This window comes from Ictidomys tridecemlineatus, chromosome 3 (assembly GCF_052094955.1).
Source record: "Ictidomys tridecemlineatus isolate mIctTri1 chromosome 3, mIctTri1.hap1, whole genome shotgun sequence".
NCBI lineage: Eukaryota > Metazoa > Chordata > Mammalia > Rodentia > Sciuridae > Ictidomys > Ictidomys tridecemlineatus.
In genome coordinates this window covers 108917299-108989387 of record NC_135479.1, presented here as the reverse complement: position 1 = coordinate 108989387, position 72089 = coordinate 108917299, and positions in this window count along the sequence as shown.

Genomic DNA, 72089 nt, shown 5'->3' with positions numbered 1-72089 from the left:
TTATACAAGAAGATTTCTTGTATAATCTCACTGATTATACAAGTCTGTTTATTCCTTTAGTTTGGAGCTCTGTGCCTTCCTGTATCCCAATGACTCTTAAATTTGGTCTTTTGATATTGTCCCATAATTCTTGGATGTTCTGCTCATGGTTTCTTAGCAGACTTGCTGAGCTGTCTATGTTCTTTTCCAGTTGAAATACTTTGTCTTCATTGTCTGATGTTCTCTCTTCTAAGTGATCTAATCTGCTGGTAGTATTCTCAATTGAGTTTTTAAGTTGGCTTAATGATTCCTGCATTTCTAGGATTTCAATTTGTTTGTTTTTTATTACCTCTATCTCCCTGTGAAATTAATCTTTTAATTCCTGGATTTGTTTGTCAATGTGATCTTTCATTGTCTGATTTTGCTGTCTCATGTCTTCCTTGAGACTCCAGATCATCTGAAGCATATATATCCTGTACTCTTTATCTGACATTCCGTCTGTTGCAGCTATTACCTCTTCTAAAGTTGAGTTGACCTGCATTGCTTGTGGTCCTTTCTTTCCTTGTCTTTTCATACTGCTCGAGTTTCTTTCTGCTTGGTGCAACTGTTGTGTTTTTGAAATTTACCCCCTATTTATTTATATTGCTCTTGTATACTTGGGAAGTCTCCCTTGCAGGGCAGGTAGTGGCTGTGCTCCTCCTCTAATTAGGGTGGTCTGTCAACCACGCTAATTGGTCGCAGGTCTGCCCCCACTGCAGGCACTGGTGGCTGTTCTGCTCTGACCCCACTCTAATTGTGGTAACATAACTACCACGCCCTGGGGTCGTTGGTCCTGATCTGGATGTGGGTGGCGGCTCTGCTGTGCCCCCACTCCAATTGGTGTGACGTGTCTACCACGCTGGCAGACCTCTAGGCCGGTGGGTCGCAGTTCTGTACAGCCCCCACTCCCAATGGGGGTACCTGACTACCTCTCCAACGGGTCGCTGAGCCCCCTCCGGACCCGGGCGGCGACCCTGCTCCACCCCCACTCCAACCAGTGTGACGCGACTGCCTCAGTGTTACGCGTCCACCACGTTAGCAAGCTACCTGGCCTGTCTTGCCAGTGGGTCGCTGGTCCTATTCTAGGTGTGGGCGGCTTCTCTCTTCAGCCCCAGCTGCATTTGGGGTTTCATGATACCACGCCGGCAGGTCACTTGGCCTGTTCTGGGCGCAGGTGGAAGTTCCACTCTGCCCCCACAACACCCAGCAGGACCCTGGCCTAGAAGCAGTCACCGCCGGTTCCCTAGCCTTGGGCCAAAGCAGCTTAGGTAGCAAGAACCCCGCCTTTCCGATCCAGATACACTCTCTCTCCGCTGGGAGCTGGCTCCAGCGAGCGACCCCCACGGGTTCCCCAGCCCCAGGCCAAAACTGTCCCGGGAGACAGAACCCAGTCGCCTCAAGCTCAGCGCACGCTCCACTCGGAGCTCGCCTTCACAGGCAGTCTCCACAGATTCCTCAGACCTGGGCCCGGTTAGCCCCGGGAACCCAAGTCCCGGGAACCCAAGTCCCGCTGCTCAGTGCCCGGCGCACGCCTTGCCAGGCACGAGCCTTCAAGAGTATTCTCCACAAGATCCCCAGTCCCGATCCTGAGCAAGAAATCTGTCTGCTAGCCGCAGGCAAATACCAGCCTGAAATCACCTGTTCTGTAGCTGAATGAGCTGAGATCAGCAGAACAATGGGATGATTACATCATCTCTCCAAGATGGCGGCCGCCGTCCTCCGTGGTCAGACCGGTGACTGGAACCACTGCTTCTCTCCTCTGTCTCAAGCCGGAACTCCGCACCAAGCGCTGCCGATGTATCACTGGCAGGGGCCCCCCGAATCCATATCGCTGTTCTCCCTCTCCTCGCTGTTCTCCCGCTCCGGCACCCTGCCGATCCCCAGTGCGCGCCACAGACAACCAGCCGCGGAGTGATCAGGCTATGCGACCCTCTGTGCGGAGAAATGGAGCTCCCACAGCCGAACCTCGCACGATGGAAACCTGTCTATTAGATTCTGTAGCGCCTCAATTTCACTGGAAATTTCCAACAAGATATTCTTCAGCCGTTTCATATCGTCTTTCACTGGCTCAGTGATGCGGTGCACTGGGGTGATGCACTCCCTTCGCCGCCATCTTCTTCCCCCCAACATACACTGTTTTTTGACCATGGTGTATATCATAATTTTTTAAAGTTCAGAATTAATGAAATCACTTCATAATATTTATCACATAATCCAGTACTCCCTCTGTGGAAGGAAAATACAGCTTTTAATAATTAAGTTGACAAACAATGAATACAAGAAACTAAAATCTTTAAAACAATATCTTAGCCAAGGTAATATTTTGTGCACTTATACATATGAAAAAATGAAGTACAGGTTTGTAGATCTAATGACAACAGGTGCCTTCAAGGGAACTCAGTCCTGAAATAGATTTTTTTAAACTTTATTTTATTACTTTCTACCTTTCAGTTTATTGAAGGCGACATTTAAAATTACTTCAAAAATTAATCATTCTTCTATCTTATTTTTTTTTTATTTATCTGTAACACTGGAATGCATTACAATTCTCATTACACATTTAGAGCACATTTTTTCTTATCTCTGGTTGCATACATAGTATGTAAAACTACCTAAATATATATACACTGTTTCCTAAATCTGATTTTTTTTCAAAATTGTTTATTTGTGACTTACATTAAGCAACATTGCTAGTAACTGTTGGATCAGCTCTGAAAGACAGTGCTACAAAATTGGTTCTGCAGCAGAAATGAAGATTCCCAACTGAGTATATTCTTGCTATTCAATAAATGATGCTTGAATTTCTCTGCTTTATTTTCTAGAATTAGATATAAATGTATTTGTTCTATTAGATTTAATTTTAGAAGTACTAAGTTCTTCCAGAATTTTTTAAAAGTACCTTTCAAAAGAATTCATAATCAATATTCTGAATCTCTTATCATTATCAATGTTCTTTCATTTATACAATTCCATTTCTCTCTATAATAGAGAAGTAACTAATATGCCCCACATTTGTTTCCCTACGTTATTTTCTATCTTCATTGAGTGTACATGCACACATTTTATGCTGGAAGGTAGGTTAACACTATTAGTAGGACTTTTATCTGCAGTGTTAAATCTCTAGTATCAATAATGCTGCTTGATCTGTAAATAACAAATGATAGTTAATAAGTAACATAGCACATATAAACATAAAACGACACGTTAGGTCAATGTAGGAACTAAAATTAATGTAAAAGTTATTGACCAGTGAGTGTGGGTTATGTCTAATGTCAAAAAAGCTTAAATCTTCTAGTTAAGAAGATGAAATTTCAATAATTTGATCCAAATTCTTGATCTGGGCCTTTCTGAAGAGAGAGAGAAGAAAGAAAACTGTTGACCATTGTTATGGTCTAGATATTACCCATCCCCCAAAAGCTCATATGTGAGACAATGCAAGAACATTCAGAGGCAAAATGATTGATTTATGACAGTCTAAACCTAATCAGTGCATTAATCCACTTGAATGGATTAATTGGGTGGTAAATTGAGGCATATAGGGTGTGGCTGGAGGAAGTCGGTCCTTGGAGGCATGCCTTTACGTTATATATTTGGTTGGTTGTAAGGGGATGTCTCTCTGTATCAGGAAGCAGAGAGCTTCTATCCTCTGCCACACTTTTCTGCCATGATGTTTTGCCTCAACTACAGTCCAGAGCAAGAGAGTTGGCCATCTTGGATTGAGACCTGAAATCTTGAGCCCTGAAATAAACTTTTCCTCCTCTAAAATTGTTCTTGCCAGGTCTTTAGGTTATAGCAGTGAAAAAGCTGACTAAATCAGCCATATTTCCAACAGATACCACCTTAGTTTTCCCAATATGACAGTCTATTGATGTAGGTAGAGCAAGTTAGAAAGCTTTTCCCAGTGGCCTATAGAAGGAAACTCTGAGAGAATTCTTGTAGTTCAAGAATGTGCCATGTGACAAACTAGTATTATGGCAGCATGTTTGTTAAGTTGAGAAATATGTAGGTCCATCTTAATGCCCCAATGGACCTGGAAGATCTGATGAAGAATTATTTGAAAATGTGTCCTGGGTCCCCAGTGATTTAGGCTTCCAGGAGCAGTTTGTAGCAGAGTGGTACATTAAGACTATGATACAAAGAACTGTGAAGGAGACAGTGACATGGGCTATTTGTGTAACTTCTAACCTTTATAATTCATATAATAGAACTTTAACCTTTAATGTAAATCTATTAGGTAGAGTTTAGAACTTTAACCTTTAATGTAAATCTGTTAGGCAGAGTTCAGGGACACCAAGATGGATTATAGTTTAAGGAAGTTTGGTAATATTAATTTGAAATTATTGAAATACTCCTGTAACTACAGTATCAATTAAGGCTGTTTTATTTGTTAGTTATTCTGCCATTCTTGAATTTTTCCTTAAACAACAATGTGAAAGACTGAGTATTAGAAAGAAGTTGCTAGAGGACAAGATGAGGAGAGGAGTCCTGTACCTTAACAATAAATCCCATTACCAGACATCTTCTGCCACTGAAGACATCACCATGACAATCCTCACCACTGATGATAGAAATATATCACCATGACAACTCCCACCACAGGTTCCAATTTTTAAGTGACCAATGGAAGTAAAGTAGGCAATATTCTGATTAGGGTTTTTAAAGTAACCCTTGGAGGGAAAATATTCTAATCAGATATCATAAGATAACCTATGGGTTCATATAGAGAAGAGAACACCACACAATTCAGGATATAAAACCTCAATTTCCAGATATTGAGGCCTTAAATATCTCTCTCTTGCTTGGCCCACTCAGTTCTACATAACAGAATGCTATATTCACCTTCAATAAGTTTGTACTCTGCTACTTGTGTGTGTTTTACTCAATTCTTTGTTTATGACATCAGGGACCTGGCCTTTGACTGGACATCCTAATGGTAACAAATCTTCTTCCCCCAAAATATCATAAATTTTGAAGAGAATGGAAAACCTGGTAATGTTCAAGATATGCAATATATGAAACCATATAAATTTGTGGGGTACCAAGTAAATGCTTCAATTACTTTGCATTCTTATCAGACTATCACAATTTGAATTAGTTTATTAATCTTTAAGTACTTAATTGCCATTCTTTTTTCTTATGTATGAGAATGCTATAAATCTTCCCCGTTATCTCAAGATTATCTGTTTTTGAAGCCAGCATTTTAGAGTTATTTTTCATTCATTTTTCTCCTAATTTCATGTGTAGAATCCATCAACAAATTCTACTGATACTGCTTTCCAAATGTAGCAGGATCCAGCATTTCTGATGAGAATTAATTCCATGTCTATTTAGTTCTCTATAACATAGATTACTCTAAATGTTTCCTAAATGGTTTAACTTTAATTTTTCCTCTATCTGTGCCTACAGGCTATGTACACTGCAATATTCAGAGTATTTCTCTATTTTGTTTTCATTTTGCAGTACTGGTATTGAACCCAGGAGTTGGCACATGGTAGGCAAGTGCTCTACTGTGAGCTATATCCCCAGGCCTTTTTATTTTTTATTTTGAGACAAGCTCTCCATAATTTTCCTGGTATGGACTTGTCATCCTCCTGCCTCATTTTCTGAAATTCTGTGATATTGAGCATATGCACCACACTCAACCAGAGTTTCATTTTAAAGTAAGTCAGGACATGTCACTCATTGGATCATACTCCACCCTTGACTTTCTCTTTTGTTCAAGATGACACTGAAAGTTTTTTTTTTTAATTTTATTTTTTATATTTATGTATTTTTGTTTGTTTGTTTATTTTTTCAGTTATGAGACTTGTAGCCTCAAATATGCTAGGCAAGTTCTCTACATGGAGCTATATTCCCAACCTGAATGCTGAAAGACTTTCTGCTGATCTAAGTGACTTGCATTATTGGGGCTCTGTAACCTTTTCTAATCTTTTTTCCTCCTGCTCTGCCACTTTTCCACTCTGTTCTGTCCCACTTACTTTATTTTATTTTTCCTAAAATATACATGTCAGCTCTGATAATGGGCCCCTTATAGTTGTGTCTTTCTGCCTGGAGAGTTATTGCTGAGTACAAAAATACCCAATTGTTCATCACTGTTGCTTTCACCATGTCCAGCCAATTATCACTTATTGAATAAGGCATTCCTTGACCACTTTATTTGAAATGGACTTTCTTCTATTTTTCTAACTCTGACTAAAACTTCACTTACCTGTTATCATCATTGGGCAGAGTTTATGTTTACCTCTTTGTAATTGTGATCCCTCCCTATTGGACTTTAAGGTGTATGGCTCAAATGCTGTTTTCTCATTGCCTTATCTACAGAGTATAGACCAGGTATATAGGAGAAGCTTAATGGATAGTGACTGAATGAATTAATTGACCATTCTTTGAATCACACATTGATTAAATTTAGTTTATTTTTTTACCCCATCTAAATGAAATTTTCTGACAGAATTTCTCTCTGACCTGTTTTTATTCAAGTCAGCTACATACCTTATCTATTTTACTGTATTTCTGAGAGAGAAACCTGTTTTTCATCTTATGTTTCTATGATTTTTTTCCATTTTATCTCCAGAAATACCTCAATTTTATTTACTAAAATTTAGAAGGAAAATATTTTATTCATATTTCTCTTTTCAATTTAAATCAAAAAGTTCTCATTGATGGTAATTTTGTTTTCCAGTTATTATAGAGAATTTCACCAATATTATCCTTGGTATTAACATCAGCCTCGCAACTGTTGAACACAGGTGTAAATGTAACTAATTTTGAAGCATGTCAGACAACAAATAAATTATGATTGTTTTAGAGAAACATTTCTAAATTTGTATTTTCCTGCAACATTTCTTATCATCATCCTTAAATGCATTTTACTAAAAATTTACATTTCATAACTTGTATACAAATAATACTTAGTCCACATTACTTATAAAAATAAATGAAATAAGCTGAATTATTGTTGAAGGATGTCTGGCAATATTAATTTGAAATTATTGAGATACTCTTGGAACTACAGTATCAATTAAGTCAGTACGGCTCCTTTTTTGTCAGTTATTCTTCCATTCTTGAATTTTTCTTTAAACAACAATGTGCAAGTGTATTATAACAGCTTTCAATATTTGTCCTAGTGATTGAAATTTTCTAGAAAATATTTCAGAAATGCAGCCCAACAGCAATATTAGTTTGGATGGGCATGTCCTACAGCAGGACAGAATGTATGAAGTCCTCTTGCTCTTCCCACTTAAATGTTCAGATGTGAACATAAGCTCCAAAGAGGACATACTGAAAATTTGTTTTGTTTTATCAATTTCTTCATCAAAATAGTTGTGGCTCAGCAGCATAGTGCCTGCCTGGCACAGGTAGGACCTGGGTTCAATCTTCAGCACCACATAAAAATAAAATGCATTGTATTGTGTCCATCTACACCAAAAAATAAATATTTAAAAAAATAGTTTAGTGTAAGACAGATCCTGTTAGTCAGCTTTCCATCCCTATGACAAAATACCTGAGAAAATCAACTTGAGAAAATCAACTTAAGGGAAGGGAATATTCATTTTGTCCCACAGTTTCAGAGGGTTCAGTCTGTGGTCACTTGGCACTATTGGTTTGGGCTTGTGGTGAGATATAGCATCATGGCATGGAGCATGTATCAGAAGAGGGCTACTCACATTATGTCAGCCAGGAAACAAAGAGAGAAAGGGAGGGCATCGGCTTACAAAATGCACTTGATGGGCATACTCTCAGTGACCTAACTTCCTTCAGCTAGGTCCTACCTATTGAAGTTTCCACCATCTCCCAATAGTGCCACAGGTTGTCAATGAAGCTTTAGCACATGAGTCTTTGGTCCATATTTAAAATTCAAACCACAACAAAAGGAAATTAGAGCTGATACTCAAGGGAAAGAAGATCCAATGCCAAGAGGCACTAAAAAAGGGTGGGTGGGGGAGCTTCTCAGTCACATTTGACAAGACAGCCCAAAGATAATTAACAACCCTTGATCCTTAGAATAAAAGTATGAGAATATTGTATGAAAATCTACAGTACTTTCAAAACCTCACTATAAAAGTTTATTTTACAATGTGTTTTTAAATTATTATGTACTTTTTTCTTTTTTTCATGTTTTTTATTTATTCTAATTATGTATACATGATAATAGAATGTCAGGCATTGCCACATTGGAGCTGAGCATCCCCTAGCTTTGAGTGATGGAAATTTGGAGACTGGCTTCCCTAACAGGGAAGCAGGTGGATCCCCATCTCCACTTAGCAGAGAAGCACAGCTTTGGGAGTGGGCGTTACTCAATGGGAGTGGGCTGCCCCTTGTAAAGGTTACCCCTCTGCCTTATATGGATGGAATGTTCTTTGGAACAGCCTCCCCCAATAAAACCAGGTTTGAGGCATATCTCTCTCTTTCTTGCTTGCCTTGCCCCCTCTGTGGGAGCTGGGTCAGAGGAGCTATCACAGAACCCAAAGGAAAAGGTATTTTCTCAGTCTTTGTGTGATTATTTTGTCTCAGCCCTCTTCACCTGGAATGACATTGACTGGTTTAGTCTCTTGTAGCAATAGTAGAATGCATGTTGAAATGTCACACATAAATGGCATATAAATTCTCATTCTCCTGGTTATACATGATGTAAAATCACACTGGTTGTGTAATCATATATATAATAGGGTAATAATATCTGATTCTTTCTACTATCCTTCCTAACCCCATAGCCGCTTTCCTCCCTTCACTCTCCTCTTCCTAATGCAAAGCACCTTGATTTGTTCCTAGCTTAACACCCTCTCCACCATTGTGATTATGGATCTTCATATCAGAGAAAACATTGGGTCTTTGGTTTTCTAATATTGGCTTGTTTTGCATTATCTATTTTTTAATATTAAATACATCAAGGCCTCTATTTCATTCAGGAACATTACTTATGTGTTTGAGGATTTCTACAATCACCTTAAAAGTAAGAATATGTGTTAAATGTGTGTTTTAAAGGAACTTGATCTTCAGTTTCAATATGAATTCATCATTCAATTTTAAAGTGACCAGGATTGGAAACTTTGTTGACTATTTTAGTCAGCCTTTTCAATGTGTGAGTAAAGGACCCGACCAGAATAACTATAGAGGAGGAAAAATGTATTAAATGGTTCATGGTTTCTGAAGTATCAGTTCATGGAAAGCAGGCTCCATTCCTTGGGGCTTGAGGTGAGGTTTAATATCATGGCTGAGTGTGTGGCAGAGGGAAGCAACTCACATGATAATCAGAGAGCAGAAAGACTCTACTATTCAGATATAAAATATATACCCCATAACCATGCCCCAATAAACCATTTTCTCCAGCCACACCTCACAAGCCTCCAGTCACCACTCTGTTCATCCCATCAGGGATTAATCCACTAATTGGTTTAAGGTTATAACCTGATTATTTCTCCTCCAAACCTTCTGGTATTATCTCACAAGTGAGTTTTTGGGGAACACCACATATACATCATAATCTTAACACATTTCAACTGGCAAACTGTGCATGCCCTTTTATAACTCTTTAGCTTTGTGCAGCTCAGATACATTTGGAAAAGGATTTTCTTATGTATAACATCAAGAAAATAATATCTGCTTGCAGTACTATTCTGAGTGAGTCCCACTTGATATTGTATTTGAATTTTGTACCACAGACACAATATATTTATAAGGACTTGATAAATGACAAGTCTCATTTTGTCCCTTTCTACATATATTCATCAGATAAAATATTTTAAGGACATTAGTATTGTTTTGGTAATCTAAAATTTGCATTACATTTCCTATATTTTTTTGTTTCCAATGTCATATTTTCTATCTACAAAATGACACTCTTTAAAATGACCAAATTTTTCTGCATATTCCTATCAACAAGTTTATTTACCTTCTGGCCTAGAAAAAGCAATAATTTCTTTGCTTATAGAAACATGACACAGTCTATGAAGGTTGATTGAAGCATTTGATTTAAGAAAATTACTTTCCCACATTAAGAAAGGTGTTTATATAACAACTTGACTATTAAATATCAACCTTGGTAATTTCTTCTCTCTACCAGCTGTTCACTTTTAATATTTGCATAATAGCAAGTGTCGTTTCTATAGTTATTGGTTTAGATTTTCATCTCTATTCCATGTGGACACACTTTCATCAAAATAATCACTTCCTTCATGAATTTTCTGTTGGGTCTAATTTACTTTTCTTTTTTAGTTATATGGTAATGAGTACATAAATTTTTTCCCACAAGGTAAATCTGTTGGGTATTCTGAAAGCATATCAAATTGCATTTTACTGATAAACAAGGTGAATAATATTCGATTTAAAATCAAAAATACATTTAGCATAGTTAAAAAATGTTCACATTTTATGGTTTGTATAAGGTGTTCATATTTCTAATAATTTGTCAAACAAGTTATGCCCTTTGAAATGGCAAGCAAATTACTTGTTTGCCCTGAAGTATTATTTGTCATTTTTGTCCTCATCCATTTACTTTTCCTATACATTTAAAATAGTAGTGGAAAACAATATTCTATCACATTCCCTTCCCAGAGTGACAATTAAAGTATAGTGTGAGCCCAGCATGGTGGTACATGTCTGTAATTCCAGCATTTTGGGAGCCTGAGGCACTAGAATCACGAATTCAAAGCCAGCCTCAGAAATGGTGAGGTGTTAAAACAACTCAGTGAGACCCTGTCTCTAAATAAAATGCAAAAAAAAAAAATAGAGCTGGGGATGTGGCTCAGTTGCCAAGTACCCCTGAGTTCAATACCTGATACCAAAAAAATAAAAATAAAATATACTGTGGATACATATGTATATTCATAATTATAAATACACACCACAAATGCATCCTCACACAGAAATGCATTTTACATTGACTATATGTACCTATTTCAATTATGAAAAAGATGATAGAAAATATGATTTCAGTCTTCCATTGTGTGGCATACTATATTCTCAGAAAAAAAAAACTTGCCAATTAAAAATTGACATGGTTGCTAGAATGATTTTATTTCATTAATCACTGATTCATTATGAAAATAAAGGCCAAAAGTGAGATTAAATTGAAACGTTCACAGTGACTTCTGGAATAAAGTGGGAACCTCAGAAAAGATATGTGTAAATTCTATGGGTAAAAAAGGAGGTATCAATAGGCTACTTGCTTGACTTGGCCTTGACATGGATTGAAAAGCCCATTTAGCAGAGAATTGTCTGTATGTCATCATTATGAGATTTATCCCAAATTCATATCCTCCCAGGTGAGGAGATGGTATGTTGGAAAATTCAAACAAATAATACAATTTATTATGATCCTCAGTAGTTTCATTTTTTCATTGTCTGAGAGTAAAAAAGGCAAATATTTTTTAGCAGTAAGATCTCCACATCATGTACAACCACAAGTCTGAGATCTTAATTAGAAGAAGATGTACTCCATGTTTGTATAAATATGTCAAAATATGCTCTCCTGTCATGTATAACTAAAAAGAAGGAAGAAAATAATTAAAAAAAAATTCAACTCAATGGTAGACATTCCCATGAGTTACTAATTCAATGAAATATGACAAAATCCCAAAGAAATATCTGGAGACTGAGACAGAAGAAACAAGTAAGAGCAAAAACAAGAACCAAAAATGATTCCAATACTGTAATTATGGCACATAGAAAATTTTTGCTTCGTTTATTACAAGAAAAAAAATAGATCAAATATATAAGAATAGGAACTTATGAAAATAATTAAGAAATTTGGAAAATTTAGGAATATTAAAATAAATTAATAATTCAATTTTTAAATTTAATAAATTAGTTAGACAAAATATTAGATGAGACTGGTAATATATTAGATATAAGACAATAAACCAGATTGCAGTCCAGAGAAATGAAGAAATAATAAATACAAAAGATTAAAATATACAGGATTGAAATATTTTAGTTTCATAGATATTCAAATGATATGGTGAATTATGAAAGAGAAAATTGTCAGTAATTGCTTTTATAATATTTCCAAATTATTCAAAAACAAATCTCAATTCTGGAAGGATTATATAAATCAAGGTAAATGAATCCGTAACTAGATTTATAATAGTGAAAATGAAAAATTCAAAAACCAAAAGGGAACCTCTTTAAAACTAAGACAAGAAGAAAGACTATTTACTAAATAATTCCAACTGACTATGATATACATATACATATATTAGATAAAATATAAATGCTAAAACTGAAAAATATAACAACAGAAACTAAAAACTCAAAATATCAGTAAGACAACTAATTAGAAAAAAAGGAGAAATTTTATAAACCAAAGAAATGATTAGAATTTTTTTTAAAGAAAAGGGAGATAAAATGAAAGAAACTAGGAGAAAAAAGTAGGAGTTCTACATGGGATACTATGAAATGTATGCTATATCAATTGAAAATTTAGAAGGAAATAATACAGGAAATAATTAAAAAGTATAACACAAAAAGATGATATTATAAATAAATTATCTGAATAAATTTGAATATTAAGATATAACATATTGTCAAATAAATTCCTAACCAAGTAAAAGATTTATAAAAAATTCAACATTTATTTATAATACAAATTATAGATTAAGGGTCACAAAATCTTTCTAAAAGAAAAAGATGCTAAATTATATGTACATTATATATGTATCATAATAATATATCATATATCATACAGATCTTTTTATATATACATGTATATATATATATATATATATATATATATATATATGTGTGTGTGTATGTGTGTGTGTGTGTGTATTTTGTACTGAGGATTGAACTCAGGGGCACTTAACCACTGATCCATATTCCCATCCCCAGGCCTTTTTTAATATCTTATTTGGACACAGGGTCTCATGGAGTTGTTCAGTGCCTCACTAAGTTGCTGAAGTTGGCTTTGAACTTGTGATCCTCCTACCTGAGCCTTCTGAATCACTGGGATTACAGACATCCACCACCATGTGCTGCATTAGTTATGTTTATAAGGCATCCAGTTTCGTCAGAACTACTCAACCCTGCCATCACAGCATGAACAAGCCCTGAAAATATATATGTCAATAGTCACTTTTATGTTCCATTAAAACATTCTAAAAACAAATCATTGTTTTTGCTCTTATTTAGATATTTATAAATTATATGGCATTTTGTTAATCAATTATATTCATGTATTAGAAACATCAAGATTATATTTAACCATGAATTATTAAAATTTTCCCAATTGAGACAGTTGAAAAGGAATGCACTATTACTGTTATCCTCTATGTACTTACATATGTGCCACCCATTTACAGTAGCTACTAGACCCACATAAAAATACTTATTTTAGTTAAAGTTAAAAAAGAAAATTGCCAACTTTATTATCAATTAAAGTTAACCTTGTAACATAGTATAAGAACTAAAAAGGCCTGAGTTTCAGATTCAGAGAATCATACCCAGCTCAGCTCAGATAGAAGACGAGTACACACTTTACACTGTGAATCACAGAGAAGCATAATTAGTTTAGTATTTTCAGGCAGATATGCATTAAGAAATACAACAAACTGGGTGAACTTAATATACCTAGTATTTTAACATATACCAAGAAGGGAAGTCATCATATCTTCCTCATATTGAGCAAGTAAAAATTGTTTATAATATCTACAATTCTACTACATATCCATTTTCCAATTCATAGGAAAGAAAAGGGGTAATACATAATATAATAATATAATGTACACAGGCAGGCATTATGAGCCCAATTTTAGAAGCTATTGGTGTCCTGCCATGACTTCTCAAAGCTTACATTTTCCACAAAAAGACAATCTGACTGCTAAATTCCAATATCTATTTGCCTGAAGATGTTTTCTGTGCATTGTTCAGGGAAAACTAAACACATTATAAAATCAACTCCTCATGTATCTCTCCACCAATAACAGTAGGAGATAGATACATACACACAACCCCCTTGAACCAGGCTTATTAACTATGAATTATATTGCACATAATCTCTCAGAGTTTATAGTATAGTTAATTTCCAGTTGCCTGTTGAGATAACTTGCTGATATTGGCATACATTATTGTACAACAGTACATGAATACTTCTTTTTTTGGGGGGGGGGTTGAGCTCCCATTTTTACCCCATATAAAGATTGCAGAATCACATTTGTTACATACTCAGATTCTTACATAATGGCATATTAGTGACTGTTGTATTCTGCTACTTTTCCTATCCCCTACTATCCCCCCTCCCCTTCCCTCCCCTCCCATCTTCCCTCTCTACCTCCTCTGCTGTTGTTCAATTCTCTCCCCCTTTTTTCCCCTCCCCCTTGCCCTTCATAACCTCTTATAATTTTGTATATCATTGAAGGTCTCCTACCATTTCCATATGTTTTCCCTTCTCTCTCCCTTTCTTTCCCCCCATTCGTCTTTGTTTACTGTTAGTCTTTTCCTCATGCTCTTCCTTCCTGTTCTGTTCTTAGTTGCTCTCTTTATATCAAAGAAGACATTTGACATTTGTTTTTTAGGGCTTGGCTAGCTTCACTTAGCATAATCTGCTCTAATGCCATCCATTTCCTGCAAATTCTATGATTTTGTCATTTCTTAGTGCTGCATAATACTCCATTGTGTATAGATGCCACATTTTTTTTTATCCATTCGTCTATTGAAGGGCATCTAGGTTGGTTCCACAGTCTAGCTATTGTGAATTGTGCCGCTATAATCATTGATGTGGCCGTATCCCTATAGTGTGCTCTTTTAAGGTCCTCAGGGAATAGTCTGAGAAGGGCAATAGCTGGGTCAAATGGTGGATCCATTCCCAGCTTTCCCAGGAATCCCCATACTGCTTTCCAAATTGGCCTCACCATTTTGCAATCCCACCAGCAGTGTACAAGTGTACCCTTTTCCTCACATCCCCGCCAACACTTATTGTTGTTTGACTTCATAATGGCTGCCAATCTTACTGGAGTGAGATGGTATCTTAGGGTGGTTTTGATTTGCATTTCTCTGATTGCTAGAGATGGTGAGCATTTTTTCATATACTTGTTGATTAATTGTATGTCCTCCTCTGAGAAGTGTCTGTTCAGGTCTTTGGCCCATTTGTTGATTGGGTTATTTGTTATTTTATTGTTTAATTTTTTGAGTTCTTTGTACATTTTGGATATTAGGGCTCTATCTGAGGTGTGAGGGGTAAAAATTTGTTCCCAGGATGTAGGCTTTCTATTTACCTCTTTTATTGTTTCTCTTGCTGAGAAAAAAATTTTTAGTTTGAGTAAGTCCCATTTGTTTATTCTTGTTATTAACTCTTGGGCTATGGGCGTCCTATTAAGGAATTTGGAGCCCGACCCCACTATATGTAGATCGGAGCCAACTTTTTCTTCTATCAGATGCAGTATCTCTGATTTGATATCTAGCTCCTTGATCCATTTTGAGTTAACTTTTGTGGATGGCGAGAGAAAGGGATTCAATTTCATTTTGTTGCATATGGATTTCCAATTTTTCCAGCACCATTTGCTGAAGATGCTATCCTTCCTCCATTGCATGTTTTTAGCCCCTTTATCAAATATAAGATGGTTGTAACTTTGTGGATTAGTCTCTGTGTCCTCTATTCTGTACCATTGGTCCACCTGCCTGTTTTGGTACTAGTACCATGCTGTTTTGTTACTATTGCTTTGTAGTACAGTTTGAACTCTGGTATCGCTATACCTCCAGATTCACACTTCCTGTTTAGAATTGCTTTTGCTATTCTGGGTCTTTTGTTTTTCCGTATGAATTTCATGATTGCTTTATCTATTTCTACAAGAAATACCATTGGGATTTTGATTGGCATCGCATTAAACCTGTAGACAACTTTGGGTAATATCGCCATTTTGATGATGTTAGTTCTGCCTATCCATGAACAGGGTACATTTTTCCATCTTCTGAGATCTTCTTCTATCTCTCTCTTTAGGGTTCTGTAGTTTTCATTGTATAGATCTTTCACCTCTTTTGTTAGGTTGATTCCCAAGTATCTTATTTTCTTTGAGGATATTGTGAATGGAGTGGTTTTCCTTATTTCCATTTCAGAGGTTTTGTTGCTGATATACAGGAATGCCTTTGATTTATGTGTGTTGATTTTATAACCTGCCACTTTGCTGAATTCATTTATTAGCTCTAGCAGCTTCTTTGTAGACCCTTTTGGGTCTGTTAAGTATATTATCATGTCATCTGCAAATAGCGATAATTTAATTTCTTCTTTTCCTATTTTTATGCCTTTAATTTCTTTTGTCTGTCTAATTGCTCTGGCTAGTACTTCGAGAACTAAATTGAATAGAAGTGGTGATAGAGGGCATCCCTGTCTTGTTCCAGATTTTAGAGGAAATGCCTTCAGTTTTTCTCTGTTTAGGATGATGCTAGCCTGAGGTTTAGCATATATAGCTTTTACAATGTTGAGGTAAGTTTCTGTTATCCCTAGTTTTTCTAGTGTTTTGAACATAAAGGGATGCTGTACTTTGTCAAATGCTTTTTCTGCATCTATCGAGATAATCATATGGTTCTTGTCTTTAAGTCTATTGATGTGGTGAATAGCATTTATTGATTTCAGTATATTGAACCAGCCTTGCATCCCAGGGATGAATCCTACTTGATCATGGTGCACAAGTTTTTTGATATGTTTTTAAATGATAATACAGACACAACATACCAGAATCTATGGGACACAATGAAAGCAGTTTTAAGAGGGAAATTCATTTCTTGGAGTTCTTTCCTAAAAAAAAAAAAAAAAAAAACAACAAATAGATGAACTCACACTACACCTCAAAAACCTAGAAAAGGAGACCAAAACAACAGCAAATGTAGTAGAAGACAAGAAATAATTAAAATTAGAGCAGAAATCAACGAAACTGAAACAAAAAAAACCATTGAAAAAATTGATAAAACTAAAAGTTGGTTCTTTGAAAAAATAAATAAGATAGACAGGCCCTTAGCCATGCTAACAGAGAGAAGAAGAGAGAGAACTCAAATTATCAACATACGGGATGAAAAAGGCAATATCACAACAGACACTACAGAAATACAGAAGATAATTAGAAAGTATTTTGAAACCCTATATTCCAATAAAATAGAAGATAATGAAGATATCGATAAATTTCTTAAGGCATGTGATCTGCCCAGATTGAGATAGGAAGACACACACAATTTAAACAGACCAATAACAAAGGATGAAATAGAAGAAGCCATCAAAAGACTACCAACCAAGAAAAGCCCTGGACCGGATGGGTATACAGTGAAGTTCTACAAAACCTTCAAAGAAGAATTAATACCAATACTTTTCAAGCTATTTCAAGAAATAGAAAAAGAAGGAGCTCTTCCAAATTCATTCTATGAGGCCAACATTACTCTGATCCCAAAAGCAGACAAAGACACTTCAAAGAAAGAAAACTACAGACCAATATCTCTAATGAACTTGGATGCAAAAATTCTCAATACAATTTTGGCGAATCGAATACAAAAACATATAATGAATACTTCTTAAATAATCTATTTTTATTCAAATTCATATCTCTTGTTATGTGAAATACAAGACATTATCACAGACTTCCACATTTTTAGTTCTCTTGACACATTGGTACATTATTCCCTTAACATATGTGACAATTGGTACCTCCATCCCATTTTATTTGCATAATTTCCCCTCCATTTATTTTCCTTTTTATCTATTTTAGGCTATATAATATTTCAATTCAATTACTCTTACTGATATGTGAAACTTCTTTCTCTCATTACCTGTTGCTCTCTTGTTCTAGCTAAATATCAACAGTGTATTATTCCAAGTTCCTTCCTTCACTATATCTCATACTATGTAGCTGCTGGTTCTGGCTAAGGTAAATCGCATAACCAAGAGAATTGGTAATATTAAATTTGACATTATAAATTATTCAAAGATGCTCTCCAACACGCAAATATTTACAAGGTCTATTTCAATTATCCTAATTGTCCTCAAAACAAACAAATCCATATTCTAACACTTCTACACAAAACCCCTCAATCTCATACAATGCCAAGTCTCCATATGTAGGAAAGCTCCAACCCTGTTTTAAAATATGTTTAAAAGTCCCTTTTCAAAATATGATCAGTCTGTAACCATAGCCAAAGGTATATTCTCATTTCTTACCTTCTCCTCAAGATAAAAGTTATCTTCTCTCTCATACAACTTTCTATCTTATCAATTTTAGCCAATCTACTTCACTAAACATCTTCCTACTTTCTCAGATTGACTGACACTCTTTTGCCTTGTCTAGTCAAATGTTTTGCACTTTTCTTCTTACCAATATTTAAATATGCCCTGTGTGGCTCTCACACTTACATGGAAAATACATGGACCAGCAATGAAACTGATTCCTTTCACTTTGACCCCATTTAGATCTATCACTCTCTTTTCTCTTTTCTTACCCTCACATCTAAAATTTGCAGCACATTGTCCACATTTGAACTCTTTACTCCTTCGTTCTATCTATTCCTCACAATATATATGTTTTCCTACCATAAGTTACAAACCATCTTTGTAATTCAACAATTCTCTTCATGCCATTGAATATAATGTTCATTTGTCTCTCTTTATCTTAATGGACATGATAATGACACTTGATATTTCTTGACTGTCTTTTCCTCCTCCAGGATTTAACCATAACAGTATCAGTTGTACTATTTTGTTCCATTCTTAATTTCTTTCTTACCTTTATTTTTAGAATTATTGTATTTTTATTTCATTGAAACTCTGTTCAATTATTGTTTTATCTTACACTCCACTTAGGGAACCTCAACTATTCTGATTGATTCAATTATTCTCCTTGTATAAAGATATAATTTGTCCATTACAGTCCTTTCTCTAGAAACCCAACTCATAATTTTAGTTCTGTATCTATATCTGCATCTCAATTTGAACTTTTCCATATCTCCATCTGTTTCTCTTTCATCATTTTCATGAGAATAAATGTTATTGCTTTCCTCCACTCATAATAAAAACTTTTTGAAGTTATTTCAGACTTTTCATTTTCCAGTATTTTCCCAAAATCTTTTAAGTATTCACTAGACTGTTACTGTAAATCCTCTACATCTCTTTTCTACCACTATACACTGTCAGTGTCCCTCGTTTCTCTCTTGCCTGAAGTTAATTACCAGCATCTTCACCTCTTTCTCTGTAATTCCCCTTACTTGCTCCACTTTACCCATGTATATTTGAAAACTGAAATCTTGAAAAATTCCTCACAAGCTGAATACCCTTCAATAGCATCTAATTTTCTTAAGAAAATGTTTGAAAAACTTAGCATTGTAGAAATCCTGCTCATGTATTTCTTTGTAATCTCACATGGATTATCATTTAAATGATTCAAATTCATTCTTTTGTTCAATCATTTATATTATAGATTGTCATTTGAGGTTTAAAAATATGACCATGTACTATATGAATAGCACTTGCCTACAGGTTGTAGATCAGCCCCAATATATATATATATATATATATATATATATATATATATATATATATATGGGTTCTAAAGCACCAAAATCATACATTGGAAAAAAGATAGCCTCTTCAACAAATGGGGCTGGGAAAACTGAAAATCCGTATGCAACAAAGTGAAATTAAACCCCTATCTCTCACCTTGCATAAAACTCAACTCAAAGTAGATCAAGGACATAAGAATTAAACCAGAGACACTGTGCCTATTAGAAGAAAAAGTAAGCCCAAATCTCCATCAAGTCAGATTAGGCCCCAAATTCCTTAATAAGAATTAAAATCAAGAATCAGTAAATGGGAGGGATTCAAACTAAAAAGCTTCTTCTCAGCAAAAGAAAAAATCAGTGAGGTAAATAGAGAGCCTACATCTTGGGAGCAAATTTTTACTACTCACACATCAGATAGAACACTAATCTCTAGGGTATTTAAGTAACTCAAAAAGCTAAACACCAAAAGAAAACAAATATCTCAATCAATAAATTGCCCAAGGAAATTAACAGACATTTCACAGAAAATGATATACAATCAATCGACAAATATATGAAAAAAATGTTCAACATCTCTAGCAATTAGAGAAATGCAAATCAAAGCTATTCTAAGATTTCATTTAACTCCAGTCAGAATGGCAGCTATTAAGAATACAAACAACAATAAGTGTTGGCGACAATGTGGGGAAAAAGTCACACTCATACTTTGCTGGTGGGACTGCAAAATGATGCAAAATGATGCAGCCAATATGGAAAGCAGTATGGAGATTCCTTGGAAAGCTGGGAATGGAACCAACATTTGACCCAGCTATCCCACTCCTTGGTCTATGCCCAAAGGACTTAAAAAAGCATACTACAGGGACACAGCTATATCAATGTTTATAGCAGCACAATTCACAATAGCTAAACTGTGGAACCACCTAGATGCCCTTCAGAGATGAATAAATAAAGAATATGTGGGATATATATACACAATGGAATATTACTCAGCATTAAAAGAGAATAAAATGATGGCATCTGTGGAGAATATAATGCTAAGTGATATAAGACAATTCCCCCCCAAAAAAAAATCCTGAATGTTTTCTCTGATATAAAGAGGCCAATTCATAGTGGGTTTGGGAGTGCAGACATGGGAAGTTTAGACAAACTCTAGATAGGGCAAAGGGAAGGGAAGTGAGGGGCAAAGGGGTAAAAAGATGGTGGAATGAGATGTCCATCATTCTAAATAAATGTATGAAGATATGAATGGTATGAAAATACTTTTTATACAACCAGAGATATAAAAAATCATTCTATATGTATAATATGAATTGTAATTCATTCTGCTGTCATAGGTAACAAATTAGAATAAAAATTTTTAAATAAAAATACTATGTATAAGACTTACTTAAAGGATGAAATAAACTTTAAACAAACAAAAATATGTCAATTAATATATTTTTGATTTTGAACCTATAGCAGGAAGAAAAATCTACGTTTAAAAAATGTGTACATATGGACCACACACTTCCACCAATTACTAAAAACAGATTATGTAAATAACCTTCTTTCTGTGAAATACAAATGAAAGTAAGCAGAAGAGTACACATTGGTTTGCCAGGAAAAAAGCACATGAAATAGAAGACATGTTAGAGTTTTGGAAATTATAACAAACATGAGTATTTGAGTTCCTTATCAAATATGCAGATAGTACTTAATTATAACAGATTATATCTTTCTATCACAAAGAAATAGTGTCACCACATTGTCTTATTTATCAAAGAAGGTAGCTGGGTAACACACTCCTATAAACCCAGTGATAAGGGATGTTGAGGTAGAACAATCCTAAGTTCAAGGCCAGTCTCATTAATTTAGCCAGACCCTGTCTCAAAATAAAAAAATAAAAAGTATTGGGGATATGGCTCAGTGGTAAAGCAACCCTGGATTCAATACTCAGTTAAAAAAACAAATATAGATTTTGAGTTTTTATTTAGGCCATAAAGAGCTTAAAAGATAACACTATCCTAACAAGTAAAAAACTAAAGGACAAAAAAAATCCACTTTTCTTAGATATACTAAAGTGATGAGATCACAGGGAAAATTTCTGACATCAAAATTAGAAAGCAAGCTGATGAATACATAGAATCACATTTTATCAGAGCAGAAATACTCAAAATGAACTTTCAAAGAACCCAACACTACAGTGGCAGAACATCTACTATAATTGACAAATTGTTGGCTATTCAATGTGGGCAAATCTCACAGCTAAAAACTGTAGTGGGATTGGTATGATGCACATACCTATCTATGGTCCCAGATAGAAGAAGAAGAAGAAGAAGAAGAAGAAGAAGAAGAAGAAGAAGAAGAAGAAGAAGAAGAAGAAGAAGAAGAAGCTGCTCTAATGTCCAGGGACACGAACTTGCCAAGAGACATATAGTAACAGAAATAGCAAGAGTGAAACCCTGTCTTAGAAAACAAAAGAGAAGCAAAACTGCAGGGTGGAGTCGGGGGGACCAAATCTGTGATACAGTTACAATCTTCTATAGGTTTTTCATCAGACCCATATCAAGACATCACAGTAAATATAAGAAAAAAAAATTACCTTGAACTTCCAGAAGGGAACCATTGTAAACTATATCAGAACATCTTCTTGTTAATGAAGGCTGACCTCAGAGAAAAGTACTTTTATGGAGTCTAACATCTTATGGTTTTACCAGTGTCCAACCAGCTTGAAGGAAAGAAAATATTCAACTCCAGCACACTGTAGCCACTAGGTCTCACGTGAGGGTAAAATAAATATTAAGAAGCTCTAGGGGCTAGGGACGTGGCTCAAGCGGTAGTGTTCTCGCCTGGCATGTCGGGGCACTGGGTTCGATCCTCAGCACCTCATAACAATAAAGTAAAGATGTGTGTCCTCCGAAAACTAAAAAATAAATATTAAAAAAATTCTCTCTCTCTCTCTCTAAAAAGAAGAAGAAGAAGAAGAAGAAGAAGAAGAAGAAGAAGAAGAAGAAGAAGAAGAAGAAGAAGCAGCTGCAGCTGCGCTAATGTCCAGGGACACAAACTTGCCAAGAGACATATAGTAACAGAAATAGAAAACACTTGTCCTTTCTCACACCTTACTATTATATAACTAAAGACTGATTTACAAGTTTCATCAGTTTCATCTTTTAATACATCAACGCCTTCCAATAACAAATCATAGATTATATTAAAAGATGAAAAACATTATTTAAAGCAAATAAATACTAGAGTGGGAAGAACTAGAGTGGGAGAACTAGAGTGGGAAGGACCAGGAATGTTGCAATGACCAGAATATAAATATATAACATCCTAGGACTTATTTTTTTTCAAAGAAGTAGAAAATATGCAAGAAATGATGAACAAATTTAAGTAAAAATACTCTAACAAAGAATAAATATAACCACTATGATAACAAACACTAGGAGAGAAATGAATACCCTGGATGAGTTTTCTAATAGGCTAGGGCCCCACTGAGGAAAAAAGTTCCATCTTGAGGATATGGCACTAAGCTACTTCCCCAAACTGAAAAGCAAACATAAAATGAATTCAAAGAAAAAAAAAAACAGAATATCCAATAAGTGTGGGACAACTAGAAAAAGTATAATTTATGCCTAAGGTAAAAAAGTGAAGGTAACAGAAAAATTTCCCCAAGTTTACAACACACAGCAAATGACTGGGTAAATGCCAAAGTAACTATGCATAAGCTTATCACATTCTGGTTGCAAAAAATTAAAGATAAAGAAAATATTGAAGGTAACCAGAGGATAAAACACACCTTGCCTAAAATGCAGTAAAGATAAAACTGCATCCAAATTCTATTCAGAAAGCATCCAAGCAAAAAGGAACTGAGATGTCATGTTTAAATTATGGAGAGAATAGAAATATCAATCATGAATTTTGTACCTGCAAATTTATTTACCCCATATTCAAATATTGCATTGTTACATATAATTAAATATAATTGTAATTGATCATTACATATAATTGCAACTTAGTTCTCTTGATTTTTATGAAATAATATTAAAATTTAAGAATTGTGAAAGAGAAATAAAGAGAGTCTTAAACAGAAATTGAGAAAGTTAGTTTCTAGTTCACCTGCCTGGGAAGAATTGTTAGCACAAGTTCTTCAGACAAAAGAAAAATGAATTGGGTTAGAAAGCGTGTCTACATAATGGAAAAAAAACACACAGGAAAGGGAAAAATGAAAATATTTAAAATTTTTAATAAATGTACAGATAACAGTTCACTTAAAATAATAATAATTAATTTATTTGTGGGTTTTTGCTTGTATTTGAGTGAAATGAATGACAGAAATAATATAAGGTACAGGATAAAATTTCAAAATATTTTGTTATAATTTTTGCATCACTATCAGTGAGGTGGTATAGTTTTATGTGGGCATGCATTAGTTGCAAATGTATATTAGTTATATTAGTTTCAAATGTATTTTAAAATCTTTGGAATAACCAACTAAATTTTTTTAATACAATCAATACACTAAGAAAAGAGAGAACAAAGAACCTTTTAAAATTCTCAATTAAAAAAAAATCATGGGAGATAAAATAGAAAAATCAAATGATAAAAATAGAAAACAATAGTAAATATGGTAAATATTAATCAATCTATCTCAATAAACACTTTAACAATCAAGTGTGAAAATATCAATTAAAAGACAGATTGTCAGATTGGATCAAAAACTGTATCTAGCCTGTGTTATACAGAAAAATGATAGAACAATGGCTATAATAGACCCATTTTATGGGGAATATATTGATTGAAAATAACATGAAGAAATAGGCATGATGGTGTAGACATGCAATCCCAGCTTCTCAGAAGTACAAGCTGATGTACAAGTTTGAAGCCAGCATGGGCAATTTAGCAAGACCTGTCTCAAAATAGCTTTTAAAATATTGGGCTGGGGTCACACATGATTTCATGTACCTATAACCCCAGTGACTTGGGAGTTTGTACCAGGAGAAGAGCAAGTTAGATGTCAGCCTTAGCTATGTAGCAAGAACCTGTCTCAGAAATTTAAAAATTAAAGTAAAAATTATAGTAAAAATTTATGGAGCTTGGTAGTAGAGAAGTAGCCTAGCATATATGAGGTCCAGGAGGGGGAAAAAAAGAAAAAGGATAGAAAATTTAGTAATCCTGAAAAACTAGTAGTAATTATATAAATTTCAGACAAAACAAAGAAACAGTAGTATATATACACAATAGAATATTACTCAGCATTAAAAGAGAATGAAATCATGGCATTTACAGATAAATGAAAGCAGTTTGAGAATATCATGCAAAGTGAAGTAACGGATCCCCCAAAAAACAAAGGTTGAATGTTCTCTCTGATAAGTGGATACTGATCCAAAATGGGAAGGGGGGAGGCATTGGAAAAATGGAGGAACTTTGGACAAAGGAGAGGAGGGTGAGGAGGGTGTAGCAGAGCAGGAAAGTTGGTGGAATGAGCTGGTTAACATTACCCTAGGTACATGTAAGACTGCACATAGGATGTGATGCTACATCATGTACAACCAGAGAAATGAAAAGTTGTGCTGCAATTATATACAATGAATCAAAAATGCATTTTTCTGTCATATATATCTAATTAAAATAAATAAAAATAAATTCTAGGAGTCAAATAGGTATTATTAATAATGATGAATGGGCCAATATTACCATAGAAACCACGTAACATTCCTTAGTTTATAAATGTCTAAAATAATAGAGAACTAAAGAACTAAAGGGGAAATAAAAAAATCCTCCATCATAACTAGAGACTTCAACATCCCTCTATTATTGGGTAGACCAGCTGGCAGAAAATCAGAAAGGACATAGTTCAACAGCAGCACCATCTGTTAGCTGGATATAATAGATATCTGCATCTTACTTCATGCAACAAAGATTACAAATTTCCCTCAAGCTCATGTGGAACATTCACTAGAAACACATTCTGCATCATAAATCACACAATAATAAATTAAAGGAATAGAAATCAGGCAATGTATACTCTCAGCTACAGTGAAATTAAACTAGAAATAAATAAAAGAAATACTGGTGAAGAAACCTAAACTACATAGAAGTTAAGCAACACCCTTCTACATAATACTAGAGGCAAAGAAAATAATCTCAAGAGAAATTTAAATATTACTTTGGGCTCAATGAAAATAAGACAACATTTGTGGGATACAACAAAAGCAGTGCTTAGAGAAAAATTCATAGCATTGAATGCATATATTAATAAGAGAGGAAGATCTAAAAAATCAATAAACTAAGATTTCTCTTTAAGAAGCCAGTAAGAGGAAAACAAGTTAGATCTAAAGTAAGCAGAAAAAATAATGAGAATTCAAGTAAAAATTGATCTAAAGAGGAAATTAATATAAATACTTAAGCATAAATTGTTTCATTGAAAAGATCAATAAAACTAATAAGGCTTTACTCAAACTAACAAAAATGAAAAGAGATATGTAACAGGTACCATGGCCATTAAGAGAACAATAAAGGAATATTTTGAACAAATTTATGCCCCCAAAATTGATAAAGGAGACAAGTTCAGCTGATTTCTTGAATGACAATATCTGCCAAAATTCACAGAAATATACAATCTGACTAGCCATATATCCATTAAAGAAAATTAACTCAAATAATGAATAAATGTCCAAAAGAGAAGTCACCAGGCCTAAGTGGATTTACTGCTGAATTCTATCAAACATATAAAAGAATGATTGCACCAATTTTCCACAATTCCTTTCAGAAGATAGAAGTAGAGATAATACTTCCTTAGTCATTATGTGATGTCAGCATTACCCTAATATGAAACCAGATTAAGAAGGCACAAGAAAACGTCAGACCAATCTCTCTCATAAACATAATTGCAAAAAATATTAGCAATTTGAACTGAGCATTTTTTTTAAAAAAAATGTGTACATGATGGCCAAGTAGAACTTTTCCTAGGTATAAAAGGTCGATTCAGTATTAGAAAATCAATAAGGAAAATCCTTATATCAACATGCTCAAAGGCAATAAACATATGTTTTGTTTTGTTTAGCTTTTTCCCATTCGTACTGGGAAAAAAGAGCTGCTTTACCACGGAGTCACGTTTCCAGCTCATTTTATTTATTTATTTGTTTTTTTGAAACAGGGTCTCTCTAAGTTTCTGAGACTGCTTTAACATGAAATCTTCCTGCCTCAACCTTCTGAGCCACTTGGATTACAGGTGTGCACCACTGCTCCATGTAGAAGGAGAAGCTGATAAAAATTCAACACTCCTTCAATATAAAACCTGTCAAGAAAACAGAAATAAAGGAGGACTTTATTCACCAAAGAAAGAACATCTACACACACAACAAAACAAAACAAAAACAAAAATACTTATGACTAACATGCTAACATCTTATTTCATAAAGACTTGAAACTTTCCTACTATGAACATAAATAAGGTAAGAATCTCTCATCAATACTTTTCAACATGATCCTGGAAATTCTTGCTTTATATGACAAGAAATGGAAGTAATCATTTAAGAACTTCGAAGTAAGAAACAAAACCTTTTTTTGTTCATAGTTAACTTGAGAGTCTCTGTAGAAAATCTAAAAACTGACAAAGATTTTGGATTAAATAATTATAGTAAGAATGCAGCCTATAAGAAAATTGCTTTTCCATGTACTAGCAATTAAAACATGTGAAATCCTATGTAAAACATTATTATTTAAGCATTTCCAAAAATAGTATACTTAGATGTAAAGCTAACTCCAAATATTTTCAATATTATATGAGGAAACCAATGAAACTATGATGAAAAATATCAAAGACAAACTCAAAAAATGGAGATTTTTTCATTTTCATGTACAGGAAACAACACTGTCAAGATTTCAGGTCACTACTTCATCTATACATTTAATGCAATACAAGTCAAAAATCCAAGCACACTATTTTGTGGATATTGACAAACTAATTCTAGAATTTATATTAAGATGAGAAAGACCCAATTATCAGTTACATATTGAAGGAAAACAATGGGAGAGGACTGACTACGTGATTTTAAGACTTATAAAGTTACTGTATCAAGACAGTGTAGTAATAATAAAAGAATAGAGAAATCCATAATACAACAGGAGAGCATAGAAACATACACAAAAAAATTCTTGAAAGACAATATCTGCCAAAATTCAAATTCAAAATTAAAAAGTATCAAATGCCATACAATGTAACAAAATGAGATTCTCAACAAATGGTGTCAGAACAACTAGATATCTACATATAAGAAATGCAGACACAGATGTATAACATTTATAATAAATAATTATTTCATAGACTTATTAATGAAATAATAAGCTTCACTAAAATTAAGAACTTCTAATTTTAAATGACTATGAAAGAGGATTTGAAGAAAACCTATAAAGTAGAGAAAATATCTGCTGAACACCTACTGACAAAAGCATTAGATTCAAAATATACAAATAACTCATAAACCTCAAAATGAAAAAGAACAATCTGATGAGAAAATAAGCAAAAGATATAAACAGACATCTTACCAAAGAAGATAAACTGATTGTAAATAATCATGTGAAATAATTCTCAACATCAAAAGTTATTAGATAATTGCAAATTCAAACAACCAACTCGTGTCTGTGATGCTACTCCACACCTTTTACAATAGTCAAATTCCAAAACACTGACAATACATAATGATGGCAAGAATGTGAAGCAACAGGCATTTCATTCACTTTTGGTGGGAATGAAAATAATAAAATCACTTTTGAAGACAGGGAGTTTCTTAAAAATCTAAGCATACTTATACCATATGATTTAGCTATCACATTCTTTGGTATTTATTCAAATGAGCTGAAAACGTATGGTAGTGCAAAACCCTACACATGGGTGTTTATAGCAGCTTTATTTTTAATTGCAAAAGCATAGAAGGAATAAAAAATTGTGACAAATCAGGACAATAAGATAGTACTCTTTTATGTAATTTATTTATTCTATTATAATTTAATTTTATAAATTTATAAATTTATGGAGTAGAGTATTGTAATTTAGTACATGCAGACAATGTGTAATGACCAAATCAGTGTACTTAACATTTCCATCTACTTAAAAATTTACATTATAGAGTACAGATGATATTTCAGATATAGAAACAATATGTATTGATCAAATCAGGGTAATTAACACTTTCAACTTCTTACCATCTGTTGAGTTTGGAGCATTGAACTAAAAATAAATGAGCTATCAAGCCATGAAAAGACGTGAAATAATTTTCAATGCATATTAGTAAATAAAGGAGATAATCTGAAAGGATTGACAACTAAATGATTCCAGCCAAAAGTACAGGATACATGCTGCATGGGCCAAGTATATGGAATTCTAGAAAAGACAAAAGTATGGAGACAGTAAAAAGTCAAACTGGTGATTTCAAGGGATGAAGTGGGGGAGAGATGAATATGCAGAGAACAGAGGATTTTATGGGGACAATGAAATTATTCTCCATATTATGGATCTATATCATGACATATGAAAATATATAGAGTGAACAAGGCTAAAGAGCGAACCCTAATATAAACTATGAATTTTGGATAATAAAATATGTCAAGGTCTGTTATCCATTGTCACACATATAGTGTGATATACAGTATGTCAATCATGGGAAGTTTTGTATGTGTGCAAGCACAGGGTGTATATGGGAGCTCTCTGTACATTCTGTTCAATTTTGCTATGAACCTAAGAAAAAATGTTTATTGAATTTTTAAAAGGAAGAGATTTAAATATTTTAATATTAAATTTAGTATATTTGAACACTGTGTGATTTCAGAAGTATAACCATAGACTGAATTTCATCTTTAGTCATATTTCCTACTCCTAAATACAGGGTGTTATGTATTACAGTAAAAGGAAGAATAGAATCATATTTACTTAAACAGACTATTTCTATAGAAAATATAAAATGTCTATAAGAGATTACCTTATTTGGTTCCGTACTGACCATTATTGTATAAGTCCCTCGTTAATAATTAAAGCAATATATCCTATAATTTGTAGAAAATTCTAAATTAAAGTTTTCTATATTTAGTTCTGTTGATGACTTCATTATTTGTGGGTGGTGGAGGAGATGGTAAAAGAAATTGTTTTTTTAAATTGTATTTTGTTTTGGTTGTTGGACAAATCTCATAGTCTAAGTTTTTAGAAAATCAGTTTGTTTTAGTAGATAAGCTTATACTTTCTTGTTAAAAAATTTATGAATAACTAATAATGTTAAAGAATACTGAAAATATATAAAAAATAAAATTATAACTATTATAACTCTTCATAATGAGTTGTTTAAAGGTAAAAACAAAACTCATTTACATCTGAGATCTCTCCTGTTCAGAGTACCTTAAGAACTACCTTAAAACTATTGCATATAATTAGAAAATTGACTTTCAGTAATTCGATTGTGAATTTAGTTAATTTCATGTTTACATTGGCAATATTGATATATTTTCTCATACTTTGATTTAATTATTATAGCTGTACTTATTCAATTGCAAGAAAAATATAAAACATTAGAGATATAGTATTTGTTGTGTTAACTGATACATTGACGTAATGTTTTGATTAAAATCAATTTGAATTTTTTCATTATTGCAACTACTGTTCCATTTTTGTACACAGATATTTTTATACACACTTTCCATTTTATACACACATATGCATGCACAAATATGTTTTTAAGTCTGTTTATTAAATTTAACTCTAGCCAATAAATTAAGAGATATTTTAACATTTTAATATAATTTGTTATCTTTTAATGTCTCATTTTTGAAGCATGTTTATTTATATTTATATAATATTAATTTATAGAAAACAGGAATTCAAAAAATGGAAAGATATCATACTGACACTAAAAATCAAGTAATAAGATTCTAAAATAGGCTTCATTATCTAATATAATAAGCTTTATTAAACTCACTGAAGTGTATTTTCTTGGCAGATTGTCAAATTTAAGGTGAAAATAGATTGTACTTAAGCATTACATTTCAACCTATTCAACCTGAAGCTTCAACTTTAATGTATCTATATTCTTAAGTAATTTACATTTAACATGTCACAATTTTTATACTATAACATTTTCTCACTTTTCAACGGACTAAAATGATTAAATATAACCTTTCTTTTTTACCACTAAATTTTTCATGTTTCTTATTTTTATAACAAGAAACCTCATAATCTGTAATTCCTAAGTAAATTTACATATTATTGTTAAGGATTTTGTTTAGTTAGTTATGTAGGTGATTTTACATTCTACTGTATAAAGCTCTTACTGATCTCTACAACCTTTAGCAAGTCAAAACATTTTATCTACAAAAGCAGTGAAGCAAATTATAATTTTATCAAATATTTAATATGTATGTTTGGCAGGATCAGGTCCCTGAGTAGCTCCTATTGAAGTTAACATGGAGGAAATTGTGGTGTCATACTTGAAAACAAGATTGAAATACCTATTTTCCTTATTTAAAATAAAAACTTTTTCTTCATATACATGACATGAAATCTAAATTCACAGAATACACTGAAGAGATTTATTTCATATTACAGTTTACTGCACTTTCTACAATCTATCAATTGAACTAAAAACATCAGTACTTACCAGAGCATGAGTCAAACCATGGCAAATAGAGTATAATGATGAGCACTTAGGATGACAAAACCAATGGATGAATATATTGAAATCCACAGAATGGCAATACTAACCACATAATACAGACACACACACACACACACACACACACACACACTTACCTTGGCATCAACCAGCTAATTAAGAAATAGATATTTTAGATATTCTAGATATTCTACATTGGACAAGGTAACTTTTTTACTGTATGCATATCATATACACAGATATTTTGTACTCACAGAGTTTTTGTATATTAATTCTTAAATCTTTTTTTTTCCAACAGAAGTATATGAATATAAGATCAAGTAATAGATAGGAAAAATATTTAGATATATATAAATTAATACAACTCAAAGCAAATTTATTTTAAAATATTAGAATGGAGGTTATTACTATATTTTGTTACATATAAAATATATTTAGGTCTCACTAATGTCATATGCTAAATGTTGATTTCTTTAATCAAAACCCATGTCATAATGGCTCTTTTAATTTAAATTAATGCAGCATTAATTCTTGAGTAGAAACATGAGATGATTACATTTACTTTAATATATTTTACTGTTAAAATTATTTTAATTTTACCTTCATAGTCATTGAAATAATAACAGGAAAATTTGGGGCCAGAGTTGCGGCTCAGTGGTAGAGCGCTTGCCTGGCATGCATGAGGCCCTGGGTTTGATCCTCAGCACTACATATAAGTAAATAAATAAAATAAAAAGATCCATTAACAACTAAAAATATTTTAAAAAATAGGAAAATTCAATTATGAACAAATATCAACTGATAGTGAACTGAAAACAAGAAAAAATCCTATAGGTATGTGATTTAGTCTAGGCATTCTGCAGTATAAATTTAAAGAGGAGGAGATTCGAAAAAAAAAATGGAAATTTTTCTTTAATTGCATTTCAATAAGAACTATGACCCATGGTTTTGTGGAATGATATTTGCCATAAATCTTGTCTTATGGTAGACAAAGTGTTGTGTCCATTTTTTCACCCAAACAGTAAATGACAAAATATTGCTTGAAAGAGCATTAGTCTAGCTAGAAGGCAAATAGTGCACATGAATGTTTTCAAATTACTTTGCAAACTGAAAGCAGAGAACTTCAAAATTAGAATGGTTCTTTTAAATATGGGTTTGGTATCAGCATGAATTTAAAATCTTGCTCTATTAGTTACTACTTGTGTGAACTTGGGAAATTCACTTAGTCTCTATTTGTTCACAGATAAGTGGGCATAATTATACCATTATCCATGAGGCACACACCAGAATTAGATATTTGTAATCTCATACATATTTCATAAAATTAAATGCATTAATATAATTGAATATAATAAATGTTATCATGTCACCATTATTATACATTTCTAATATTTTCCATGAACCTTATTTTATGAACTTCATGAGCAGATTATCTACTGTGCTTTTTCTAATACAATCATTTTTATTATGAATTATCTATTTTTTAAGAAATGTGATTTATTGTTTAAATGTTTAAATTTATTCTCATAATAGTTGATTTAGTATGCTTTGGGCTTGCCTATATTTACAATTTGTTTTATTATGTATTGCAAATTATTTGAAAAGCTTTTCTAATCATTACATGCCATACATGTGTGTTTAGTTAAGAAATCTTCGTGACCAACTGAGATTAGGAGGGAAGAACCCTACCCTACCTTGTGGAGGGATAATAAAGAGGACTATTTCAACAGTTAAACATTTGTTATAAAGATGTGAAACTGTCTTATTAAAATTAAATAAATACCCTGTGTATAAATTGATATAAAAATACACTTGCTAAAAATCATATTATGTTTAATGTTGAAGAATTTCTTAAAGCCCAAAATGCCATTGCCATATCAGGAATTTAAAAAAAAAAATGTGATCATGAAGTTAGCCTAACTATCGTACATTGATATTTTTACTATTATTTTACTTTCTCAAAGTTTTCACTATTCCTAGGCTATATATATGTTGAACTCACTCTCTAACAGAAACACTCACATAGAAACAGCTAGATGTGTAAAGTTATGAGATACTATCATGGGGTGAGGACCACGTTTAATGGTTATACCAATAAAAGTAAATTGCCTTAATACATATTTTAAAAAGAGTTATTCCAATTTGTCTCACAAAGCAAAATACACATCTAATATTTATAAAATACTTAAATCAAAATAAATCAAAAATTCTAAAATTAAATCAAGGCCAATATAAATCTGAAATATAGAAACAAAAGAGTAGGTTTAATGAGCTTGATATATTTTATAGAAACAAAAAAAGTTGGAATATTGATGTTGATATTTTAAAAATACATATATTTAAAATTTAAAAATAAATTTGAAAAGTATATGCTTAATTTTGAAAATCATATTTCACAAAGAAAATATAATTTCCATCAATATTTATTAATTTAGTTATCCAGAAATTATCTGTATGAAAAAAAATCTACAAAAAAATGCAAAGCTTCAAATAGAAAAATGCACCAACACTAGAAAAATTCCTAAAAGAAAAAATCAAATTGAAAATAACAAGAAGCAAGACAGTGTATAAGATCAGTCAAATTGATGTGAAAGATGTATGCCAAATTTTACATCTAATATTTCAGAATACACCTTTCAGCAAGAGAAATGAGAATGTTTTCCAAAGCAAATAGTTCTTTTTGCCTAGTCCACATCCTTTCTCTATTTTTTCCTACTTTTCCCTACAATGGTCTCCACCAGGTTGTGACTCTATAACCCAATACTGTATACTGAGTTATGTTTGGGACATCCAAAATGATGTTGTTATTGGTGTTGTCTATTTTGTTATTTTAATTGATTACAAGAAAAACAACAAATTAAATTTTTAAAAAAATCATTCTACTACTATGAAATAAGAAGAAACTTCAGAAACTATTCCAGTATCAGAAATAAGTGACACCATTCTGAATGTTTGAGCAAAATGATGAAGGCTGCAAATATTTGTAACATTGTGTGCCTTCCACTGGATCTACAAAGTAGTACCTCCTGTTTACCTGAGATAGATATCTTTTTATCTTTATGTTTGGGAGTGGGAGAGGAAATAAAAATCAGAACCCTTTACCACAAAGCTATATGTCCCCTCAAGTTACACATCTGGTTCATCAGAAGAATAGACATTTGCTAAGCCAGGATAATTGAATGTATTTGAGTTGTGCTATAGTCAAAGAGTGGTAAATAATAGTTTACAACTACAAATACCTTCTTCTTGTAGATGACCAGTTTAATTGGCAATATTTAGAGGATGCAGTGACTTTAATTAAACCAAATATTCCAAGGATCATTAGTTACCTATGGAATTTTTATTCTAAATTCCTTAGTTATCAATAAATACTATTTCTATCCATTAGTCTTAGTGCTCAATTTTGACGTGTTGTGCTTTTTAATGAGAAAAATATATCTAAGTAGCCCTTTGTTTTTCTTCAAAACTGTGAATTACCAATATGTATTTCAATTCACAAGTTGATTACTTTGGAAAATTTGGCTTTCATGCACCTCCACATACTGCAGCAGAATGATTTTAAGCTGGGGATTAAGCACTGTTTTTATATAGATTACTGCTATAAAAACTTTTCACTTAATTATTTTGTAGAATATTTCTTTTTTAATATTTTTCAGTTGTAGATGGACAACTTTATTTTATTTTTTATGTGGCTCTGAGATTCGAACCCAGTGCCTTCTACATGTGAGCCCAGAACTCTACCACTGAGCTACAGTCCCAATCTTAGAATATTTCTTGAAGTATTTATTTTTTAAGAGAATTTAAAAGTAATTTGCTAGAAGAACAACTAGCAAGAGAATATATTTTTCTTCTTAAACAAGATTGTGAAAATCCTTGAATTCCAGGCTAAAATCAACATTCCACAAAGATACTAAGATTTATTTGAAATGATAACTTTACTTCACATAGATAATTTTCTTGTATATTAGATAGTAAAAAGCTGAAGTGTATGCTTCTTCCTATCCCTTAAGATTCTTCCTTTATTTGATGATGTGTCTTTAACTATGATGAAGACATAAGAATTAGGAGATATTCGGAATCAAAAGCTCTATATGGAGAGTGGTTTTAGATACTGATAAATTCAAAAAAAGTTTTCCTATGTCCTCTTCTATTATCACATAGCTCATTAAAATAAATAGAAGTAAAGAGGAACAAATAAACTCTGAAGAAGAATGACAACTAAGGCAGAAGTCACAGCATGTTGTGAGTATAGCATATTTCCCTTTCAGTGTTGAAATTGTGCTTAAAATGTTAGCAAGGTAGAAAAGAAACTTTAGCAGTTGCAAATATGTAGGGATTTAAGTAGACTTTAGCAATTTTGAGAAGGAGAAATTGAGTTACAGATGGCATACATTGAAATACATTAGTCTTTGAAATATGGAGACTACTTAGGATTTGTGAAGGAAAATTGGAAACTATAAAATCTATTGAGAGTATAACTTTCTATTCTATCTGGAGAGAATGTTTAAAATTACCCTGAATGTGTTCCTAAGTTTGGTGAATAATGCATATCTCAGCATTTTAATGTACTTAGAAAGAAGAAGAAAAAGACAAATGAAGAATCACAAGTATGCCACTAGCAAGATATGATATAAGCTCAATATCTATTTTAATATGAATATTTTTGTTTTTAATTCATGTTAAAACAATTCAAAGAACTTTTTCTTTGAAATACATTTCCCACTTTTGTTCTGAAGTATATGCATAAATTATATTTAAAATACTAAGACAATGAAAGCCTAAACAATCTGCTAAAGATGGAGTCATTTACATCATTCATAGATTCATTAATTCAAACACTAATTTATTCATTCATTCACTCATATTTTTTTCAGCCTATACTTGTTTGGATTCTTATGATACAAATGTATGCAAGTAAAGAGCAATTCCTTCTATCCTGGAGGATGATAAGAGAACAGACAGATGGAAGGAAGAGAGAAAATTGCCACAATGTTTTATAAGCTAGTAAAAATACATAGTATATATAAAGTTTACAAAATATCTGGGAGAAAAATAAGCATAATATTAGTAATTAAACCATTGTTATCTTTTCTTTCATAAATATAAATACACATGTCTGATAGCAGATCAATGATATCAATTTCTTTTTCTAAGTGTAGATAAGCAACAAACTACAGTAAAACAATAGGACCTCCCTTACCCTAGGGAAAAAAAAAGAAAAAAATATTAAAAAGCCAATAAGCACTAATATTGAAAATTGCATTGAAATATGATGAGTAATAATGCAATGAAATATCCCAAAATGATTATCTATCATAAACATTAACCAGAGACTATTATTTCAATTATACTTTATGATAAGGCAAAATCAAGCTCATTAAAATTTGTCCTAAAAGAAAAGGTTATGAATTACTGCACAAGTTGAAGGACTATTTGGAAAAATAATGGAGCATGAGCATATACCATTGCAGAACATTGCACACCCTAAATAAAAAAAAATAAGAAGAAGAATCCTGCTTTATATGAACACTGCAAATCAGATTTCTACCTATTGTTAAGTTTATTTAAAATTTCAGAATAGTCTTATGAGTATGGTCAATTTATCGAGTTATGCTATGTCTGTTAAATTACTTAAACGTCCTAAAAATACAAAATAAGATTCATGATTTTAACACTATAGGAAAACTCATGCTGAATCTCAAAATAGTACTATTGGGATTTTCTATGAAAGTCATTTATAAAAAGAACTTAGCTTCTGTGATGATTACCAATGATGAAACCATTTTTCTAGTAACTTGAAAATTATCTCTAGGCAATGCCAGAAAATAAAATATATATGGGTATAGTGAAAAGAAAAAAAAAGAGACTGATTATGTGCTTTCATAAAATGCAGAAAGCAGTTTTCACTAATACTGCTTCCATAATTATTTTATTAATTCAATGCACTTATCAGAAGAATATTTAAAATGTAAAACAGCAGATAATTTTTGATTTTGTGAAATTAACATTGGTACAAAAATCGTAGTGTAAACAAAGTAATTAAAACATGCAAAAATCTTAAATTCTTTTATTTTTTTAATTCTTTTAAAACCACTTGATATTTGATCAAATTGTATTTCAAGTGAGACTTATTTTTATAAATGTAACCTGTTAAATAAAATGTGTAGTTCTAGAAAGTTTTTCAGAAACAGTTAACAAAGATTTCTAAATCAGTATGTACTTTGATTATGTTATGTAACTTGGTGAAACCAAATTTGAAATTTAGGAATTATAAAATATATTTGCAGTGCATTGTGCCAGTGAAAGAGATCAAATGTAATGTCTCAAAAGGCACCACAAAACTGGGACAAATAAATAAGTATGATAAGAAAGGTTTAGTTTCTCTTTTTTAAAACACATTTTAGTGAGAAAATATGTTATGCAAATAAAATTTTCATCTTTGATTCAACAACAATTTTCTTAAAAATTGTTGTTCATTCAACTGCATAGATTCAACTGCATAGATTCTTTCTGACATCTTTATACATCTTTACACAGTTTTTCTGAAAATAAAGATAGACTAAAAAGAAATAGACTTTTTAAAGGTAGTATTTATTGTAGAAAATATACAATCAATTCCCAATTGTAAAGACACAGTAATAACTATCCAAATACAGACAACCCAAAATAGTAAATAAAGAATAAAAGGACTTTTTCTTAAAGCTAGAAGGGCTATAATTCTGAGTGTTACAGTATTCAATTTACAATAAAATGACTTTAAAGTAAATTTAATGTAGTAGAGAATAGATAAATAGGCAAAGGTATGAGCTTTTAAAATAAATATTGAAGAATAATTTGCACAGAGTGTGTACTAATCTCATAAAATACACTTCTTCAACAATTTAAATGTCAGTTGGGAAAAAAATCAAGTGAAAGTAATTTAATCATTACATTATTTTCATGCCAAATTAGATTACAAAACAAAATATTTTTTTAATAAATCTGTTGCAAATTGTGACTGTAGATCAACATAATTACTGAAATACATATATATTATATGAAAGAAATCTACATCTCATCATTTCTAAAAATAGCAAATAAGAATTTCACAAATTGGAGGGTTTTTTTCAATAAGTAACTCAGAAAATTCATTTTACTTGGGTTCAGAACCATTAAATTGAAATAATATTGGACAGTTTTCCTCTTGCAAAAGTAAATCCTGAACTACATTACAGCTACAATTCATACAGGGTAAGGTTTCTGACGGTTCTAGGAGAACGAAATAAAGTTTGGTGAAGATTGAGTGTAGCGTGAGCAAGAATTAAGGTACAGACGGGTCAAGGTAAGAATGATTGCTGATTATGCATAAGCCTAACAGCAACTTAAGCATATAAACAAAATGTGTTAGGAAAACAAGTTTTAGCTCAAGAATGACTAATATTTTTAGCCTTGGGAGCAGAACGAATGTCTGCGCTAAAGAGACAGATTGTTAGTGCACTTGTCAGCATCGCCATCCATCTGGAATTGTTTTTTCCCTGTTGTTTTTCACTTTTCCTTTTTTTTTTTTTTTTTTTTTTTAAGAAATCTCCTTTTGTAGAACAAATGAAAAGTAGCAGGCAATTAATATGGATGTGCTTGCAGATTATTTTTTGGCATTAAAGTGGTATCTGACATTAAGTTAAATCACCTAATTAGTTGCTTTCTACATTTGTCAACATATGAAGCAGATCCTATATATATATTTCTGATAAGAAAACTAATCAATTTAATGTGCTTAATATTGTAAGATTCTTTAGTAGAAAATTTGTCACAAAATATTTGAGTCAATGTTTAAAAAGAATAGCCATATTTATAAAAGTCTAAATTAATAGGATAAAGCTCTCTTAAAGACTAAGATTTTAGTATTTTTAATGATTTTATTTAAGGAATATAATACTAATAGTTGCAAAAAGTTGTTTTGTTTTTCCAAATATTGTTTCTACCTTACATAATGGTCAATAATTCAATCCTATATTTAATCTCAAAATATACAAATTAGCAAATAATACACTCATGCATACACACAAGATGTAAATGCAGAAATCTCCCCATAAAAAGTTTGTGATGTGGATTTTGAAAATAATATTTACTCTTCTATAATGCTTATCAATTTAAGAACTTTGTTAGAAATATATGTAAGTACTGTATCATCCATCTTTGAGTTATTTATGTCCCAAACACCTTTCAAAAAAGAGTTTGGAAGTTATGAGATAGAAAACTCAGCCAATCAAGAAGTTCTTGTAGGAACACCATTGACAAAATAAAGTGATGTGAAAAAAGTCTGAGCCTTAAGAATCACCCACCTCTAGCATTAAGAAGCTATGTAGAAGAGCCCAATGCTAAAGCTAAAGACTTTATATTATGGAACATAGTGGGAATTAACACAATTTAATTTTGGTCCCTGGGAAAAAGAGTAAGTATTTATCCAACAATGTATAAGTGAAACAATATGGAATAAAATTAAAGGTTCATGGAAATGTATTGTTGTTATTATAAAACAACCTTCCCCTTAAAATGCTCAGATTGATGTGGAGAGTATCCTTTAAGTATCTGTTGGGGACCATGGCAAATGTTTGCTTCTAATTGTGCAAGAAGAATTATCCTTTGTGTCTAATTCTGCTTAGCCAATTCAACATCAGTGAGCAAAATAGAGACACCTATCCTAGCCAACTCTAACTCTACAAAGTATCTTTAAAACATGTGTAACCTAAGTAACAGCTACCCACACATTTTGCTGACAAATTATTATCAAAGATGACTAAGTATCTTATGGTATATAGTGTCAAGTAATATATTTTTAAATGCAATAAAGATTCCCCAAAGCAAAAAAAATTCCTCTTAGTATTCCTTCTAGTGTAGTTTTCCCTCCAAATCAAAATCAATATAACTTAGTTTGCAATTTACTAAGAATAGGGCAGTGGTAACACATGACAAGCCCAAAATTCAGACAACCATAAATAGAAGATTTTTTCATATACTATATTCTCAGCCACTGAATCCCATCTTCATTTCTGCTAAAGTTGTCTCTGTACACACATTTTAATAACTGGTCAGAGTACACAGGACTAATTTTGACATAGTTTTTTTTCAGTAATTAAAGTCTTGTAAAATTTTTAATTAGAAAGTGCACTTTATGACCAGGAACAAAGAATAATGCCACTTCAAGAGACAGTCTTCTTTATAGTGTTCCTACTGTGTCAGAAAATTACAGTATGTCCATCTTTTAATTTGGCTCAGCAATAATGGATTTCCACCTACACATATAATGTTTTACTTGATTTTAAAAGCTTGATGCTTCAATGGAAATATGTGATATGCTGCTGTGATAGTTTTTTTTCTTTTCTTTCTATAAAATAGTATTAAATCTGTGTAGAGAAGTTCAGGAAATGTTAGAAGAGAAAGGAGCCACCAAACTTTCCATAGTTCTAATATAGTTAGGTAGGATTACAAATGGGTGGAGTCATGATTTTCTTTCTAACTGCGGCACTTGCCTAATTTCTGACAGCTATTTATTCCAGTTTATCTTCCTGTATGGAAAAAAATAGTCTTTATTAAATACCTGGGGGATTTCAAATACTTTATTGCTTTATTTTATCAATGATATCTTTCTTTGAATTTTAGATCATTAGTTCTTCATAGCATCTTACAAACAAATAAATTCAAACATTAAGACAGAGCAACTCAGAGTAAGATAGACAAACAGAATGAATGAATCAAGAAACATGAATATTGCAATGTCTTGAAGATTCAAAAATTGAAAAACTGAGATAATTTGTGTATGCATTTGCCTATCAATTGGAAGAACACATTTAGCCCAATTGCCTCCACGTGTTATAAAGTTTGCAAGATATTGAGCATTCTTGGTATTCTGGTAGGAGTATGTGTCTTTGCTTCTTGTGATGGCCTTTTGAGACAAATTTAAACCACTTAAATTAGGATAATCCTTTAAACAATTAATCTGTCTCAAGTAAAGATTAATAGATATGTGCACAAATTACTTAAACATGTTCATAAAGGAAATACCATGATGTTTAAAATATTAGGTAATGAAATAAAATAATAAAATTATACAAAAACACTATATCAGAGCATGGTGACAAATGCCTGTAATCCGGTGACTTGAGAAGCTGAGGTAGGAAGATCATAAATTCAAGGCTAGCCTCAGCAATTTAGTGAGACTTTAAAAAAAAAATTAGTGAGACCCTGTCTCACAACAAAAATAATAAGAACTGAAGGAGTGGAGAGTGGTAAAGCAGCCCCAATTCAACCCCCAGTATAAAAACAAATGATATCAAAATATTAACTATAGTTTTCAATGAATGTTTCTTGTTAAACAGTGTATTTTTATGGTCCTTTCTTCATTAAAAAAAATCTACGTGAGTTAAACATATGTGTGTATGTGTGTTTGCTATCCAGAACCCTGCCACTGTTTATCATCTCCACCATGGTTTGGGACATCATCATCCCTTAATCTCCTAATTCACCTCAATTTTCTCTCCCATCATCTCAATGTTTCTCTATTTAGGACACAACTCAAACAGAACTCAAAAATCCAGATAATATCATTTCTTATCTCAACATCTTGCAGTGCCTTCCCACTTACTGAGAGAGACAGTGTCTTCACAATTGCCCAGAAAGTCCTGTATAGCCTAGTTTCCCTGTAATTCTCTCTCTTGTGTCAATACCTACAATTCTCCTCACTCATTTGTCTAGTAGAGCATGTTTCCCATTACTGTTGAAAATGACTGTTAGATGTTACTCTATTTATTTCCTCAGTCAGCATCACTTTTCTCCCAGCCAACCAAACAAGGTCCTCTCCCCTCACCTGAAGTATTCCCTCATAACACACTTTGTCAGTGAAAGGTATCTTCACTATTGCTTAATGTTCCCACATCCTCTACCTCCTGTCAGGACTACCAATTCCTCTTATCCTGCTTCCTTGTGCATTTATTTACTTCCAATTTATTCTACATTTACTTACTTATTTGCTGTGTTCATCAGTATTTTATTACTTGTTGTTCTGTTAACTCTACATGTGAAAGACACTTGGTTTGTTTGTTGTTGTATCCTAGAAGAGTGTCTGGTACATTATAGATACCCTCAAAATATTTGTTGAATGACTTTGCATATCTATATGTGTGGGGACATGACTCAGTGCTTTAAACCAAAAGAGTATTAGGTAAGGGTAATTGTTTCAAAATAGCAAAGATACTAGAAAAATTTTAAGTTTTTTTTTGTTTTTTAGTATTTTCAAAACCTTTATTAGGAACATGGTATATTTATGTTAAACTGAATAAACATTCAGATTAATAAAGAAGGAAACAATAAAATGATACCAGAAAAAGAACAGAAAAAAAAAGCAAAAACAAAACCAAACAACAAAAACAACAAAAAAAAAAAGGGAAGAAAGGGTAGGAAGGAGGAAGGAAAAAATGTGTTCAATTAGAATTTTTTAAATACTTTTTCAATACTAGCATAAATTCAACCTAATTGTTGACAATTTTAAATTTTTATTTTTTTCTAAGATTTCAATATTTGTAAAATGATGCTGATTGAAAAAGTATACCCTCCAAAATATCTATATGTCATTCTTTCTTCATTTCACTAATTTTAATCTTAAAAATGAGATGCTACTTTCATTTTTAATTTCATTTTATATAACTATGATCATTTACATATTACTTATATTTGTAAAACTTTACATGTGGACAATCATACAATTTCTAGGCTAAAATGTGTTAAATTTTTAACAGCACAGATGAGACTTTTGGAGGTTATTGCTACTAATGCAATATTCAAAATCAGGCAGTTCTTTATTACACTATACCAAAAAGTTTCTTTTCCAAGTATCTCTGTGAAATTTATTCATCATAGTAATGAACAAGAAGTATGGCATTTATAGATGTAATAATTCTTAAATATCTACTAAGTTATAGAGTCTAGGAAAATGCCAAAGAGCTGATATTTTAATTGTTAGTAGTTTCAAGTATTTCTTTTGAAGTATTTAACTTTTAAGTACATGCATGCTATCTTATACATTTTCTGCATTCTACTACTTCATGTCATGATTTTTGTTTTTAGTTTCTTTAAATCTGAAATCATGTGTATTTTAGGAATAATCATATAAGCCTACATATGCTAGTTTTGTAGAAAATATGAAAATTTCAGGAAAAAATAAATAATTACCATAAATTAAAACATATAAAATGAAATTGTATTATAAAATTTTGACCATGCAAATGAGAAATATAGTCAGAGGTCTACAAGTATTTCTGAAATATTAGTATGTGCAACTGCTGATACTGTCAAGTTTGTGGCCTTGAAGCAGTATAGTTTTCATGATTAAATTCTTTCCCCACAAAATTCCTCTAGTTCACTTTTAACATAATCAAACAAATGTAGGTATAATGGGAAAACTTATCTGTAAAGAACCTGAAGAAAGAATATCACTCATTCATTTGAAAGATTATTTTTACATTAATGAATCACTAGTCTCAGAAGAAATTGCAAAGTATTATACCTTCTTTGGTTTTCAAGAAAAAATATTTAGCATTGAGATAATTTCTTTCACAAATGTGGAGTAGAATTCACCAATAAGGCAATGTGGACTCAGATTGCTCTCTATGAAATATTTTTAACTACAAATTCAATTTTGTATAGTATGTCAGTGTTTATAACTACCTATTTCTAAAGATTATAATTATATAGTCCTTCAAAATGACTGAACAAGATAAGATCAAGGGACCATAACCAATTTTTCCTTTGTTATTTAAGGGGTAGTTTTTGTTTCTTCAACCAAATAATTGGAATAATTACCTTTTATTTCACTTTACCTTAAAACTATTATAAAATACTTAATAATTTTTTTGTTCCCAGATATCTATGGAGACTCTAAAAAGAATTGATTTTCTCCATTTATTTAATTTTTTTTATTAGTTGTAAGGACAGAGGTATGGTATCAAAACTCCTTACATGCCAGAGCAGAAACTGGAAACATATCTGAAAAATATTTTGAATCATCACTGAGCTGTTCAAGAAAAATATGATGCAGCCATCTAAAGGTTTTACCATGGCTAGAGTTGTCCTTAGGGACAATGTCCACTGCCCAAGAAAGTCCATCTTGTTAGTTATAGCTTATACATGGGGTGTATAAACGCTGACCTAAAAGTAAAGGTTGAAAGACATTTTAATTAAAAGTCAGTAGCATCAACAAATTACTTATGTCTCTAAATAATCCTCTCAAAATATATTACATAAGTGAATCTATATATAACATATTGAAAACAAAAATCCAGTTTAAAATTTGGGATTGCATTTCTAGTTGCATTAATGGAATCACTTTAAAACTGCCCTGAAAAAATTATGGTAGACATCTCTAAAATAGTTCCAGCCTTCTAACATGCAGTTTTGTACCTCTAATCCTTGAAAGAGTGGCTAGATTTAGATCAAAGAAAAGCGAAAACTCATTGTTTTTCCTTAGCAGCAGTATCGGACACATGCGCAAATGGCAAATGTAGTTTTTTTGTGTTTAATTTTCTTGGCAGGTTCATGTCTCTCATGGGCTGATCATTCATGATTTCCTAAAGAATCAGCATATCTTTGACACTTTGAAACATTCAAACAAAGTAAAAATAGTATAATTTAAAATATTAAATCAATTCCAGTTGAAATCTCTAACTGGTTTGTATGTTTTTGATAAAACCATAACTGTTAGACTCTTATAGCATGAATATTGTTTAGGAGATGCCCACAGAAGTGCTTATCTGATCAGTGTGAATGATCTAATTATCCACAGTCATCACAGATTGTAAACAGAGAATTCTAAAAGCTGCTTTCTGTCTTTCCCATTTTTGCACTATAGGATCTAATAAATCAGAAGGAGCTGATTTTCGAAAACAACAAAAAACAGTTGAGTACAAGAAATCAAGAGTAAAAGCTATAAAAAGTCAAAGAAAAGAACAAAACAGATGCTCTCCAAGGGATTTGCTGAATAATAGCAAATGGCCATTGAGGTGCCACTGGGATACAGAACTGAACCCCTTCATTGTTATTAGAAATTGGAGCGAATATTGTTGGATAGGAAGAGATTTCTCAAACTGTTCTATTTTCCTCTTTAGATTAGTCAGAAAATACAAATTGAAGCTGCAGCAAAATATTTTATACACTCATTTCTAGACCCCATTGCCTTAGATACTATATAGTTCAAAACTTGGTTACTTATTGAGATAATAACACTATAATATAATCTAACATACTAGAGTTCTGTACTGAATTTTATGAGGTGCATATTTATGTTGTTTTACTTCAATTACTTCTCGTCGAAATGTGGTGATTTGGTTCCTTTTATATAGAAACAATATCCCTCTGTAATTGGCAATAAAACTGAAAAAAATGCATGTGAAATTTATTTCTGAATTTCACAGGACTATATGCATAGCTTTTAAAACTGTGAACTCTTTGAAGGCAAAGGAGTTCTAGTACCTAAAATATTTGTTACACATACAAAACAAGTACTTGTTAAATGTGCATTAAAAGAAAAAAATGTATTGAAAAAAAACCTCTCTTATATAACAGCCTATACTTTTCGTAACTTTAGGTGTCTGGGTTGAAAGATATTTCTTCTATACTATAGATATATTCATTTCTTCCTAAATGATAGAAATTCTGAAAATTAAAATGTATGAGATTTCAGTAATCATAGTGCATTGGTGATCCCTAGGAGAATAGCATAAATTATATATATGATCGCTGCTATATTTCAAATTGTGTTGAATTGAGATGATTTTTTAAAAATCAGTCTTTGGGTGGATTTTGTATTTGCTGAAGTAAAGTGATTTACCCATATATCTGTACAACTGTGTGAACACAGAGACTTTATGTACTTCATATATTTGTTAAGAATATATTTACTCGTGTATTCAAATGTATATTATGTAAAGGATGGAATTGTTAGGTACTATATTTTCAATCATCTCAGAATTTTTACAGTTAATGGCAGCACCTTTAAAAAAAACTACCTTACACCCTCCATTTTTCACAATGATAGAGCAAGCAAATAAAGATAATGTGGATGGTTATAATAATATATGACCATGGAGAAAATAAAGCTCCAATGCCAGCTAATTTGAATTTAAATTTAATTGTCAGTCAATGACACATGAACACAATCCTAAATATTTTATTCTTATCAACAAGGATACAAATGCCCTTATCCCCAACCCCCAGACATTTAAAAGCCTGTCTGAAATGGCATCATGCAGCATCCCAGGAACAGTAGTGATTTTATAGCAAATGACAAATAATGGTTCTTTTTGAGCTTCAAATCATACATCACATTATCACATTTTAAGCAAGTGTTTCTGAATGCAGAGCTTTAGATTCAAAAGAATGCATGAACTGCTTTTCCCTTGCGGCTTTTAAGTCTAGGAAGAGATGCATCTAGAGGTTTCAGGGAAATACAACAAAATACAAAAAAAAAAAAAAAAAAAAGAATTCTCAGAATACCAGGTACATTTTCTCTCATGGAGGCATTTATACATAAATTCAACATTTAGAAATACTATTGAACTTCCATTCTTCACAAACACTATGGTAAATACTGAAGCCAGGCAGGGATTATTTGTTTGAAAATATTAATAAATTATTCTCTACTGCAAAAAAAATGTATATCTCATTTCTTAGTATGAAGATAAAAAGTAAATTTTACATAATAATACACAAAAATGATTAGCATCTCAACAAAATAATTTGCATCATCATTACAAGCTGGACAAAAAAAAAAACAAGTATTACATGTTCTTTCTCATATGTAGAAGATTAAAAAAAAAAAAGAAGAAGAATTGGCGTGAAAGTAGAATCACAATTATTGGGAACAGGAAAAGGTGCCGAGAGGTGGGGGGCAAGGGGGTTGGATATGATCAATGCCCAATGCATGCATAGATAGAAACATCACACTGAACCCCTTTAATATGTACAATTAATATGCTAATAAGATGATATATGTAATATATTTAATTCATACGTATATATACTGTGTACACAAAAAAGTTAGGAAGATAAAATAGATAGTATTACAACCTACTCTTGAAAACGTTGAAGTCATACATCTATTGTAAATTCTCAAAGTAAAATTTTGAAGTTATAAAATAAAATTATATAAGACAGTTCATTTAAAAAATCCTGCTTTAAAAAAATTCCCCCTCATGGAATTAATCCAATATGGTTAACAAAACAAGTACTGGATTATGCTTAATTGCAGTGTATCATGCCTGTACTCTCTCAAGTCATCAATATTTCTCAACCAAAAAGATACAAACCAAGAGTTGCTGGTCTTGTATAAATATGCCAACATTAAGAAATGAGTGAGGGGCTGGGGATGTGGCTCAAGCGGTAGCGCACTTGCCTGGCATGCGTGCGGACCAGGTTCGATCCTCAGCACCACATACAAACAAAGATGTTGTGTCCGCCGCAAACTAAAAAATAAATAAATATTTAAAAAAAAAGAAATGAGTGAGAATTCCTAATATTAATTTTTAAACAGATACTATATGTCTTTAAATCATTCAGTGCATATTAATATGAAAATAGTATTTTTCTGTTTTATCCCATGAGAAAAGTAAGTTGCACTGTTTATATATACTTTGTGAAGAATACATTTCTCAGTATTATAGACATTTTATTAATAATTTTGGATTTTTTGTTTGCCACTACGTTTAATTACTAGGTGTTTTTGTTTTAATAATTCATATTGGTACTTTTTATTTCAAAATATAAATATTTCATTATATAATCATAGGCATCTTGGGTTTTCCCCATTTCTCCTGTAAAATATATCTATTTCTCCTGTGAAATGTCTCATCTATTTATCTATCTAGATGGATATGGATATAGATATGAAAAAATGCTACAATCTAATGCGTCATTCTGGAAAGTTATTTTTTAAATTTCTTTTTAAAATAATGTATATAATCAACATAAAAATTATACAAATTATATACTAACACATGCATACATATACAATAAAATTTTAAAATTTTTATGTGGGATGCAGTTATTTTTAGGAGGTAATAGTTAATTTTTAACCTTTTAACCAAGTTTTAGTGTAAGAAAGTTATAGTTTCATTGGTGATGGATGAAATTAGTTGTTCAGGATTGCCCAAACAAAAGTAAAAAAAAGACAAGATGAAAATTCAGGTTTTCTCTTTCTAATAACTGTGCTTCATGTTTAGCTTCCTATGTTTGTTTTTTGTTTTTTTTGGGGGGGGGTGCGGAGGCAGGTAATGGTGATTGAACTCACAGGCACTTCACCAATGAGCCATATCCTCAGCTCCATTTTGTATTTTATTTAGAGACAGGGTCTCACTGAGTTGCTTAGTGCCCCACTTTTCCTGATGCTGGCTTTGAACTCGAAATTCTCCTGCCTCAGCCTCCCAAGTACAGGCAAGCACCACATTGTTCCAATTTTTCATAAATAAGAATAAAATTGATATCAGCATTCAAGTGATGTTTTTGTGTAGTCTAAGTTTTCAAGTCATTTTGGCAAAAACTTAGAGCAATTGCTATGTCATATAAGATTATGTTTAACTCTATAAGAAAATTCCAAACCTTCCAATGTTGTTTTATTATTTTGCATTCCCACCAGTAAGGAATGAGTTTCTGTTCTGACATTTATTGAGTTTACAGTATTAAACTAACCTTCTTTAATTGAGTTTACAGTATTAAACTAAACTTACTCTTTTGGCATATATTCCATTTAGTCATAATTTTTGCATTTAATTTGCCAAATTGACTTAGAAAATTATATATCCATACCTGTGTGGGTCTTTTTTTTATCTATTTCTATTTTTAAATTTCTTTTAATGTCCTATGTGTTTGTTTTTGGAATAGTGATTCATAAAATAGTCTCACAGCGTGAGATGAACATATTCTCTGTTCTTCAAATTTTCTAGGAAGAAGTTTTTAATACTTTATTATGTTTCATAAATGTCTGTTAGAATTCACCAGTGAAGCAATCTGGACCCAGAGGTTTCTTTGTAAAATGTTTTTAATTACAAGTCAATGTTGCTCATCGTGTTAAAGTGTTCACAATTACCCATTTATTATTCTCTACTATGTCTTAAACAGACTTTAGTCAAGCTTCCCTCCTTCTTAAAGTCTTCCCTCCTGCAGTCTTCTTGGCCCTAAGCCTGAGAAAGCTCTCAGAGTGGAGCAGGACATCTAATCATCTTCTCCTGAGACTTGGCTTGCCATTCTGAGGCACTTTTCTGGTCTCATTCACTGGTCTAATCCACTCTTTGCTTGCTGAAATTCCCCTTTGAAGAATTTTGCTTATCTTTGCTACTCTTTCTTACAATATAAAGAAAAGCCTTTTTCTGTTTGATATTGAGATGCTTTCATTTTTCTGAAATCAGTCACTTCTCTATTGTTTCCTTCCAAAGAAAATATATTTTCCTAAATCCAGATTTGTTTTCAATTGGACAGTAGAGAAAGATTTATTCATATCATTTCTTTTTTAGTGAGCTTAGATATCTGGTATAAAGAATTGTATCTGTTTTCATAAGGTTGCATAATTTATTCACATCGTTTTTCATAATATTTCCTTATTTTCATTTCATTATACTATCTATAATGATATTACCACTTTGCCTGGTATTGAGTTTTTGTCATTTTTATAATGATTTTATTACTCTTACAAGAGTTTTATCAATTATTTTATCTTGTCACTCACTGAAAAACTTTGGGATTTTAATATTTTCTCTATTATTTTGTTTTACTTTCTAAGGAACTAATTTTTGTTCAGATCTTTTCCCCCTTATTTTGAATTTGTTCTCTGTCTCTCTTCCCTCTCCCTTCTCTTTCCCAAACTCCCCAGGAATTATTTAGGCAGAAGCCTGGCCCAATGATTTGAAACCATTCTTCTATCACTTCCTTTCTAATAAAGGCATTTAGTACTACAAATATTTGCCTCTGAATAAAGCTTCATGTGGTCTCCCAAGACTTTTTGATAAATTCTGTTTTCATTAACATTTTCCTTTTTAAACATGCTTAGTAATTTTTTATCAGAGGTGAGAAATTGCAACATTTCAAATTATGCCAGAGAGTTAGTAGTTCATAAATATATTTCCAAATTTTTTTTCTGGAAAACTTCTTAGTTAATTGAAAAGAGGTACTTATTCTATATTCCTCACAAAATATTCTTCCAAGTCCTCCACTCAGTGCCACATGCATCAAGAAATTTGTAGTTGTGACTGATGGGAATGTGTGCTGTTCCTAGTATACTCTGAAGGCTCTGAATACTGCTTAATCTTTCCTAGGTTTTCTTCTTTCCTATCCTTGAATAAATTCCTCAAATTCATAACCGAATAGAATTCTTTGGATGTTTGAGGGAGGAACCTGCCACTCTTGACAAGAACTCTATCTGTGTTCATATCTCTTTCAGTTATAATCTGCCTTTATAAATTCTAGATTCCTGGGTTCTTCTAGACCCTCAAATCTTTCTTTTCAAGGCTCCAACTGAAATAACCATCTTTCACCAAAATAATAGAATATTTCTGAAAGCAATAAATTGGTGCTACATAGAGTTAGCCCATGTAATATTTGTGTTCTTTTATGTTATATATTATGCAAGTAGAGTGAACAATAATCCAACTAACACATATTTAGACAAAGGAAAGGGCAAATGGGCTTTTGTAAAGTAACTGAATATAAATAAACATAACAACTACAGTTAATAAATGTATATAAATTCGCATAATTTTACTATTTATAGCTGAGAAGATGCTGAAAGTTCCAGACAGTGGCTTCCTTGGTTAGCAGAAAGCAGAAGTAGAAATTCTCTATGAGTTTGAAATCATATTTAGCACTACATGAAAGAAAAATTTCAGGGGCAAATGTGGATGGATGGATATTGAAATCACTGAAGAAAAATTCTAATTATATGTGTACTTTTTTATATAAAATGTATCTTATTTTTCAAATTGAAAAATAAAATTGTGAAAATAAATGCTAATTCATTTCTAATTCTATTCTTCTGTTTTTCCACAAATGTAGTTGAGTATGCTGATTTAAACAATAGCTAATCTAAATTTTACAAAGTATGTGATACTGGCATCATGGCACATGCCTACAATTCCAGCAGCTCAGGAGGCTCAGACAAGAAGATCAAGAGGATTGCAAGTTCAAAGCCAACCTCAGCAAGCGTGAGCCACTAAGCAACTTTGTAAGATCCTGTCTTTAAAAAAAAAAAAAAATACAAAAAGTAGGACTGGTAATGTGGCTCAGTTGTTGAGTTCTCCTGAGTTCAATCACTGGTATTCTCCCCTGACTACCCCCACACCAAAAACAACAACAACAACAACAACAACAACAACAACAACAAAAGGATTTGAAAGTCTGTTGTCCTTAGGAAATTGAATTGTAATTTTTAAAATTTAAACTTTAAATTTTTGTGACAATTCAACCAACTGCTTTACTCTGATGCATATCTGAACACATCAAGAAATGATGCAGCAATGATCAAAAATTATCAAAATTTCATTTTAAATTATTCAAGAGGAAAGATCCAGAGGAATGTGAGATCCCTGCTATATTTTTTAAAAAAATATGTAAAATAACTGAAGATATAAAAAAATTAAAAAACACTGTACATCTTCATATTCTCTCATTATTTGTATTTCTTTGCAATTTCTCTTTTTTTACTCAGTATTTGGAAAATTTATACTTAAAATTATGTTTGTTGAGTGAATGGTTAAGTTAGCAAATATACACAGTTTGATCGGATCACATATTTTACCTTAACATATAAAATGTAATACAGTTCATGCAAAACACTAGTATTTATTAAATGCCAAAAAAAATATCGATTTCAGTGCCATTGTGAAGTATCACTGAATGTAACTAATGGTGTTCCTTCCACACAACAGAAAATACTGAAAATATTATCCAATTACGTGTAACTAAGAATACTTTTAATATTCACTTGTTATACCAAAATACTATTTGTTATAATTTAATAATTCTGGCTCTCTCAGCTATGTGCTATATTTCTTTTAAGGTAGGAAGAAATAGAAACTTGACATACTGTAAAACTACTTAATAGAACATTGAACTCTTATTCAATAAGAAAACTGCTCTGACATATATTACTCCCTAAGATAGAAATGAAAGGACCATGAAAAAACATAATAGGAAAATTCAATTTTAATAAAAATGGATATATTTAACTCTCATCTCTTCATAATTACATACATTTCAAAAGAGGAACTCTGCTGGAATCTAAAAAGGGGAAGATCAGCAGATATAACACATTGTTGCTCTTGTGTAGTTGGCCATTCAGAAATGGAGTCTGTTTTTGAAACTGTTTAACCTAAAATGTTTATAATTTATAAGTATGATATATCTTCTGAAGGAAAATATGATGATCATAGCAGTATTGTTACATTGATATTTTTTCTCTGTAATTGGAATACAGATATATAGCAACACACAGGAACAGAGACAGGGGTCACTGATTCTGATTGACTGAATAACTTGCATTAAGTATCAGAAGTAAGTATGCAATGAGCCCAGAACTGGGACAAAGACCTCAGACATCAAAGTTTTCACTCTTTCCACACTACCGCTTTTCTTCTCTAAAGTTCCTATTGAATGTAAAAAACTCGTAAAGGAAAGATGATTTGTTCCAAATCATGTCGAATGTGTTCAGCTACTTCTGTTACTAATGATAAAATCTATAAAGTCAGTTGAAATTATGGATTGTGACTTTGTTTTCTCTTATTTCTGCTCTCCACCATCTGGTGAAGGTATAAAAAGAAATACTCACAAATGTTTGGGTATTTGATCTGAGTATAGTACTTTTTCAACTTTTGCCTTTCACTAACTTTGATTTATACTTTATTTTAAAACATATTGAGCCCTTTTCTCCCTTCACTAGCAAGAGGGAGTAGCTATCATAAATCCTCAATACTGCCAGCTTACAAAAAGGAAGGGTTTGTTCTGTATTGCATGACATATATAATACCAGCTCACAGGAGGAAAATGGGATGTGAGGCGAATTCTGCATCATCCTCTAGGCATAGAAAGGTAAGATACAGACCCTTCATTATCAAAGAGAAATTAAGCTAATTCATTTATATTACTAAATTATAAAATGATAAACTGTTTTCTTTCAAAGATCTAGTCATGAACAAATTAATTAAAATTTTTTTCTCACTAAAATATCCAAGTACCATCAAATATACCTATATAGAAATAATAACTTCAACAATCATTTTATATATACTACAATGACAAATATTTTTCTCATTCATATAAAAGTGCTTAAAGAAATAATTAGTCTACCTTTTTCCAAACCATGCCAAAAGAGTTAAATGTGTGATAAATATAAAACCATGTTTGAAATATCAATATATTTAATGTAAATCCTTAAAATACAAAATTTTATCACAAGTTATGACATAGTTTTCTAAGTACATGATTTTCCTTGCTTGCTGAGAAATAATCATATATGCATCAATGTAATTGTAGGTTCTAAACAATTGGCACGATTATGTAGACTTGATAAATCATTTTGTTTTAGATGGAAAATGTGTTAAGATTATATCTTATAAAATACACTATTAGTTTCAGAGATAATCAAAGACATTAAAAAATATCTTGATAAAAAATAGTCCATTATATTCAGTGGCTTATACTCACAGAACTTCCTTTTTGAAAGATTGAAGCACCGAAGGGCAAACAATGAGAAAAGTCAAAGCTCACATAGATATTAAATTCTCTTTGATTCTAATTTAAATCTGACAAAATAATCACTATTGAATAAAGGAAAGCATGAGAAAAATCAGGCACTCATTTTCAGTGTTTTCTAGTTTGCATTATGAATTATAATTTTATCAGGTTTTAAATTAATCCTCTAATAACTGATTTAGCTAGAAATCCTCCCAGGTAAAGATACATGATTGGAAAGCAAAGTTGTAATACCACTTGATAAGTATATATAAAGTGAATTTCTACAGGTTATCTTGTGTAACTTAGAATACTCATTTTTTCTAGCATATATAAATTAGTAATTATAAAATATTGTTTTATTTAGCTTTTTTACTGCCATGACCAAAAGACCTTACAAAAACTATTTTAGAAGAGGAAAATTTATTTGGGGGGTTTCAGAGATCCCAGTCCGTGGACACCTGGCTCCATTCCTTGGGAATGATTCAAGGTGAGGCAGAACATCATGGAAGAAAAGTGTAGTGGACAAAAGAAGGTTGAGACATCACACCAGGAAGCAGAAAAAGCTCTGCTCAATAAACACAAAACATAAACCCCAAACACAAACCCCCAAGGACCTACCTCCTTTAGCTCACACTACCTGTCTACAATTACCACCCAGTCAATCCCTACCAGGGGATTCATTCACTGATTGGGTAAGTCTCTCATAACTCAATCATTTCACATCTAAAGCTCATTGTTTCACACATGAGCTTCTGGGGGACATTACATATCTTAACCATAACAAATGTTAATAGAGTAAGCTCACCATTTCTATACTCCATGTCCTTACTACAAAAATAATTTTGATTTATGTCTTTATAAAAGTCACAATGCTTACAATTTCCATATTCCAGTGTCCTTCCTAAATGATAAGAAGTTGATGTTAATGGTGACTTCTCAATTTCTCATTTTTGTCTTCTTAATCTAGGTGATAGAAATACGCACATTCTCTAATGTTCTGTGATGAGAATAATTTGCAACTTTGGCTTTGGTAAGGTTGTGTCCCAGTATAATTTTCTGGAGGCCTAAGAGTATATTATCTTCAGGTTCAATTCTTTATTGTTCTGGCATTTTCCATAAGACTCCACCACCTTTTTCATAATCCAATCATTTCACCTCTATTGCTCATTGTTGGAGTCAAGACTAGGTCGCCTTTTACAACTACCCAACATTTTTATAAACACAAATACTCAAGTAAATCACTCAAGTTTAAGATACCTTAAGTGGTTCCTGTTTCATTCACCCAATCGTAGCTGATACATAAACTGATATTTACACATTATTACGTTTTTTAAAAAAATATCCTTTACTATGTAAATCACACACCAAAAATATCAGAGCATTTGGAAAGATTGGACTAGGAAAAGACCAAACAAAACCAATGGAATTTTTTAAAAATAACACTAATAGTAATAAAATACTATTCTAGTCTGCTAGTATGCCATTTAGTAATAGCAATAGTAATAAAACACCAGTATCATTTAAATCATATAATCTGAAAAATGAAGAATCAAACAAGTAAATAGTTTTTTTTTCTTCCTGGAAATTTTAAAATTAGTTTTAAGAAAAGTTTGAAATGGTTGCTAGCTTTTCAAAATCATAGAAATGATAGCAGAAGCTTTTCATCATCAGAAGATGATTCTGGAAGAAAGGAATTTGGAACTTTTCATGAAGTGTCGGATATATAAGAGTCAACTCTGATTCATATTGTGGTGTTTACACTTTCAAGTTAAAGATTATGGCCAAACTGAGCCAAGTGGAAAACTACAGGGTAAGTCATTATTGTGTGCACTCCTGTACTTTTATGACTTGCAGAGAGTTGATGTATTTTTATATTCTATTACTTAAAGACACAACATTTTGATGCACTTAAGGTTCTTTATATGAATATCATATTAATCATGAATAAGTTAATTTTACATTGTTTGACAGCAGCAGGTTAATACATCTTAATTTAAACTATCTGTTTTATATTACTTTTTAAAAATACTTATTGTTGGACTTGTACAGGTACAGGATATTTTATTTGGATTATACCTCAAGGTTTATTGTATTTATTAGTAATAATCAATTTATTCTAAAAGAAAATTTGACATCTTTCTCAAAAGTCATGCTATCAAATATAGTATTCATGGATAATGTGCTGCTCTGAAATTTCATTGCATCCTTCTGTGTACGTACCAACATTTGTGACTTTCTTTGTAAAAAATTGGAAGGATTCAGATTTGAAATTTCTACCTAGTGAAAATGAGCAATTAAATTCTACAAGAGAAAAAAGGATTCAAATTATGTTATTAAATTTAATATTTAAATATTTTATATACAACTTTCTGACATGTTTGAACACATCTAGATGTTGTTAGAATTATACTCTATGCACCAAATGCTTTTAAATATCATTATGTCAACTTCTTATCTATTTAACTATCACTATCTCAATTTTTAAAATTATATAGTTTTAAATTCCTATTTAGGCATTTATATGCATAATTTGAAATTTTAGTTATATATGTGAATAATTTAATTTTCTAGAAATTTATATATAAGACCACGAGTTAAATTAACCTATAGTTGGATATGCAATACAACACAGAGTGTATTTCAGTCTCTGCTAAGAAATAATATTTAATATCATTGCTTTTGATATTACAATTCAAAATTGTCCTTTCCATGAATACATACTGGTAATAAGGAAATATCCCACCTTGCACTTTTTTTCTTGTAGAATTTAACTGCTCATTTTCACTAGGTAGAGATTTCAATTATAAGTATTTAAATACATGTTAAATATAAATATTTGAACTTTGGAGAAGTTCTGAAGCCATCTTTGCTCTCATTATCTAGTTTTTGAATTATTTTCTTGTATTAGTAGGAATGGAATTTTCAAAAATTATTCCTCCCCATCCCACAATTTATATAATGCTAGTTTTAGTTACCGGTTTTTAAAAGAATATGTCTTATATTATATTTATAATATATCTACATTTCCATTTATTTACTGTCCTAAAAATTGTAGCAATGCTATTTAAAATATTACTGTCAGTTTTCAGAACAATAAAATAATGTTATTAAATTTAATTCTTTAGTAATAATTCTCATTTTGTAGAAAATAAAACATTCTCAGAGTGGTCAATTCCCCTGGGTGACAGATCTACTCTGAGACAAATCCTAGCCTCAAATCTCTGTTAATTTTAATAACATGCATAATTCAATTTCATTATTATTATTTTATTGAGCATTAGAGAATGACTAACTGTATATTTTCTTTCACATGCTCTATACATTCATTTACATTAAAAATATATATTTTAATTACTATAAATTAATAAATAATTCTTCTACATGTATGCTTTACGTATGTGTAATTCAATAAAATGAGGCCCTGAGCTGGAGATGTAGCTCAGTGTTTGAGCTTGGCTAGCAGGCACAAGGGCCTGTAATTCCCAGCAGCACAAAGAATAATTAAATAAATAAAATGTGGTACTATTACTTATAAAAAATTAGCTTTGGTAACTGGCATGTAAATGAAAATGATATAAGATGGAAAGTAATAGTCCCCTGTATGTAGTATAGGTAAGTTTAATGTTTCTTTTATTTCTTCACAATTCATCAAGTTACTTCCAAAGTACTTACAGGAAATCTAGAAGAGATTTCTCAAAATCAAAAGGGAATAAATGTCATTTGATTACAGACAGGTCACAAAAAGGAAAAAATAAGCAAAATTTGAATTGCTACTTCACAAAGGAAAACATGTAGATAAACTACAAACAATTAAACCTGATTAATTTCATTAATCTGACAAAAATGCAATAAAATACTACAATTATTAAAATTTCTAAAAACTCAAATGGAAAAAAAAATAAACAGATGCTGCTATTTTGTTTAATGGATACCATCTATTTAAGACACACAAACACTCACTACATAGTTAGTCTTTAACCTTGTATCCATGTCATTTATTAAATTCTTTTATTTCTTTTGAACCTACATTAAAGTTGTAAATTCTTTATGAAGTATTTTCCAATTAGTCAAACGCACAATATTCATTCTTTTCTCTGAACATCTGGTAGTTGTCATTTCAGTATGACATGTTTTGTCAATTAACATCCACTATCTTCCTTTACTGCAATTACATTGATTTCTTTTATATATGAAATTGTGTTTCTTTTGTGGCTTTATTAATACAATACTGGGCAGAAAATACTTGGTTAAATGCTGTTTTGCTTGATTGACATTTATTGTATTCAAGTCAAAACACTTACAATTTGAATTAAATTTCCCTTAGTCAAAGAATTATCTAAACCAAAATATATGAATACATACTTTTTCCCAAAAAATCTAGCATTTAATTTCATGGCTGACAAATTAGAGATTTACATAAATTAATGACTTTGTCCAATACCACATAGCAAGCTAGTAAAAAATTCTAACTTACATACAGATTCACTGATCTTTGGTCCACTCTAATATACAATTTAATAAATAATTTTAATGAAAAAATATGACTTAAAAGAACTGCTCTTCAATTATAGCCAAAAATAAAATTTTCTTTCACAGAAAGGAGGCTGCTCAAATATGAGAAAAAGAAAGCTATTTAATGTCTGTGTCTTTCTTCCCATGAAATATGATAGTGAATGCTAGTTGACAAACTTAGCTGAAAAGAAGGGTTAGTAAATAATACAAAGAAAAGTAAAACCCAGGCCTTGCAATATTTCCCTGTGGGATAATATACATGGCAAAATCCCTCACAGCCAAAAGGATAATAGATGTTGTATAGCCATCTGGAATGCCAAATGCAGTTCATGTAGCAAGAAATGAGAGAAAACAGATGGGGATTTTGTCTTGCATATTGCATTCCCAAGAACCACCAGAATCTACTTGAATGACCAAGGGCACAATAACCTAATATAATAGCAAAACTCTGTAGTAATAAATTTAAAACAGGAAAAAGAGTGCCAGTGACAAAATGTAGAGTGTATTCAAAATTTATGATTCAGAAGAAGAAATGAGGAAGAAAAGCAGGGGGTAGGGAAAGAGGAGCAAAAATTTATGGAGAGTATGTGACAATTTTCTAAAAAGTACTTAATCCTTTAAATTTTAATACTTTTTTTTTGCTTGGCTTACCAGCATCATGACGCCATTGTTTTATTTCTGCAATTATAAACTGCAGAAAATCACTTAGTAAAATGTTTGTGTGTTTATATAGGCACCATTTTATTTTGAATTATTTCCTTTTCAACAAATAATTTTAATAGAACCATTTATTATAGTTTCTATTTTATCTCTTTTTTGTTTTGTTGTTTTAGTTCTAGTTGCCTTTAAAGTAACTACTGGGCAAATGGACTCAAGAAAAATGGTAGTTAATGAAATCATAAATTAACTCCTGTGAAAACAAATGGTATATAGAGATGACTGCTAAATATCACTGAATGAATGACATAAAAGCAAGTTTTTAGAAACATTTTTTGTGTGACCTACTAAGTAAAAAACTTGGAAAGAAGAAAGAATTATAATTTGTCTGATGATTGGAAAGTGAATACCACCTACATTATCTGTAAGAAATTAATTAGGAAAATGTATATGTGTAAATAAAAGTTTGAATAAACTATTAAATTTGAATTATAGGTAAATCATGTATAGCAGAAAAATAGTCAAGAAAATAAAACTTACAGTTTCCCACAAATTTAAAATTGTAAAAAATATGCATACTAAAAATAAAAATTTAGTAGACCCCTTCAAATGGGAGACAGTCCATATTTAATACTGTACTGAAGATTAGCAATACCTCCAACTGCTATTAACAGATTTTCTTTGATAAAAATTATTATTTCTTTAATTCAAGTAACCATTTGGAGGAAAGCAACAATTTTTTTTAACCTGTGTAGCCTTGAATCCTATCCATGACTTAACACATGTAGACAGTATTGTGCCAAAAGGTGATTTGATTAGCAGGCTCCAAGTTAATGAGATCCTTATGCCAAATTCATTGGCTCCAGGAAACTATGGGACACTAATATTGATAAAACATGGTAAGTTCCCTTGCTAATATTTACAGATAGTTATAGGCTTCTATTTGATTATAGACGGAACTTTCTAACCTCGAAATCACATTCAAGTCTTGCTGTTATATCACTGTTCACTGTCTAACCTCTTGCAAGTCATTCTCAGATTTTTCTACTGTAGTTTATTGGTTTTTGTTATTGCCAAGGCAAATATGTCCATTTTGGCATGCATAATGATTTAAGTATTATTGTCTCATTCTTCATCTGTACTATATGTAAGCATTAAAAATTTTTATTTTCAAGTTTCAACTTATAATATCTCTTTCTATAGATATATATATAGATAGACAGGGAACTTATTTTTCACAACAAATACCAGTGAGACTCATTTTGTTGATATTGTTATGTTCTATTACATGATCAATCAGAAACACAAAAACAAAAATCAGTTTTAGCACTACTAGTCTTCTTTCCCCTCTAAATACATTTGTACTTTTGCATTTGAAGAAAAATAAAAATGTGTTTTTGGTCACCCAATATTTAAACACAAATAACTTTCTCTCTCTCTCTTTTTCTCTCTCTTTCTTAATTTCTTTTCATTCTCTCTTTTATTATTTTTCTCCATTTCATTTTCTTTTCTTCCCTCTGTCCCTTCCTCCCTTCTTCCCTTTCATTTTTTCCCACTTTTCTTCGTGTGTGTGTGTGTGTGTGTGTGTGTGTGTGTGTGTGTGTGAGAGAGAGAGAGAGAGAGAGAGAGAGAGAGAGAAGACAGAGGAAATGCACAGTATAACCCAGGGCCTCGTGCCATCTAGTTATGAGCTTCAGAACAAGCAACATCCACTGCAACATATTTTTTTTTAGATTTTAATCTTGCTTTTAATTTTGAGACATCTTCTCACTAAATTATCTAGGCTGGCCTCAAACTTGGAATTCTCCTGCCTCAGCCTTCCAAAGTGTGCACCACTCTGCCAACCAATAGAATTTTAAAAATAAATAAATAAAAGAAGGAAGAAGAGAGATAGGTATTGAAATAATCATTGACATACAAACTAAACTAAGGTAATTTTTATAGACTGCTACATTTCAAAAAATAATGTATATGCATCTTATTCTTTTATACATCAACCTTAAAATTTTGGACTTACTCTGTAATATGAATCAGGCTAAGTATACAATTTCATTCAAGAAAATTTAAAACCATAAGAATTATTAAGTGATTAGTCAACAACCACTTCTAATTTTACAAATTTATGCCTTTCTATTAAGTGTTTTCATTCCTCCCAATTTTAGTTACAGTTATTAATTTTTATTTCAATTTGAATAGATTTTTTAAAAGTGCATTTTTAATTGTTGTTGGACTTCTTTCTTTCTCTTCCTTCCTTCCTTCCTTCCTTCCTTCCTTCCTTCCTTCCTTCCTTCCTTCCTTCCTTCCTTCCTTTCTTTCTTTCTTTCTTTCTTTCCAGTGCTGAGAATGAAACCCAGTGCCTCACACAGGCTAGGTAGGTAAACACTATACCACTGAGTTATAACCCCAGCCCTTGAATAGCTTTTAGATTTAAGAAACAACTTAGCTTCTACAAATTGAATGTGATGTTTTTTACATACCCTCTCTCTCTCTCTCTCTCTCTCTCTCTCTCTCTCTCTCTCTCTCTCTCTCTCACACACACACACACACACACACACACACACACACACACACCTGATATGCTTTCTAAATATCCTCACACACACATACACACATGCACTCACACATACAAATGCACACACACAGAAACCAGCAACAAGCTATTCTGAATTACACAGGATAGTTTTTCCTAATCCTAGTAATGTGGCATTCTTAACCAAGGAAATGACCTACTTCTTATTTTACAAAAATAAGAAAGTTTTTACTACAGAAGTGAGATAAGAGATGCTCTTCTGATTTTCTTCTTCTGATAATGGTACTTCATCCATTGATTCCCTAATATTTTTCAAAAGCAGTAAGCTCTGCAACTGTCTTTCATCTCAAATCTAGCCAACAAGGGAGTATGTGTTTCCCCAACAAGTAAGTTGGAGAATCAATGTTATAACTTGCTTAGACTGGATTATTCATAAGTGTCTAAAGAAAAATTGAAGGAATTCATTTATGGGCCACCAATTAAAAAAAAAATCAAACACTAAAAGTCCCTGTCAGGGTTCATGATTCCAGTCACCAATAGCCCAGCACCTTCTGGTTTCCCATTTCTGGCTGTATCCAGTAAAATTTTGGATTTACATTCAATGTGTAAGTGATTGAAGAGGGCACCTGAGAAATAAAAAAGACTATGACTCTATTTATGGTTTATATGCTGAGTTTATTTCTGATATTAAGTAATTCATCTTATTAAAAAGGAAACTGTATCTCCTTTAAATCTTTTTAAAGAAAAACTAAAAACTTTTTTAATTTTTGCTAAAAGAAAAACTAAAAACTGTAAGTAAAACAAAGATGTGAAATGAAGACTGGGAAATTATATATTTCAATGAAAGAATAAATAATCAAATAAGTTAATTCCATATGTATTTTGAGATTAAATGTAAAAATCCTATGATATTTCTGACAGATTATATTAAGTAGAGTAATTCCTTTTTTTTCCTAGTTAGAAAAAGAAGAGATTTTTAAAGTTAGTGAATCAAGAAGTAAAACCTAAGGACATTTATTTAATCCATAGATCCTTAGTTATTCAACCTACTTCCTGCTTGTTTTTTGAACTTTTTACTTTTTTAAAGAGTCTTCAACTGTTGCATGTTATTACTTTTCCTCAATGTGAAATGAATGCCCTCAAATATTTTGAATTATAATTGCTTCTCTACTGTGTCCTACACCTCCTTTCTTTTTAAAATTAATATCTCCTTGCATCTTATGTCTCATTAGTTCATCCTTCTGCCAAGTGAAGAAGTGAAGAATGAGCCTGATGTGTTGACCTGAGCTATTATTTTGGTTCTTTCATTCAAGTTGATTCCATGTGTCCAACAGAAGGAAAGGGGAAGGACATGCTACTTGGCAGAGTTCCTCAAAGAGTGCTCTCATTTCCTGAGTGATACCAGTGAATTGGGACATTGGATTATTACACCACTCTACTTCTAGCTAGAACCAGATAGCTTCTAATGCACTGCTTTATACCAACTTTGGTTGGTACATGAACCTGTGACCCTAGGATGCTTCAAGCATCACCCATGCTCCCTTTTGTGCTTCCAGTCCCTTTCCGTCGTTCATCCTGGTCCATGGTTTCTCTTGCTTCTGTAATATTCTTCTTTCCTCTTTACAAGGTTCTCTATTGTCTACAATCCTGAAAATGTTCGAATTCCTGTATTTGACGGGGGTTATGTATTTGTTTATTTTGATATTGATTTCAACACATTTTAGCACTGGAATATGACAAGAGTTGTAGCACATCTTAAAATGGAAATTTTCTAAAAATTGTAGCCTTTTAATTTGGCCTTTATTTAAAATAAAATTAGACAATAACTCTCAAGTATGTGGGTGTTTAAAGAATACAACATTTGCCGCCTGTGGTGGAGCATGCTTTTAATCCCACTGGCTCCTGAGGCTGATGAAGGAGGAAGGCAAGTTCAAAGCCAGCCTCGGAAACTTAGCAAGGGCCCTAAGCAACTTAGGGAGACCCTGTTTCAGGGGGAAAAAAGGAGGGGCTGGGGAATCTGGCTCAGTGGATCAGTACCCCTGGATTCAATCCCTGGTTCAAAAAAAAGAATCCAACACCCTGTGCTTTTAAAATGTGCTTAAGTTGAAGTAACTGAAGTGATACAAATAGTTGTGAGCATGGACCAAATTTAAACACTTTCAGGTAGAAATTATGATTGTGGGACACAATGATAATACCATAAGCACAGAAATCATAATATATATATAACAAAGCTAATGAAATTGAATTGAGAGGAGGAACTGTAGTGAATATTAAAAATACTTTGGAAGTTTCATTAATCTTGACACTGCTATTTTAAAATAGTACTTTTTAAAGAAAGATTTAGTCCTATTTACTGTTTTTCTTAACTTAGAGAAATAATATTTCTGCAAATAGGGTAAAAATATGCATTTAATTTATGATAACTTATTTTTATTTATTAATTTCAGGAAAAATTTAGTGTGATCTCTTTGAAGTAAGACTGTATATCTAACATGAACTCATATGAGTATTTTTTCTATTTTCTCCACCTTGAGTCTCTACATAGAGATATGTAGAAAAAATATTTCAAGATATAAAGAGAAAATATTTCCAAATTTTTAAGTACAGTGTGATGGAAAAATAACAGCTTAGTATGGACAATAACAAGCTTAGTATGGATAATTATAATAAGTATCTTTGAAATGATATGTTCTCTCCTTTCTCAGTTCCATCTCAGGTCTTCTCCGCCCACCACAAATAACCCTACTACCATGAACACACACACACATTGTATACTTTCATGCTTTGTGCTTTATTATTTAGTGTATTGTATAGGCATATGGTCATCATGATGAAGATATCAGAAATATGCACTTTGGGATCTGGCAGTGGAAGGGGAAGAATGAATCATTGGGAGACATGACCACATTCTTCTACGTACAAAGGCCTACTTTCCAGGGAAATTATTTATCTATTTATCTAATATAAAATGTTAGGTTTTCAAAAACAAAAAATCCAGATTATATCAAAAGTCCATGAAAGAGTCTGAGCAGACAGAGCAAGTATTAGAACAAAAAACACAAAACAGGAGACATTGTAATACCTGATTTCAAAATTTACTACAAAGCTGTAGTTACTTAAAAAAAGACCAAAGGAACAGAGTGGATTGGCAGCTAACTGACAAAGATGCTATAAAAAACATTGAGAAAGACAATGTTTACAATAAATAATTCTGGGAAATTTTATATACATGTGCAGAAGAATGAAACTAGAACTCTTATTACTTACAAAACCAAAACCAAAACACTTAAATGTGGTCCTCAAAACAATAAAAATGCTAGATCAAAACATAGGGTAAATACATCCACACTTTGGAATAGGCAGGGTTTTTTGGACAAGATCTCAAACACAAAAAGACAAAAGCAAAAATATTCCAATGGAATTATATCAAGATGAAATGTTTGAAACAGAGTATAGTTCGGTGGTAGATCAATCTTCTAGCATACACAAGACTCTGAGTTCAACCCCCAGCATCACAAAAATTAATAAATAAAAGTAAAGGTAGCCATAATCACAATAGAGAGAGAAGCAACATCCTAAGCTATATATCTGAAAATAGGTTAATAGTCAGAATATATAAAGAACTTGAAAAACTCAGCAAAGAATTGAAATTTGTAAAATGAACAACTGAAATTTTAAAAAAGAGAGTTCTCAAAAGAAAACACACAAATGGCAAACATGTATATAAAAATATTCAACATCACTAATCATCATGGAACTGAAGATGAAAATAATATGTCTATTATCAAGTCCTGGTGAGGATGTGGAGATAAAGGATGCTTTGCACAGTGTTAGTGGGAATGTAAGTTACAATGATCATTAGGGAAAATGGTATGAACATTCTCAAAAAGTTAAAAGGGAAAGTACCTATGATCAGGGAATCCCACTCCTAGGTATATATTTAAAGGAAATAAAATCAGCAAGTAAAAGAGACACTTGCACGCCTGTGTTCATTGCAGCATTATTCATAATAACCAAGGAAATGAAAAAAAAAAACTTCATGTCCATCAACAGACCAATGAAAAAGAAAATGTGGTTACTCTATAAAATGGAATATTTGTCAGTCATAAAAATAATGAAATCTTTGACAACATGGATGGAACTGGAGATCATATGTTAAGTGAAATAAGCCAGGCACAGGAAAACAAGATTGCAAGATTTTTTGTTCATATGTGGAATACAAAAAAAAAAAAAAAAAGTGTGATTCATAGAAATTGAGGCTAGAATTATGGTACCAGAAGCTGAGGAGAGAAAAGGAATGAGAATGCAGCAAAAGACTGATCAATGGGAATCGAGTCAGTAAAATGAGAATAAGAAGTTCTGGTGTATCGTTGCAGAGTACAGTGAGTAAACAGTTATCATGTACTGCATATCTCAAAATACAAAGAAGACAGGATTTTGAAAGTTTTACCATGTAAAAGTTATAAATGAGAAGATAGATACGTTTATTTTACAATGTGTACATGGTACCCCACTAATGTATAATTATTGTGATTTTATATAGCAGTGAAATAAATAAGTTTAACACAAAAAATAAACTTAGAATGTAATGAAAAAGAGGATGTTAGAGACAGCAAAAATAAAAGTTAAATTAAATCTCTTTATTATTTTATGTAAAAATAATTACATATTGAGTGATGATTGCATATAGACAAGTAAAATGAATGAAAATCCAGACAAATACTATCTCTGGGCAGTTGATCAAAGATTAGATAAATAGTAATAAAACATGGTGATGTCAGGTATCTTTCATATAACTTAATTTGCATCACATTTTTAGCTCTGTGGTTTTATCTCCAAAACCCATATTTCTGGTCTATTTATGAGAAATATGTTAGAAATTGCATTTTAAGGAAATTCTACAAAATTCCTGACTCATACTGCACAAACTCTTTGATTTATCAAAAACAAAGAATATCCGAGAAACTTCAGTAGCCAAATAGAGTCTGAGGAGCCATGATGACTAAATGTAATGTGTTATCCTGGGCGAGTTCCTGTAACAAAGAAAGAATATTGGGTAAAAACTAAGGTAGTCTAAATAATATGTGTAGTTTTATTAATAACAATGCATCATTATCAACCTATTTGTATGACAAATATACTCATGAAAAATCTCAAAAGTATAATGAAGTGGTTACATGTGAAATCTATACTATGTGTATAATTTTTCATAAATGTAAAACTATTGTGTTAAGATTTTATAAAATATGTATTGTTCCTCTAATTATGATCCTAAATGCTTCCTTTGCTACTTTTTATTTAGAAATGGACAAACAGTATTAGCAATGTAATTTAAATTTTCTACTTAACATAGGATAAACAATAGATTCTTTAATGTTCGAACAACCTACAGAAGAATCTCATTCATGAAAAATTATGGGTTAAAGTTTTTGAAAACAAAATACACTGAGGTAACCATGAGAGTATGGAGTATGGTCAATCATGAGTATAGGCCAATAATGAAATGAAATAGGATAATTTTATTCTAATACATTTCATAACTCAAGGAATATGTAAAATATTTGAATTGGCAACTTATGGTTTTAAGACCCAAAGTTTCATTACATTTTGCCATGAAAGCTAATTTTGGCACTGTACACATTATAGAGTTTTATGTAAATGATTTCTCCAATGCCCACCATCAGCAATTTTACAGTACCTGCTTATTCAGCAAGTGGTCTTGTTATATAGATATCTAGTACCAAAAGATGGCAAATGTAATTTAAAACTATAATTTAATCTTTCATTTCCCTTGACATTTTAAGGACTTATTTTTTCCTTAGTATCTAATATGACAGAATATATGGGCAACAAGAATTTTTGCCAGATTCAACATAGATGAATAATTTAATTAAAAAAAATTATTCCTGAGTGTTGACTTTTGTAGCAATATTGTAGATTTCATTTACATTTAATTGGAACTCGGGTATCTTAATTTTGTTCCCTCCAGTAGCAGACCCAGAGAAAAATTAGTATGGAATATAATTCAATTTTACCTAGACATTTTTGAATCATTATAAAGGACATCAATTATGGTAATATGTGTGTGACATTCATATTCTATGAATGATCAAAATAACAGTTTATATAACATCTAAAATCTTCATTATTTCAATTTAATTTGATTATACACTTAATACTTTAGTTGCAAATCTTTATTCTATTATACAGTAAATTGACTTTCTCTTTAACAAGTGCTTATTTATTATGAAAAATAATTATGCTTTTATAGCAATCATTATGTATTATGTTTCCACTTTTTCTTTACCTGCCAAGATTGTTTTCTATTTTATTATCTCTACATTAGCATGTTAGGTTGAGAGAGATTTTATAAAACTAATAAATACAATTTCATTATGAAATAAGTTGTTGGCTTTTCTGATAAAAGCAGAATGAGAACAATATTTAAGTTTGTAATGTTTTATAATATTTTATAAAATTTTCTATGACTGTTATATTTATCAGTATTATCTCAGACCAGAATTCAAATATTTTCATGTTTTGTGTGTAGCACTTTTATGATTGTTTCAAATACTCTATAAAGCTCATAGTTAATTCTGACAATGATAATGCTAAGTGTGACTTTTTCATCATAGTTAATGTTAACTATTTTTCTAAATTTTCACCTTAGTTTATTTTTATCATTTATTAAGTTCCTGTTTCTGAACTTTAATTTTTTCAGTGTAATAAAACTTGGAATAAAAATAAAGCTTTCCTGTAACTATCTCGAAATTTATTTTTCCATATTCTAGCTTTTGATATTTTATTTCTAATTGAATTTACTTGAATTTTGAATGTTTTGTCAAAAAGAACATTCAAAAGCTTTCTGTGGATACATTTTTTTTTCAAATTTGGAAATTTAGCAAACACATTTACTTATTTATTTTCTTTATGCACATAACTCAGAGCAAACAGTTACAGACTATCATGTATCAGGACATGACTTAATGTTATTTTAAGAAGAATCAAAGTGTGTTTTTATTTCTTCTTCTCTGCTTCACTTGTTTTCATAATCAATAAACTATATAAAACTTCACAAAAATTGAGGGAACACAGTGAAGTAAACTGTGTGGGTTCCTGTGGCTTTCCATTTACTCAAACAGAAACACTGCTAGGTCATTGTCCCTCAATTGTGAGACCTCGGAGGCTCTCTGTGTAAGGTACAGAAGGCAAAGAGGCAGGAAATGCCTTTTTTTCTTTTTGTTAATAAAAGAATGTTAAGTAAAGTCTTTATTTTAGCAAGATGACAGATGGAAATATTCTTGATAATTATATACAGGAACAAACTCAGAAACTACAAGGTTAAAAAGTTGTAATTTCAACACATTAAATAGTATCTAAATATTTTGAGGTAAAAAAGAAGGCACTATTATGGTCTGGAGTTTGGGGTCAGTGGTAGAGCACTTGCCTAGCACATGTGAGGCACTAGGTTTGATCCTCAGCACAACATAAAAATAAATAAATAAATAAAAGTTATTGTGTCTATCTATAACTAAAAATTGAAAGAACAAAAACAACTAACTACTACCATCGTCATGAAACACTGTTTTTCCACTTTTCAATTTTAGTGCTTTTAATGCATTTTTTGGTAAGAAATCTATTGTAAATCAAATCTGAAAATGCATTAAAAGCACAGTCATTAAAGAACTGAAAAGGAAATAACTTTTCCAAATTTACAATTGTTACAGTAAGAATTGAAATTCAGATTTATAAGGTCATAAGCAGACACTATATGTTTCCTCTAATTCTTAAGTACTCTTTTTAGAAAAACTCAAAAAGAAATAAAAATGTAATATTTCAAATGTACAAAATTTCTCTTATGATATTTTTGAGTGTTTAAAGTGGCAAACTATCCTAAATGGAAGATTGTAGGAAAACTTATGGCAAATTTGAAGTTAAAGGAATAATAGCACTGAGAAAAAATTGACCCAAACTTTTCATGGCATTGGAGTTTTATTCTCTTTTTTAAAAAATGTAATTTCATTTTTATTCCTCATTTCTTTCTAGTCAAGTTTGGGAAAATGTTGTGATTCATTAAATTACTGGGAGTTTGATTCAATGCAAAACATTTATGTTTAATATCAATTAGAAAGATATTCAAGAGAAAGTAAAACACAGTGACTTTTTTAAGGAATAGTTTCTATCTTAAGAGCTCTACAGTTGACCTCAAATTATAATTTTTATAAGACATGTTTCACAGATCATTCTACTTCCCAGCAGGGATGAAATATACTAACAAACTTTACTATAATTATTGTGAAAATGTTCCTTTTTTGGAAAATGAATGGCTTCATTTAAAAGTAACAGAAGAGAGAGAAATGTAAATGTTCTTTAAATACAGTCCTTAAAAAAACATTTTATTTACTGTGTGCATTTCTACACTTATAGTTCAAGGAAAATTAAAATCTTATTCAATATCTTTTTTTAAGGAAGAGGCACATATATGATTAATATATTTAGCTAAGGCCAAGTTGATTTTTCAAATTCTGTATTATATTTATAAGCAATTTTTCATGGTGAAAATTTTTCTTTGGATATTTATAAGCTCAAGTGTAACACAATTGCCTAACAAGTCACCGGGTCTGGTATGGTAAGTAGAATGCCTGCCTGGTAGTCAAACTAACATTTCCACAATGTTGGATGTCAAATAATCTGTACCTCAACTAAAATTTGGGAACCTCGTATGCTTATAGGTAAGACCCAATAAAAAGGGAAAATTTATGATGCATGATATATGGAAAACATTAAGGAAACAGCATTCTGGACTGTTATGATGTTGCTCAAGTTCACAAAGCAGGTTGGATGATAGACAGAAATGTATAAAAGTTATTAGAAGATAATACAAAATGATGAGCACAGAAACAGGAAGAAAAACAGTGAGTTTTGAGAATCAGATTTATTTATTTAATTTTAGAAAAGCAACCTAAGTGATTTTAGTCTACAAATGTTGTTGAGAACTACAATCTAGGGTTGGACTATAGGATAAACAATTGAGATTAGGATTAGAGAGGATGTCAGAGAATTGTAAAATTGTGCATGGTCAGTACGGTTGTTATCTCTAGAAATTAAAGTAAGATTTATAGTAGAAAGATATATGGTCATCCATCACAATGATAGGGATGTCCTCTGGAGGTAGATTTTGGCAAATTTGTTGTGCAATCATATATTGTACTTCCATAATTCTACGTTGTGGAGCTTACTGCACACCTAGGATGTGTGTCATGGCCTACTGCTTCTACAGCATGTTACTAAATGTAACACTATGGCAACTATTGGGTGTTTTCCCTCATATGTGGAATATAAGGGTGGGGAGACGGTATGAAAGTTAACTGGAAAATTATTAGAGAAGAGGAAGAGTGCCAAGTCAGGGAAGATAAGGAAAAGTAGTGGGAATCTTCGTGATCAAATTATGCCACTGCATATACACTTATGCCACAATGAAAAAAATAAAGGTGAAAAACTCCTCTGCTAGTAGATAATAAATACAATAAGTTTTTAAAAAATGATTAGATACAAAAATATTTACCTGTTTAAAATACTGTTTTCATTGCTCAAATATGAGTACAAGCTAGCTAGTTTTTAAATTCTATGTGTTGGTACCTTTTTTCTTTCTTGCCTAATTACACATTTTATATTTTGAATAGATTTTAAATTATTCAGAAGGATCATTGTATCTGAATTTTGTGTATCCCATTTCTGTCTTTCATCCCTTAGTTTCATGTCTTCTGGGTACTACAGCAACACTCCTCAGTTTTAAGATATATTTTATAGATTCAAAGTATCAAGAATATTATACAGAGGTCTGAAAATGTACCAATTTCCAATACTTCTAACTCTTGTTAAGACTAGTCACAGCTTCTGATTCTAAACTTTTTATTTGGAGCCTCCTCTGCCTTTAATTTGGCAATAAACTTTTAATTCAATATGAAGAAATCAGTCAGTTTTCTATTATATGTATTGTCACATTTTCGAGGACTTGTTTTAAAAATAAATTGACTCTGTCCTAAATGCAGTTTGTTTGACACAAAGCTTTGATCTATGTATTTGAATAAGGATCCCACTCTTAGAAAATATTAATATCCTCATTTAAATTATGCAACACTTATTCTCTTGATTCTTCCTATGTTGCAATTATCACTTGGTGCAAATGTGTGAAAATTCATCATGTTAATTAATGTCTGATTTTCAAACATGTCCCTAACTACCTTGGTGAAAGGAGCACTTCATGAGATAACCTATAATACCAATGAAATAGCATTGCCCTTCCCAAATAAGCCAGCATCAACCACTCCCATCATGTTGTGGAAAAGTTCAGAGCAGCATTGCTCAAATGCTCAAAATGTGCATTTTGAAGTCCAGGAGTGTTTGTAATTAATTGGTTGGTTCGGTTCATGGTTGTTTTTTTGTTTTTGTTTTTGTTTTTGTTTTAATTATGGCATTCATAGTACCCTCAGGGAAAGTAGAGAGAAAACTGGTACATC